The 70,983-nt window shown below is 46.0% G+C and overlaps 5 protein-coding genes, 1 long non-coding RNA gene and 2 pseudogenes across 8 annotated transcripts; 5 read left to right on the top strand and 3 right to left on the bottom strand.

Moving 5' to 3' along the window:
- The first annotated feature begins 4,650 nt into the window (after positions 1 to 4,650).
- Positions 4,651 to 6,151, top strand: LOC147983523 (putative F-box protein At5g55150). The gene is made up of 2 exons (XM_087540760.1): positions 4,651 to 5,281; positions 5,510 to 6,151. The coding sequence occupies exons 1-2, from the start codon at positions 4,874 to 4,876 to the stop codon at positions 6,149 to 6,151; spliced, it is 1,050 nt and encodes a 349-aa protein (XP_087396886.1). The 5' UTR covers positions 4,651 to 4,873.
- A 6,924-nt stretch (positions 6,152 to 13,075) lies between these two features.
- Positions 13,076 to 14,475, top strand: LOC147983524 (putative F-box protein At5g55150). The gene has a single exon (XM_087539529.1). The coding sequence runs from the start codon at positions 13,189 to 13,191 to the stop codon at positions 14,473 to 14,475; it is 1,287 nt and encodes a 428-aa protein (XP_087395655.1). The 5' UTR covers positions 13,076 to 13,188.
- A 3,071-nt stretch (positions 14,476 to 17,546) lies between these two features.
- LOC147983525 (uncharacterized) lies at positions 17,547 to 24,337 on the top strand. Its single transcript, XM_087540761.1, has 2 exons — positions 17,547 to 17,786; positions 23,933 to 24,337. Exons 1-2 carry the CDS (start codon positions 17,547 to 17,549, stop codon positions 24,335 to 24,337), a joined length of 645 nt encoding a protein of 214 aa, XP_087396887.1.
- A 1,044-nt stretch (positions 24,338 to 25,381) lies between these two features.
- Positions 25,382 to 38,699, top strand: LOC147983526 (F-box/LRR-repeat protein At2g42720-like; annotated as a pseudogene).
- LOC125535417 (transketolase, chloroplastic-like) lies at positions 32,071 to 43,027 on the bottom strand. Of its 2 annotated transcripts, XM_087543002.1 has the most exons (8): positions 42,539 to 43,027; positions 41,901 to 41,991; positions 41,710 to 41,815; positions 41,331 to 41,613; positions 41,099 to 41,247; positions 40,522 to 40,675; positions 39,423 to 40,418; positions 32,071 to 32,301 (listed from the first exon to the last, which is right to left on the bottom strand). In XM_087543002.1, the coding sequence occupies exons 1-7, from the start codon at positions 42,926 to 42,928 to the stop codon at positions 39,462 to 39,464; spliced, it is 2,130 nt and encodes a 709-aa protein (XP_087399128.1). In that variant the 5' UTR covers positions 42,929 to 43,027; the 3' UTR covers positions 32,071 to 32,301; positions 39,423 to 39,461. The 2 variants fall into 2 exon arrangements, with proteins under 2 accessions (XP_087399128.1, XP_048554430.2); XM_048698473.2 differs by lacking the exon at positions 32,071 to 32,301 and having other exon boundaries at positions 39,054 to 40,418.
- Positions 43,028 to 44,830: 1,803 nt separating this feature from the next.
- Positions 44,831 to 45,721, bottom strand: LOC125534871 (acyl-[acyl-carrier-protein] desaturase 7, chloroplastic pseudogene; annotated as a pseudogene).
- A 5,779-nt stretch (positions 45,722 to 51,500) lies between these two features.
- Positions 51,501 to 53,100, bottom strand: LOC147983527 (acyl-[acyl-carrier-protein] desaturase 7, chloroplastic-like). The gene is made up of 2 exons (XM_087543003.1): positions 52,970 to 53,100; positions 51,501 to 52,857 (listed from the first exon to the last, which is right to left on the bottom strand). Exons 1-2 carry the CDS (start codon positions 53,077 to 53,079, stop codon positions 51,738 to 51,740), a joined length of 1,230 nt encoding a protein of 409 aa, XP_087399129.1. The 5' UTR covers positions 53,080 to 53,100; the 3' UTR covers positions 51,501 to 51,737.
- Positions 53,101 to 58,335: 5,235 nt separating this feature from the next.
- On the top strand, positions 58,336 to 61,658 carry LOC147983528 (uncharacterized). 2 transcript variants are annotated; one of them, XR_015614976.1, is made up of 4 exons: positions 58,336 to 58,398; positions 60,014 to 60,064; positions 60,683 to 60,817; positions 61,409 to 61,658. It is a non-coding gene; the product is annotated as an uncharacterized LOC147983528 (long non-coding RNA). The 2 variants fall into 2 exon arrangements; XR_015614977.1 differs by lacking the exon at positions 58,336 to 58,398 and adding an exon at positions 58,419 to 59,225.
- The last annotated feature ends 9,325 nt before the right edge of the window (positions 61,659 to 70,983 follow it).

A 70,983-nucleotide genomic window follows, 5' to 3' on the forward strand; every position in this document is an offset into this window, starting at 1 on the left:
TAACTAATCTAAGGATGTAATCCAAAAGGTTACGAGGGCAGCTGACTCAAAGCCTACACATGGAATCGTTGGTGGCTAGCAGAATCCTATGTTCTTCCATGACATCATAAACTTGTCTGCTAAATAGGTAGGCATCACAAAGTATGGGAAGGTGAATATAGCAGAATTTGGAGGATAATTAAATTTGCCACCTATTACTTCGTGGTTTGATCATTTTCCCTGCCTTATACTCCCTCCGCCCAAAATTCTTGTCTTAGATTTGTCTAAATACCGATGTATCAAGTCGTGTTTTAGTATTAGATACATCTGTATCTAGACAAATCTAAGACACTATATACAAGGGTTTTTTTTGGGTGGTTGTCCCGTAGAGATAAGGTAGACACTATACTCAAACATCCCTACAGTCATACACTACCGGAACAGGGCGCTACCCCGACGGCCAAAACAATGCCGACGGCCACCGTCGGGTTCCTCGGAGATATGCCGACAGCCTGGTCCTGGCCGTCGGCGTATCCAGGCCGTCGGGTTAGACGGAGATAAGCCGACGGCACCCGTCGGCATATAACGGCCGTCGGCCTATCTGAAAGTACACCAACAGCTGCCGTCGGCTTACAAGGGCCGTCGGCATAGTCGTGGGCCCGGCGACCCCGCTGTTGACGGGCGGCTAACGTCGTCAGAGCTATGCCGACGGCCGAGGCGGGGGCCGTCGGCATAGGTCCGCACGCCACGTCACTGATCCGGGCCGCACCGTCCAAAACATATGCCGACGGCTGCCGTCGGCTTACCTGCCACGTCAGCGATCCGCGGCACGCCGCACGCCGCCTAAAACCTGGCCGTCTCTATGTCGACGGCATAGCCGTCGGCATAGGTAAATTTTTTTTTCATATATATTTTTTTAAGCTTTTTTATGTATTATCATATCAACTAACATGTAGCATATTAAATATAAACATACATATGAATATATATATATGTAGTTTGTATTTTTTTTCATATATTATGAATATATTAACATATATAGTTTGTACTACGAGAGGAAGAGGTGTAGCAGGGGAGAGGGAGGCGCCAAGACTCAAGGTGCGGCTGCCCCCTCCCTCCCCCTCATATATATAGGCTCCCCTAGGGGGGGTGCCGGCCCTAGGAGATGAGATCTCCTAGGGGGGGGGGGGGGCGGCCAGGGCTGGAGTAGCCCCCAAGGCAAGGTGGGGCGCCCCCCACCCCTAGGGTTCCAACCCTAGGCGCATGGGGTGGGCCTAGGGGGCGCACCAGCCCACTATGGGCTGGTTCCCCTCCCCACTTTGGCCCATGGGGCCCTCCGGGATGGGTGGCCCCACCCGGTGGACCCCCGGGACCCTTCCGGTGGTCCCGGTACAATACCGGTGACCCCGAAACTTGTCCCGATGACCGAAACAGCACTTCCTATATATAATTCTTTACCTCCGGACTATTCCGAAACTCCTCGTGACGTCCGGGATCTCATCCGAGACTCCGAACAACATTCGGGTTACTGCATATACATATCTTCACAACCCTAGCGTCACCGAACCTTAAGTGTGTAGACCCTACGGGTTCGGGAGACATGCAGACATGACCGACACGACTCTCCGGTCAATAACCAACAGCGGGATCTGGATATCCATGTTGGCTCCCACATGCTCCTCGATGATCTCATCGGATGAACCACGATGTCGAGGATTCAAGCAACCCCGCATACAATTCCCTTTGTCAATCGATATGTTACCTGCCCGAGATTCGATCGTAGGTATCCCAATACCTTGTTCAATCTCGTTACCGGCAAGTCACTTTACTCGTACCGTAATGCATGATCCCGTGACCAGACACTTGGTCACTTTGAGCTCATAATGATGATGCATTACCGAGTGGGCCCAGTGATACCTCTCCATCATACGGAGTGACAAATCCCAGTCTTGATCCGTGTCAACCCAACAGACACTTTCGGAGATACCCGTAGCATACCTTTATAGTCACCCAGTTACGTTGTGACGTTTGGTACACCCAAAGCACTCTTACGGTATCCGGGAGTTACACGATCTCATGGTCTAAGGAAAGGATACTTGACATCGGAAAAACTCTAGCAAACGAAGTATACGATCTTATGCTATGTTTAGGATTGGGTCTTGTCCATCACATCATTCTCCTAATGATGTGATCTCGTTATCAATGACATCCAATGTCCATAGTCAGGAAACCACGACTATCTGTTGATCAACGAGCTAGTCTACTAGAGGATTACTAGGGACATGTTGGTGTCTGTTATTCACACATGTATTACGATTTCCGGATAACACAATTATAGCATGAATAAAGACAATTATCATGAACAAGGAAATATAATAATAATGCTTTTATTATTGCCTCTAGGGCATATTTCCAACAGCTCCACGTGGCCACCAACCGGAACCAATAGGCATCCAAGTGTCAGCATTTCAGTGGATGGGGTTCTTGTTTTCGTTTTTGAAGGGGGGGGGGGGGTTGGGGGTTTTGAGGGGTTAATTTAGGTGTTTCATATATTGTGTTAGCTAGCTAATTAATAGAGAGAAGTGTCCTCTCTTATGTCCGTGTTTGGTCGACGCTACGTACTATACACTACAGGAAACATGAGATTTGCTGTCAGTACTGCTCGTTGCCGTCAGCATTTCGTCGGGGCAGACGGCAAAGACCACTTTTGCCGCTAGCTGCTGACGGCAAAGAATGACTGGCGGCAAAGACGTATTTTTCCGTCTGCTTTTTTTTACAGACGGCGTCACAGACGCAGCATCATGCGGCGCCGGTTGTAGCTTCGGCGACCAATGGTTGTAGGATCCGCCATCGCTTGTTCCAGCATCTTGTCGTAGATGGGACCAGCAACTCGATGGCCGGTTGTAGCATCCACAAATGCCGGTTCCAGCATTGTCGTGGCCGGTTCCAGCATCAGCCATGGTCGCATGTAGCAACCCGCCACCGCCCGTCCCAGCACCCTACATGGCCGGTTCCAACAAATTGGGGCCGCCGTTCCAGCATCTGCTGGTGCCTAATGTAGCACCGCAGTGTCCGCGCATCTTCTTCAGCACCGGTGGTGCCACCGCCGTGTCGTCGGTCGAGGTCGTTGCAGCTCCGGCGACCAGCGGTTGTCGCATCCGCCACCGCTGGTTCCAACATCCTGTCGGCGGCGGCGCCAGCACACGGGGATCCCAAGCGAGAAAAATTGCGGCAGCGAATGACGAGCATGCTACTGCCGGCCGCAAGGGAGGAGGAGGAGAGGGGTAGCCGCGTGGTGAGCGGAGGAGGAGAGGGGCAACCATGGCTTTGGTGAGCGGATGAGGAGAGGGGCAGCCATGGCGTTGGTGAGCAGAGGAACGAGTGGGATGGTGTGCCATGTGCGTTGAGGAATTGGGGGAGAAAAGGAGATCGTCCCTGGCTGGATAAGACCGACGCGTCGGTGCAAGAGCCCCACATTCGGGGACGTGGCTCCACACACGTGGGCACGACGTGGCGAGTGCGCGTTCGACCGGCGCAAGGAGTTGGCCGGTCCGCCGGCAGTAAACGTTTCCCTTTGAAAAATGTTAAATGCGTATATGAAAAATGTTGACCATTATTCAAAAAATGTTAAACTTGAATTTGCAAAATGTTAAATGTGTATCACAAAAATGTTGACGATGTACTAAAAAAATGTTAAATTTTTATTTAAAAAATGTTAAATGTGTGTAGAAAAAACGTTCACCATGTTTTCAGAAAATGATAAACTTTTATTTGTAAAATGTTAAATGTGTATAGATAAAATGTTGACCGTGTATTCAGAAAATGTTAAACTTGTTTCTGATTTTTTTTAAATGTGTATAGAAAAAATGGTGACCATGTATTATAACAATGGTAAACTTTATTTTTAAAATGTTAAATGTGTATAGAGAAAATGTTGACCATGTATTCAAAAAATCTTAAACTCGTATTTTAAAAATAAAGAATTTAAAAACTCGTATTTTGACTTTATCCTGTTTTTTTTCTTCTTTCTTCTTTCTGTTTCTTTTTCATTTTTCATTATTTTTTGGTTTTTCTGATTTTCCCTTTTTGTTTCTTTCCATGAAATATAAAGGAAAAAAATAATTTCCAAAAATTGTTCGGCATTTTCTAAAAATGTTCAAACATTGCCAATTTTGTTCGTATTTTTAAAAAATGGTTTGTGTTTTCCATGTTTCGTTCTGAATTTCAAAAAATATCCCTGTTTTCAAATTTTTGTTCGTTTTTCCCTTTGTTTATTTTTTGTTTTTATTCATCCTTTTGGCAGAAATTTCGAAAAATATTTGCGATTTTGATAAATGTGGTCATTTTCAAAATAAAATTCAAAAATTGTTCATATTGTTGGATAAATTTCTGGTATTTTCGACAAGGTTTCAAATTTGTTCATTAATTCCAACAAATTTCAAATTTTAAAAAATATCGGTACTTTCATAAAATGTTCTTTTTTTTGAAAATTTATTCAGAATTTTATAAATTGTTGCTGTTTTTTTTTTGTAAGAATCATATATTTGAAAATCGTATGTGTTTTCAAAAAAATCTTCATAAAATGAGCAGAACGACAGGGACTTTTATGCATAATAAGCTGCAAACATGAAATACCTCATCGGGTTCTTAACAAAAAAAAAGAAAAAAGAAAAAAACTCAGGGCTTAGCGCTGAACAGGAGGACTCCTCCGCTGGGATCGTGTTCATGCATGTTTGTTGCAGCGTAAGCGAGTTCCCAGCGATCCACAATTCGAGGCGTGGTTTCTGCTGGATTCAGATCTATTTAATGCGTCACCCTCGGCTGGCTGCTGATAATCTGCGTGATCTTCTCCGTCAATCAAAGCTTTATTAGCAATTCGTGCGTACGTCTTTCCATGGAGGACGGGAGGATCCAGACCACGCCGAATCTGCCGCAGGACATCTTGATGGCCATCTTCGCCGCGTTTGAAATCCCCGACCTCCTGCGTGCTGGCTCCGTGTGCTCCTCCTGGCGCTCCGCCTACGAAACCCTGCGCAACCACGGGCTGTACAACCAGTCCCAGACGCCATGCCTGCTCTACACCTCCGAGTCCGACGGCGAGAGCACCGCGCGTCTCTACAGCCTCGTGGAGAAGAAGGCCTACAGGCTGACCCTCCCGGACCCGCCCATCCGCACCAGGTCTCTCATCGGGTCCTCCCCTCAAGGTTTGCTGGTTACAGCCGATGACAGGTCCGAGATGCATCTTCTCAACCCCATCACCGGTCAACAGATCGCCCTCCCGTCGGTGATCACCATCCGGCAGGTGAGCCCCATCTACGACGACTCCGGCGTCCTCCACATGTACAGATACTCGTCCCACACTAGACATACTGTTCTCGCTCTGCCAGCAAACCTTGCTCTTAGCGAGCTGCGGCACCAGCTCCATCACAAGGCTTTTGTGTTTCCTCTTTCTCTCTCTGATGATGCATCCTCATCCTCAGCAGCAGCAGGAGGACACATTGTGGTGCTGATCCACAACCCGTCTCGCCAGCTCTCCTTTGCAAGGGTAGGCGCCGAGAGCTGGACCTGGTTGCCACCACACACCTCCTATGACGACTGCATGTATAAGAATGGCCTCATGCATGCGGTGACTTGCAAGGGAGAAATCCATGGCTTCGATCTTGCCAGCCCTGCCCCTCTGGCCACCATGAAGATCATTATGGAGGGACCATTGACTTATAGATATCTTATTAGTATGTACATCATACAAGCCCCATGGGGTCATCTTCTACAGGTTTGGAGAAAATTTGGGGGTTGTAATTTAGGAGATACGCCCCAGTCATCTGTGTTTTGGATTACCGGCAAAATTAGAGTATATAAAGTTGATACCGTGGCGAACGAACTCGAGAGAACCAGTTGCTTGCGCGGCCATGCGTTGTTCCTTGGGCATAATCAGTCGCTTTGTCTTAGTACCGAAGAATACCCCGCTCTTAAGGCGAACCATGCCTACTTCACCGACGATTGCAGATATTGGACAATGGGACTTCAGAATAATCGCCGTGATATGGGAATTCTCAACTTGGATGATAACAACAGCGAGGAACTTGTGTCTCCTCACCTTTGGTCCAACCGTCCAGCCCCCATATGGATTACACCAAATCTCAGGGAGATAAACTTTAATTTGGATAATTAGTGTGGAGTTCTTCCTTTTGTAAGAAAAAAAAATCATCTAGTTCGTTAGTAATGGTGATGGTTCCTCATCTGGGTTTTACTATATGTACACTCCCGAAATTTCAAAGAGAATGCTGCAAGTTTATTCTACTTCTTGTGTAATTATCTGTTTTTCTTCTTGTAGTTCTTTGTTTTTATTTTTGGTAATTCCTTTTGTTTCAAACACAAGCCGATTCAATTGTCCGAGAGGTCTTGGTCTTGGATCTTAGGTATATATTTCATTATTAGTACTCTTGTATGGAGATAATCCCTGTGTTTGATCGTTTTATGCCAGTCTTTCTTCTTAGCAAACAGCCCAACACTCATAATAGGCCAGAGAAGTATAATGCAAACATGTCGTGCGAAAAATCTGATAATTAAACTTAAGAGGTGATTTGTGCGGCTTGCAGTAGTAGACATTTCTTAATGGTCCTTTTACAGTAGTGGTCCTTGTACTCTAATTTAACTTACTAAATCTTCTTACACACAATGACATGTGCCGTCCTGACCACCTCTAGTACCAGAGCAATCGGAGGTCATTGACACTGCCGTCATTGTTGCCATCACCGAGGTTGTCATCGTGGCTGTCGACGAGGGAATTATTGCATACGTTGTCTTGTCATGCTTCGTCAGCATGCCTATAGCCAACGTCGTCGTTGGGGCCTTGTTCATCGCAGGTTCAAGTCTTCCATGTGCCTGTCGTCATGGAGGAGGATCTACACTGCTCAAATTTAAAGAGGTGGGGAGAAGTTTGAGGAGTAACTCCTCAAATTTTTAGAACTAAACTTCTGAGGAAATGGTTAGGTGGGAACTAGCTGAAAGTTTAGATTTCAGGGAGTTAAAGATCTAGAGAAAGGACCAGAGATGCTCTGAATTATGAAACCGGGTGTTCCAACCCCTCAAATTTGAAAAAAGAAACAAACAAATAAATTCTAGGCCACTTAAACTTCCTACCGTCTTAATACTGTAGATGCACTATTTAACTGTTGGGAATACAAACCTAAATTAGGAAAGAAAATCTCTGGCTTCACAACCAAGATCAACATTATCGACGAAGCAGTCCTGGTTCATCACCGGTAGGAAGAGTAAATAACATAAAACTACCACAATTCAGGTTAGGATCCCTAAAACTACCAATTTTCAAATTTGGACAAAAAAACTACCACTTTACACGTAATATGTTAAAAAAAAAACCTACCGCTTTCTATTAGTTGGCGGTTGGGACAAAATTAATCACGATTTTGATAGGCATGGTACACCCGTCATGGTTGACGTGGCAGAAAAGTCAAATCTGTTAGTGCATATATTTTTTCGATCATGTGGTATTTTTACTGGAATCATGTGATCTTGTGATACCCTTTGTGCCCATGTGATCCTTCACCACCCAGTTCCAAATACGTGCTTCTTGATTGATACAAATCTTCTGCTGACTTTTTAAATCTTTATGACTGGCTAAATCACCAAATTAAGCACAGCAGGTTCCATGCGGACAAAAATGTGGATTGGTTTCGGAGCATGGCGGGCTTGATGCCCCAGTTTCTGTTAGAAGATCGCTGTTGCATGGATCGGAATACCGGATCCCATGCACACATGCTATAAATTAGACCACATCTATGGTAACGACAAAAGGCCCGGTCGAGATGTACGTTGTCATCTAAATTAGTATGTATGTGCTCTGATCACTACAAATAAAATACAGTGTGAAAAACGCTTTTATATTATGAGAAGGAGGGAGTAAAAATTTGTTAGCTGCAGCCACTCATCAATTAGTAGTCTGGGAGTAGCTAATTAAGCAGGTGGGAATGATTGGGCAAAGCTGCATTGGAATAATTATCATCAACCTCCCGCTAGCTTCTGCGAGTCGCAACACAGACCGGAGAGAATTACCACCCGAATCCAGCCCTTTCAGTTTCAGTTTCAGTTTCGCTTCCGCGATCTTTCAGCATTCAAGTTTTGATGAATTTCGCATCGCAAAACTAAAATGCTGAGAGGTCTTTTTTATTAGACTGCACGTGGTATTTCTCATGTACCCGAATTACAGTCCTCATACACGGCCAGTTAGTGCACAATCAACACATCACCCTTGTCGGGTGGAATTACTGATATGAATTTATTCATCCCGGGTAGCAGCAGTGACGGCATCAGTGTGAAAATGTTGCGGGTTCAAACATACCAAACAATTAAATATGTCGTAATTATTAACACAAATGTTAACTAATCTAAGGATGTAATCCAAAAGGTTATGAGGGCAGCTGACTCAAAGCCTACACATGGAATCGTTGGTGGCTAGCAGAATCCTATGTTCTTCCATGACATCATAAACTTGTCTGCTAAATAGGTAGGCATCACAAAGTATGGGAAGGTGAATATAGCAGAATTTGGAGGACAATTAAATTTGCCACCTATTACTTCGTGGTTTGATCATTTTCCCTGCCTTATACTCCCTCCGCCCAAAATTCTTGTCTTAGATTTGTCTAAATACCGATGTATCAAGTCGTGTTTTAGTATTAGATACATCTGTATCTAGACAAATCTAAGACACTATATACAAGGGTTTTTTTGGGTGGTTGTCTCGTAGAGATAAGGTAGACACTATACTGAAACATCCCTACAGTCATACACTACCGGAACAGGGCGCTACCCCGACGGCCAAAACAATGCCGACGGCCACCGTCGGGTTCCTCGGAGATATGCCGACAGCCTGGTCCTGGCCGTCGGCGTATCCAGGCCGTCGGGTTAGACGGAGATAAGCCGACGGCACCCGTCGGCATATAACGGCCGTCGGCCTATCTGAAAGTACACCGACAGTTGCCGTCGGCTTACAAGGGCCGTCGGCATAGTCGTGGGCCCGGCGACCCCGCTGTTGACGGGCGGCTAACGTCGTCAGAGCTATGCCGACGGCCGAGGCGGGGGGCCGTCGGCATAGGTCCGCACGCCACGTCACTGATCCGGGCCGCACCGTCCAAAACATATGCCGACGGCTGCCGTCGGCATACCTGCCACGTCAGCGATCCGCGGCACGCCGCACGCCGCCTAAAACCTGGCCGTCTCTATGCCGACGGCATAGGTAGATTTTTTTTTCATATATATTTTTTAAGCTTTTTTATGTATTATCATATCAACTAACATGTAGCATGTTAAATATAAACATACATATGAATATATATATATATGTAGTTTGTATTTTTTTTCATATATTATGAATATATTAACATATATAGTTTGTACTACGAGAGGAAGAGGTGTAGCAGGGGAGATGGAGGCGCCAAGACTCAAGGTGCAGCTGCCCCCTCCCTCCCCCTCATATATATAGGCTCCCCTAGGGGGCGGCGGCCAGGGCTGGAGTAGCCCCCAAGGCAAGGTGGGGCGCCCCCCCACCCCTAGGGTTCCAACCCTAGGCGCATGGGGTGGGCCTAGGGGGGCGCACCAGCCCACTATGGGCTGGTTCCCCTCCCCACTTTGGCCCATGGGGCCCTCCGGGATGGGTGGCCCCACCCGGTGGACCCCCGGGACCCTTCCGGTGGTCCCAGTACAATACCGGTGACCCCGAAACTTGTCCCGATGGTCGAAACAGCACTTCCTATATATAATTCTTTACCTCCGGACTATTCTGAAACTCCTCGTGACGTCCGGGATCTCATCCGGGACTCCGAACAACATTCGGGTTACTGCATATACATATCTTCACAACCCTAGCGTCACCGAACCTTAAGTGTGTAGACCCTACGGGTTCGGGAGACATGCAGACATGACCGAGATGACTCTCCGGTCAATAACCAACAGCGGGATCTGGATACCCATGTTGGCTCTCACATGCTCCTCGATGATCTCATCGGATGAACCACGATGTCGAGGATTCAAGCAACCCCGCATACAATTCCCTTTGTCAATCGATATGTTACTTGCCCGAGATTCGATCGTAGGTATCCCAATACCTTGTTCAATCTCGTTACCGGCAAGTCACTTTACTCGTACCGTAATGCATGATCCCGTGACCAGACACTTGGTCACTTTGAGCTCATAATGATGATGCATTACCGAGTGGGTCCAGTGATACCTCTCCGTCATACGGAGTGACAAATCCCAATCTTGATCCGTGTCAACCCAACAGACACTTTCGGAGATACCCGTAGCATACCTTTATAGTCACCCAGTTACGTTGTGATGTTTGGTACACCCAAAGCACTCTTACGGTATCCGGGAGTTACACGATCTCATGGTCTAAGGAAAGGATACTTGACATTGGAAAAACTCTAGCAAACGAACTATACGATCTTATGCTATGTTTAGGATTGGGTCTTGTCCATCACATCATTCTCCTAATGATGTGATCTCGTTATCAATGACATCCAATGTCCATAGTCGGGAAACCATGACTATCTGTTGATCAACGAGCTAGTCTACTAGAGGCTTACTAGGGACATGTTGGTGTCTATTATTCACACATGTATTACGATTTCCGGATAACACAATTATAGCATGAGTAAAGACAATTATCATGAACAAGGAAATATAATAATAATGCTTTTATTATTGCCTCTAGGGCATATTTCCAACACCTCCACGTGGCTACCAACCGGGACCAATAGGCATCCAAGCGTCAGCATTTCAGTGGATGGGGTTCTTGTTTTCATTTTTGAAGGGGGGGGGTTGGGGGGTTTTGAGGGGTTAATTTAGGTGTTTCATATATTCTGTTAGCTAGCTAATTAATAGAGAGAAGTGTCCTCTCTTATGTCCGTGTTTGATCGACGCTACGTACTATACACTACAGGAAACATGAGATTTGCCGTCAGTACTGCTCTTTGCCGTCAGCATTTCGTCGGGGCAGACGGCAAAGACCACTTTTGCCGCTAGCTGCTGACGGCAAAGAATGACTGGCGGCAAAGACGTATTTTGCCGTCTGCTTTTTTTTACAGACGGCGTCACAGACGCAGCATCATGCGGCGCCGGTTGTAGCTTCGGCGACCAATGGTTGTAGGATCCGCCATCGCTTGTTCCAGCATCTTGTCGTAGATGGGACCGGCAACTCGATGGCCGGTTGTAGCATCCACAAATGCCAGTTCCAGCATTGTCGTGGCCGGTTCCAGCATCAGCCATGGTCGCATGTAGCAACCCGCCACCGCCCGTCCCAGCACCCTACATGGCCGGTTCCAACAAATTGGGGCCGCCGTTGCAGCATCTGCTGGTGCCTAATGTAGCACCGCAGTGTCCGCGCATCTTCTTCAGCACCGGTGGTGCCACCGCCGTGTCGTGGGTCGAGGTCGTTGCAGCTCCGGCGACCAGCGGTTGTCGCATCCGCCACCGCTGGTTCCAACATCCTGTCGGCGGCGGCGCCAGCACACAGGGATCCCAAGCGAGAAAAATTGCGGCAGCGAATGACGAGCATGCTACTGCCGGCCGCAAGGGAGGAGGAGGAGAGGGGTAGCCGCGTGGTGAGCGGAGGAGGAGAGGGGCAACCATGGCTTTGGTGAGCGGATGAGGAGAGGGGCAGCCAAGGCGTTGGTGAGCAGAGGAACGAGTGGGATGGTGTGCCATGTGCGTTGAGGAATTGGGGGAGAAAAGGAGATCGTCCCTGGCTGGATAAGACCGACGCGTCGGTGCAAGAGCCCCACATTCGGGGACGTGGCTCCACACACGTGGGCACGACGTGGCGAGTGCGCGTTCGACCGGCGCAAGGAGTTGGCCGGTCCGCCGGCAGTAAACGTTTCCCTTTGAAAAATGTTAAATGCGTATATGAAAAATGTTGACCATTATTCAAAAAATGTTAAACTTGAATTTGCAAAATGTTAAATGTGTATCACAAAAATGTTGACGATGTACTAAAAAAATGTTAAATTTTTATTTAAAAAATGTTAAATGTGTGTAGAAAAAACGTTCACCATGTTTTCAGAAAATGATAAACTTTTATTTGTAAAATGTTAAATGTGTATAGATAAAATGTTGACCATGTATTCAGAAAATGTTAAACTTGTTTCTGATTTTTTTTAAATGTGTATAGAAAAAATGGTGACCATGTATTATAACAATGGTAAACTTTATTTTTAAAATGTTAAATGTGTATAGAGAAAATGTTGACCATGTATTCAAAAAATCTTAAACTCGTATTTTAAAAATAAAGAATTTAAAAACTCGTATTTTGACTTTATCCTGTTTTTTTCTTCTTTCTGTTTCTTTTTCATTTTTCATTATTTTTTGGTTTTTCTGATTTTCCCTTTTTGTTTCTTTCCATGAAATATAAAGGAAAAAAATAATTTCCAAAAATTGTTCGGCATTTTCTAAAAATGTTCAAACATTGCCAATTTTGTTCGTATTTTTAAAAAATGGTTTGTGTGTTCCATGTTTCGTTCTGAATTTCAAAAAATATCCCTGTTTTCAAATTTTTGTTCGTTTTTCCCTTTGTTTATTTTTTGTTTTTATTCATCCTTTTGGCAGAAATTTCGAAAAATATTTGCGATTTTGATAAATGTGGTCATTTTCAAAATAAAATTCAAAAATTGTTCATATTGTTGGATAAATTTCTGGTATTTTCGACAAGGTTTCAAATTTGTTCATTAATTCCAACAAATTTCAAATTTTAAAAAATATCGGTACTTTCATAAAATGTTCTTTTTTTTGAAAATTTATTCAGAATTTTATAAATTGTTGCTGTTTTTTTGTAAGAATCATATATTTGAAAATCGTATGTGTTTTCAAAAAAATCTTCATAAAATGAGCAGAACGACAGGGACTTTTATGCATAATAAGCTGCAAACATGAAATACCTCATCGGGTTCTTAACAAAAAAAAAGAAAAAAGAAAAAAACTCAGGGCTTAGCGCTGAACAGGAGGACTCCTCCGCCGGGATCGTGTTCATGCATGTTTGTTGCAGCGTAAGCGAGTTCCCAGCGATCCACAATTCGAGGCGTGGTTTCTGCTGGATTCAGATCTATTTAATGCGTCACCCTCGGCTGGCTGCTGATAATCTGCGTGATCTTCTCCGTCAATCAAAGCTTTATTAGCAATTCGTGCGTACGTCTTTCCATGGAGGACGGGAGGATCCAGACCACGCCGAATCTGCCGCAGGACATCTTGATGGCCATCTTCGCCGCGTTTGAAATCCCCGACCTCCTGCGTGCTGGCTCCGTGTGCTCCTCCTGGCGCTCCGCCTACGAAACCCTGCGCAACCACGGGCTGTACAACCAGTCCCAGACGCCATGCCTGCTCTACACCTCCGAGTCCGACGGCGAGAGCACCGCGCGTCTCTACAGCCTCGTGGAGAAGAAGGCCTACAGGCTGACCCTCCCGGACCCGCCCATCCGCACCAGGTCTCTCATCGGGTCCTCCCCTCAAGGTTTGCTGGTTACAGCCGATGACAGGTCCGAGATGCATCTTCTCAACCCCATCACCGGTCAACAGATCGCCCTCCCGTCGGTGATCACCATCCGGCAGGTGAGCCCCATCTACGACGACTCCGGCATCCTCCGCATGTACAGATACTCGGCCCACACTAGGCATACCGTGCTCGCGCTGCCAGCAAACCTTGCTCTTAGCGAGCTGCGCCACCAGCTCCATCACAAGGCTTTTGTGTTTTCTCTTTCCGATGATGATGCATCCTATTCCTCGGCAGCAGCAGCAGGAAGAGGAGGAGGAGGACACATTGTGGTGCTGATCCACAACCCGTCTTGCCAGCTCTCCTTTGCAAGGGTAGGGGCCGAGAGCTGGACCTGGCTGCCACCACACACCTCCTATGACGACTGCATGTACAAGGATGGCCTCATGCATGCAGTGACTTCAAAGGGAGAAATCCATGGATTCGATCTTGCCAGCCCTGCCCCTGTGGCCACCATGAAGATCATTATGGAGGGACCAATGACTTATAGATATCTCCGTATGTACATCATACAAGCCCCATGGGGTGACCTTCTGCAGGTTTGGAGAAAACTTGGGGATCGTGATTTAGGAAATACGCCCCGGTCATCTGTGTTTTGGACTACCGGCAAAATTAGAGTATACAAAGTTGATGCCGTGGCGAACGAACTCGAGAGAACCAGTTGCTTGCGCGGCCATGCGTTGTTCCTTGGGCATAATCAGTCGCTTTGTCTTAGTACCGAAGAATACCCGGCTCTTAAGGCGAACCATGCCTACTTCACCGACGATTGCAAATATTGGACAATGGGACTTCAGAATAATCGCCGTGATATGGGAATTCTCAACTTGGATGATAACAGCAGCGAGGAACTTGTGTCTCCTCACCTTTGGTCCAACCGTCCAGCCCCCATATGGATTACACCAAATCTCAGGGAGATAAACTTTAATTTGGATAATTAGTGTGGAGTTCTTCCTTTTGTAAGAAAAAAAAATCATCTAGTTCGTTAGTAATGGTGATGGTTCCTCATCTGGGTTTTACTATATGTTTACACGCCAGAAATTTCCAAAGAGAATGCTGAGAGTTTATTCTACTTCTTGTAATTCTCTGTTTTTCTTCTTCTAATTCTCTGTTTTTCCTTTTGGAATTCTTTGTGTTCGAAAGACAAGCCGATTCAATTGTCCGAGAGGCCTTGGTCTTGGATCTTAGGTATATATTTCATTATTAGTACTCTTGTATGGAGATAATCCCCGTGTTTGATCGTTTTATGCCAGTCTTTCTTCTTAGCCAAGTAGTATAATGCAAACATGTTGTGCGAAAAATCTGATGATTAAACTTAAGTAGTGATTTGTGCGGTTTGCAGTAGTAGACCATTCATCTAACAATTTCTTAATGGTCCTTTTACAGTAGTGGTCCTTGTACTCTAATTTAACTTACTAAATCTTCTTACACACAATGACATGTGGCATCCTGACCACCTATAGTACCAGAGCAATCGGAGGTCATTGACACTGCCGTCATTGTTGCCATCACCGAGGTTGTCGTCGTGGCTGTCGACGAGGGAATTATTGCATATGTTGTCTTGTCATGCTTCGTCGACATGCCTATTGCCAACATCATCGTTGGGGCCTTGTTGATCGCGGGTTCAAGTCTTCCCTATGCCCGTCGTCATGGAGGAGGATCTACACTGCTCAAATTTAAGGAGGTCGGGAGAAGTTTGAGGAGTAACTCCTCAAATTTTTAGAACTAAACTTTTGAGGAAATGGCTAGGTGGGAACTATCTGAAAGTTTAGTTTTCAGGGAGTTAAAGATCTAGAGAAAGGACCAGAGATGCTCTGAATTATGAAACCGGGTGTTCCAACCCCTCAAATTTGAAAAAAAAAACAAATAAATCCTAGGCCACTTAAACTTCCTACCGTCTTAATAGTGTAGATGCACTATTTAACTGTTGGGAGTGCAAACATAAATTAGGAAAGAAAATCTCTGGCTTCCCAACCAAGATCAACCGCATTATCGACGAAGCAGCAACATGTTCATCACCGGTTGGAAGAGTAAATAACATAAAACTACCACAATTCAGGTTAGGGTTCCCAGAACTACCAATTTTCAAATTTGGACAAAAAAACTACCACTTTACAAGTACTCCCTCTGTTCGGAATTACTTGTCTCGAAAATGGATATATCTAGAACTAAAATACATCTAGATACATCCATTTCTGCGACAAGTAATTCCGAACGGAGGGAGTAATATGTTAAAAAAAACCCTACCACTTTCTATTAGTTGGCGGTTGGGACAAAATTAATCACGATTTTGATAGGCATGGTGCACCCATCTGGGTTGACGAGGCAGAAAAGTCAACTCGGTTAGTGCATATATTTTTTCGAAAAGTCAAACCTCATCAAATTTGACAAATTTATCAAGAAAAACATTTACATCTAGAATGCTAAACACATATCATTAAATTCATCATAAGATGTAGTTTCATATTTTATATATTTGGTATTATAGATATAAATAGTTTTCTCTATAAGCTTGATCGAACTTTTCAAAAGTTTGACTTCTTAAAAAAAATCTATGCACACTATATTATGGAACGGAGGGAGTACTTTCTAGCTTTGGAGTTCATGCAAATTCAGAGTCGACCATAAAATATCTTGAAGATACCAAGAAGGCATACCTGATCCACCAAGGTTTAGGTATCTAAAGCTTACATGGTGCAGATGCAAGTGCGAGTGAAATCTTTTTGAGGTCCATTATGTGCTTCTATTATGTTTCTATTATTCTTTTCACGATAAATACATGGAACTTTTTGGTATGTGAACATTTTCTTAGAATTCATGGTATTTCCACAGATAGGACCATTTCGTTCTAAAAATATAAACATAGCTATTGGCATTTATTTTTAGGTGTGTGAACATATCTTACAAGTTGTCTTAGCAAAATTTAAAATAAGATTAAGCATTTTACTTTATATGTTAACATGGTTTTAGTATGTTATTTAATAAAATCATTACTCGAATAATTTGTACTATTTATTTTTTGATAAAAGGGGTCACCCCTCGATTTTCTTTAAGAAAACCAAGCAGCCTGATAGAAACTGTTGCAACAGGTGTTTCTGCAAGACATATCCGGATAAGAGTATTTCTGCAAGACATGTTCGGATAGGAGACATAATTTTCGGGGGGGATTTATCCTAATTTTTTTCCTTTCAAACACCTGTTGCAACAGTTTCTGCAAGATCATGTTTTGCATTTTCATCTCTGCATGTTGTTTCTGCATTTCTAATTGAAGGTTTTTCCTTTCCATATCACTGTCCACCAGCTCTTTCTCATCCATAGCAATTCTGGCATCTTGCCTAGCATTGTTTTTGATAAAAAGCAGAAAAAACAAACTATGCTAACGGGCCAGGCTTATGGATGGCCCATTTAGCTTTATCTGGAGCCGAAGCTGCAACACCGGTTGGTCTCCCTAGTTAGCGTAATAACGGATCGCCTGCACCGCCTGTAGGACGCAACCATGCATACCTCCGACCGCCATATATCTTCAACCTTTTTTTTTTGCACGTGACTCTTGGGGTGTAGACTTTTAGCGCGTGCGCAACCGGAATAGCTGCTCCAGCGGGCGCGCGAAAACCGCGTGCGCGGCATACGTAGTCCAGCGCGCGGGCCGAAACGCAATCGCGCGCCGCTTATTTGCTGCGCCCGCTCCCGCGCGCTGGACTCTCGCGCGCTCGCTCGCACCTCCCACCTCCCCTCCAGCCGCGCCGCCGCCGCCGACCGCGCCGCCCCGCGACCGTTCCGGCGCTTCACCGGCCTATCCCCGCCCCGCGCGCGCTTTCTCCGGCCCTCCTCTAGGCCCGCCGCCCCGCGCGCGTGCTGGTCCGCCGACGAACAGCGTCGGCGCGCTCGCTGCCGCTCAGCGCCCGCAAGGTGTTCGACAAAACGCCTAGAAGGTATGTATTGCTCAAAAGCCATGAATTTCATGCATGTTGATTGTAGTTTTTTATTTATAGCATAGTATTCAACATTGTAGATGAGTTCGTCGTATGATTCTTCCGAAGAAGAATTTGATATGGAAGAGGAGGAGGATCTTGCAATGATCCTAGCTATGCATATTAATAAAAAACCGAAGCACGGTGGTTTGGTTATGGGTCGGCAAAAAATTTGGAGGGATAGGATCGATGCCCACAACAGATTGATTAGGCATTATTTTGCGGAGAATCCCACATACCCCGAGTCATATTTTCGTCGCCGGTTTAGGATGAGCACACTGGTAGAAAAAGGGCCTATAGTCCCGGTTCGTAAGGGCCTTTAGTCCCGGTTCCTGAACCGGGACTAAAGTGTCGGTACTAATGCCCCGACCCTTTAGTCCCGGTTCAATCTAGAACCGGGACTAAAGGCCCTCCACGTGGGCAGTGCCGGCAGCCCAGGCAGGGGGGCCTTTGGTCCCGGTTGATGACATAAACCGGGACCAATAGGCTTCCACGCGTCAGCATCTGGCTGGAGCTGAGGTTTTTCTTTTTTTTTTAAAAAAAAGTGGCTGTTTTAGGGGTTTAGGGGGTTATTTTTAGGTTGTTATTAGCTAGTTAATAGAGAGAAGTGTCCTCTCTTATATCTTCATCCTTGGTTTACCTACGCTACTGCTATGTTCATTTCACCCGTAGATATATATATAATAACTCATGCATGCTCGCATCATACATCATCATATATAATAACAAGTCCTACTAATTAATCAAGCATCATCATACAATTTCTACTCGTTATTAATAATAAGTCATACGATCATCATCCTCATAGTCATCGAACCCAACCCTACATAATTGTTCTTAGCACATGATCATCAGTATCAGGTAGGACCTAAACACACTTAAGGTAAAATAGCATAAAACAATATAGACCCTGACTCTCCATTATGAAGAATGGAGATCATCCTGTCTCCAATTCTTGTGCCTCGCTTCCTTTTGCTTCCAAGAAGCTCCTTACGACTGTCCATACATTTTTTCCATCCTTTGATTGTCATGTCTCCACTTCTTTTAGAAATCCGGTATGGACAGTTGAGATTCGTAGGATGACCTGGATATATGTTCAAAACACGAAGGCTGCCGCCATTCTGATACATCAAATAAGGCACACAACCTCTGGGATAAGCTGTTGAAAAACATAGTAATAACTTCGTAGTTAGCAATGATGTACTAGTTTTAGAAGTATGCAAAAAGATGCACGGATGTCGTAATAGTAAAAAAACTTACCAGGGTATCTCCATGGTAGTTACCGTAGTTCAACACGTGCACTAGTGGCACGTATTGACCATAATGTTGAGGAGTTCGATTGTAGATATTGTAATTCTCAAGATCGTTACAAAATCCAACCAGATGAGTTTTCTCCTTGTAAGTTAACTCAGAGCCATCGGTGTAGTAAGTTCTATCTACCATCTTCTGCACATTCTTTGATACTTCAAAATAAGCTGTCAATGGAAATAAGGTGTCAACTATTTTGAAATGAACAATATAAATTAGTTAATAATTAACTATGTTTGAGAAACTCACATAGCGGTAGAACTAGGGGAGTATCAACAAGGACCCAAATGTCCATATTGTCTTGCTCTATTTCAGGATCACCAAGATCCATGGTGACAAGCATACCCTCATCAAAACCATACAATTTGTAAAATGCTTCCCAATTTTTGCAACCAAAATGAGTTACGCTCTCAGCATTATACAACTTTACTTCAAAATCCACATCATGATGGGTCCTTAGGTGAATTTTCTTCGTTTCAAAATTTTCATGGTCTTCAAAATCCATCCTCTCCAAGACATAGCGTCTTGCATGGCATGGGATAAACTATACTCGAATTGTAAAAGATGAAAATTACACGTTGAAATAGTTGAAGTCATGCTTAATTATGAAAAAAAACACTTGTCGTCGTTGCGTACCGTTTCAACTTCGAAAGTCTCCTCGAGCTTAATGCTGAAGCGCCGACCATCGTCCAGGTGAGGCCTGTCGCACTCACCTCGATCGTCGTGGCACCAGTCGCACTCCCCCGGGAGACTTTCGTCGTCCGATGATGACATTTCCTATACGTTCATAATTCAAAGACTAAATTAGATCATTATTATTCAACTAATCATATGCATATGCCTTGCATAGTGCTCTCCAATTTGAGCATTCAATAAGAAAAATCAAATCACAAAATAAAGTAGTAAAATAAACTACTTCTATAGTAAAATAAACCGCAAAATAAACTAGTTCTATTAATTTTCTTGCTAAAAATAAACTACTTCTATAGTAAAATAAACCAGTTTTATTAAATCAACTAGTTCAACTACTAAGCACTTACTATAAATAGAATAATGTAGTACTTACTAAAAATAAACAAGTTTACCTAGTTCTAACTAATTCCATTAAACACTTTCTAAGTAGTACTAATTACTAAAAGTTAATTATCGGGGAGGGGGGTATGTCGACAACGACATACCCGATAACAAAAAATAAGAAGAGGAAGAAGAAGAAAAAAAGAGGAGAAGAAGAAAGGAAAAGGAGAAGAAAAAAAAAGAAAAAAAAAGAGAAGAAGAAGGAATAATATAGGAGAACAAGAAGAATTCTTCTTCTTCTCCTCTATTCCTTCTTCTTCTCTTCTTTTTTTCTTCTTTTTTTTCATCTTCTTATTTATTTCTCCTGTTATTTCTCTCCTCTTCTTCTTCTCCTTCTTCCTCTTCTTATTTTCCTTTTTTCTCTCCTTCTTTTTCTTCAAAATATGAACATATACATAAATGACTTTGATCATACATAACGTTCAGATTCCTACACAATATGAACAAAATTACAACAGAAAAAAATAATAAAAATTCTATGAACAAAATAAAAATTCTATGAACAAAATTACAACAAAAAAATCATAAAAAATCTATGAAAAAATTGACATATTATTTGCATATATATGAACACACAAACTTTTGCATATGCAACAATAATATCACCAAAAAAATGTATGAACAGAAAAAAAATTCTAACTTTTGCATCTAAACTATACATCTAAATTAAGTACAACTAAATTAACTATACATCTAAATTAACTATACATCCTAACTATACAACTAAATTAACTATACATTCCAAATTAGGAAATTACGCAAGTCGGGGCGGCGATCGACGAGGAGGGGCACGGCGTCGGCGGCGAGGAGGCAGGGGGGCACGGGGCGGCGACGGCGACGGCGCGGTCGGGGGAGACGGCAGGGGCGGCGGACGGCGACGTTGAGGGGCACGGCGTCGGCGGCGAGGAGGCAGGAGGGCACGGGGCGGCGACGGCGACGGCACGGTCGGGGGCGACGGCAGGGGCGGCGGACGGCGACGGTGAGGGGCACGGCGTCGGCGGCGAGGAGGCAGGGGGGCACGGGGCGGCGACGGCGACGGCGCGGTCGGGGAGACGGCAGGGGCGGCGAACGGCGTTGGGGCAGCCTGGCGGCGTCGATGTGCTCGGCGTCGTCGGGGGCAACTGCGAGGGAAATGTGAAAATTTCCCAAGTCATTGGTACCGGTTCGTGGCACAAACCGGGACCAATGCACCCCTTTCGTCCCGGTTTGTGCCACGAACCGGGACCAAAGGCCACTTTTCGGCAGCCCAAAGGGCGGGAAGCGGCGTCCTTTAGTCCCGGTTGGTGCCACGAACCGGGACGAAAGGACCCCTTTCATCCCGATTGGTGCCACCAACCGGGACCAAAGGGCGTGTACTGGAACTGCCGCGGTGCGTTGGGATGTTTAGTCCCACCTCGCTAGCCGAGAGGGGCTCGGAGTGGTTTATAAGCCCTGCGGAGCCGACCACTTCGAGCTCCTCTCTACTGCAGGCTTACGGGCCTAAATCCACTCTCTGTGCCTGTGGGCCTACTGGGCCTACTGTGGGCCTGCATCCTGGCCCAACTAGCGGGTTTCTAGTCGTACGCAAGCTGTGGTGGCCCAGTAGGCGGCATTTTTTTAAAAAAAATCCAGTTTTTTGTTTTTTACTAACAGCAAAATACTTACTAGTTTTTTGTTTTTTACTAACAGCAAAATATTTATGAAATTCTTTTTGCTATTAAAGTTTCTTTTTGCTTATAATGTTCTAAACAGAAAATACTTAGATAATTTATTCTTTGTTGCTTTATTTATTTTATTTTTTTTCTACTTATAACAAAATACTTATTGTTAATATAAGTTTTTTTTCCAGATTTTTTGTTTTGTTTTCTGCATTATTCATTTTCTTTTTTTTTGCTTTATTTTTTATTTTAGGTCACAAAATTTGTTTATGAATAGTTAAATTTGAATAGTTTAAATTTGAATTTTTTAAGATTTGTGTGAATCTCAAGTTTGTGATTAACTTTACTAGTGCCATTAGTTTTCAAATTAGAATAGTTAAAATTTGAATTCTTTGAAATTTGTGTGAATCTCAAGTTTGTGATTAACTTTACTAGTGCCATTAGTTTTCAAATTAGAATAGTTAAAATTTGAATTCTTTGAAATTTGTGTGAATCTCAAGTTTGTGATTAACTTTACTAGTGCCATTAGTTTTCAAATTAGAATAGTTAAAATTTGAATTCTTTGGAATTTGTGTGAATCTCAAGTTTGTGATTAACTTTACTAGTGCCATTAGTTTTCAAATTAGAATAGTTAAAATTTGAATTCTTTGAAATTTGTGTGAATCTCAAGTTTGTGATTAACTTTACTAGTGCCATTAGTTTTCAAATTAGAATAGTTAAAATTTGAATTCTTTGAAATTTGTGTGAATCTCAAGTTTGTGATTAACTTTACTAGTGCCATTAGTTTTCAAATTAGAATAGTTAAAATTTGAATTCTTTGAAATTTGTGTGAATCTCAAGTTTGTGATTAACTTTACTGGTGCCATTAGTTTTCAAATTAGAATAGTTAAAATTTGAATTGTTTGAAATTTGTGTGAATCTCAAGTTTGTGATTAACTTTACTAGTGCCATTAGTTTTCAAATTAGAATAGTTAAAATTTGAATTCTTTGAAATTTGTGTGAATCTCAAGTTTGTGATTAACTTTGCTAGTGCCACTAGTTTTCAAATTAGAATAGTTAAAATTTGAATTCTTTGAAATTTGTGTGAATCTCAAGTTTGTGATTAACTTTACTAGTGCCATTAGTTTTCAAATTAGAATAGTTAAAATTTGAATTCTTTGAAATTTGTGTGAATCTCAAGTTTGTGATTAACTTTGCTAGTGCCACTAGTTTTCAAATTAGAATAGTTAAAATTTGAATTGTTTGAAATTTGTGTGAATCTCAAGTTTGTGATTAACTTTGCTAGTGCCACTAGTTTTCAAATTAGAATAGTTAAAATTTGAATTCTTTGAAATTTGTGTGAATCTCAAGTTTGTGATTAACTTTACTAGTGCCATTAGTTTTCAAATTTGAATAGTTAAAATTTGAATTCTTTGAAATTTGTGTGAATCTCAAGTTTGTGATTAACTTTGCTAGTGCCACTAGTTTTCAAATTAGAATAGTTAAAATTTGAATTGTTTGAAAGTTGTGTGAATCTCAAGTTTGTGATTAACTTTAGTGCCATTAGTTTTCAAAGTAGAATAGTTAAAATTGATTTTTGAGTCAATCTTTTTCCTTGCTATTTAATAGTAGGTGGCACTTTTTTTTGTTTTGTAGTGATTTCTTTTTTATTTTAGGTCACAAAAATTATAAACTTTCTGTTAGCTAGTGCCATTAGTTTTAAAATTTGAATAGTTTAAATTTGAATTTTTTAAAATTTGTGTGAATCACTAGTTTATGAATAACTTTACAAATATTATAGGCATTTTTTTTTCTTTTTTGCTATTTATTTTTTCATTTCTACTTAGAACTAAATACTTATAGTTTTTTAGTGATTTCTTTTTTATTTTAGGTCACAAAAAATAAAAACTTCTCTGTTAGTGAACATAGATGCACTTATAGAGAAAATTAAACATAAATCCATAATTCATTTCTATTTATGAATTTAGGTCCAATTTTCCTCTATAGGTGCATCTATTTTCACTTTGAGAGGAGCTCAACAACGCAGAGAGGGACGGGCTCATAAGCAGGTGTGGGCGCCCTTTGTTTGGCGAGGTGGGACTAAACTCTAGGTGCAACGAGGGCGAACCCTTTAGTCCCGGTTCGTGGCACAAACCGGGACTAAAGGGGAGCCTGTGGTCCTGGTTCATTCCACGAACCGGGGCCAATGGTGGTGGGCCAGGAGCCAGGCCCATTGGTCCCCGTTCGTCCCACCAACCGGGACCAAAAGGTCCAGATGAACCGGGACCAATGGCCCACGTGGCCCGGCCGGCCCCCTGGGCTCACGAACCGGGACCAATGCCTCCATTAGTCCCGGTTCTACACTGAACCGGGACTAATGGGCTGACCCGGCCTGGACCATAGCCCTGTTTTCTACTAGTGGCACCGAGTTGTTCAGGCGCATTGCAGAGAAACTAGCGAGCCATGACCGCTTTTTTCAGCAAAGGAGGAATGCCGCCGGAGAGCTCGGGCATAGCACCTTTCAGAAGGTGACAGCCGCTTTGCGTATGTTGGCATACGGTATACCGGCTGATCTAGTTGATGATCACTTGGCTATGGGCGAGAGCCAAGCCATCATGTATGTCAAGCGCTTCGCAGTCGGAATTGTGCAAGTGTTTGGCGAGGAGTATTTGAGATCTCCCAACGCTGAAGACGTCACAAGGCTTTTGGCGATGAACAAAGCTCGCGGCTTTCCTGGCATGCTTGGCTCAATAGATTGCATGCATTGGAGTTGGAAGAATTGTCCAAAGGCATGGAATGGGCAATTCCACGGCCAAAAAAGGGTTCCACTATAATCCTTGAAGCGGTGGCCGATCAAGAGACTTGAATTTGGCATGCATTCTTTGGAATTCCTGGATCTTTGAATGACATCAATGTTGTCAACCGGTCACCACTGATGAGTAAGATTGCAAATGGGGAGTTGCCACCGGTGCAGTTTATAGCAAATGGCCGTACATACAACTATGGCTATTATCTAGCGGATGACATCTATCTAAAGTGGCAAACCTTTGTCAAGCCATTGAAAAAGCCAGAAGGTAAGAAAAATCTTGATTTCCACAATGCTCATGCGGCGGCTAGAAAAGATGTGAAGAGAGCTTTTGGGATTTTGCAAGCCCAATTTGCTATTGTGAGAGGACCGACTAGATTTTGGGATCAAAAGATGCTTTGATACACAATGCACGCTTGTGTGATCATGCACAACATGATCATCGAGAATGAGCGTGGTCAAGATGTAGACTACTCTCAGTATGAGCTCTTGGGATATTCCGTGCGAGTGCGACGGAGGGCTGAAAGGATGGCCCGTTTTGTTGCCTCCTATCATGCCATTCGACGTCCTGCAGCGCATAATGATCTTCAGAAGAATCTCGTTGAGGAGTGGTGGGCATGGAATGGACGACAAAGAGCATCATGATTTGTGCGTTCGTTATTGTATTGTTGAACTATTTGTTGTGTTTAATTGCACTATTTGTTGTATTGAACGATAAACTGTTTGTTTGAGTTGTAATAAACGAAATTGAACTATTTATTTTTGTTTGTTTTTTATTTTTTTTGCTTTTGTTTTCGAATGCATATGTTGTTTTTGCGCGTCGCGCGCGCTGCATTTTTGCGCGCTGCTGGAGCGGCGCGCGCACGCTGCATTTTAGCGCGGCTGCTGGAGCCAGCGCTGCGCGCCGCGCCAAACCAGGCGATGCGCGCGCGGCATATGTGTTTTTTGCGCGCGGTGCAACCGGCGCCTTGGAGATGCTCTGACTAAAATTGGGGTTTTCGATCGGGACGTGAATCACGTAAATTCCGGAGGTAACCAAAGCTTTTCCGGAGGTAACCTAGAAAACTCTCACATCTCAGTCGTTGGTCATCGCTCACGAAGATGCCCCCGCACCGGCGCCGACACGTAGACCGCCTGAGCGCTCTGCCGGACGAGGTGCTGGAGCGGATCCTCTCCCACCTCCCTTCCGACGAGGCCACGCGCACCACCTCGCTGTCCCGCCGGTGGCGCCGCGTCTCCGACGGCGTGCCGGTTGTGGACCTCGTCGATCGCAAGACGGACCGCCGGTGGCGGGGAATCAGCCTCCCCGTGTGCTTCGACAGCAAGGTGACGGGCGCCATCTTCTCCAAGGGCCCCACCACGCCGATCCGTGTCCTCCGGCTGCACGCGCGCCAGCCGCCGGACGACCTGCTCGACGGCTGGATCGCCACCGCCGCCTCCTCCGACGCCGAGGAGATCAACCTCGCGCTGCAGTACCGGCACTACTCCCACCGCAGGCTCTGCCCCTTCGGCAGCTGCTTCGGGAAGGCCGACTTCGGGGAAGACGTCAGGGGCAGCTACACCAAGACGCCGCGCCAGCTCTTCCGGTGCGCCACGCTGCGCCGCCTGCGCCTGGCCAACTGGACGCTCGACCTGCCCTGGGGCGTCGTCGTCGCCGCGTCGCTCCAGACGCTCTGCCTAAAGCGGATCATGGCGCGTGTCGCGGTGCTGCAGCAGCTGGTCTCGAGCTGCCCGCACCTCGCCGAACTGACGCTCAAGGAGTGCCCGACTGCCACCACCATCACCGTGTCCAGCACTACCGGAATCGCACCCTATGCCGACGGCCAGGGCCGTCGGCATATCCCTGAATGGCCGTCGGGACAGGCCTATGCCGACGGCATAGGGCCGTCGGCAAAATATCCGTCGGCGTAGCCAGGAATGCCGTCGGCATAGGCCCTATCCCGACGGTGTCCGTACATCTATGCTGACGGCCCCGGCCGTCGGCAACGTTATCGCCTAACGGCGGCCGCCGTCAAGTGCTGACCGATGCTTGCTCGCCACGTGGCAGGTTTGTGCCGACGGCCTGGCCGTCGGCATAGCTGTCGGCTTAGGTTGAATCTATGCCGACGGCTAGACCGTCGGCATAGACCTGCCACGTGGCAGCCACTAGGAGCTCCTGGAGCAGGCCTATGCCGACGGCTTAGCCGTCGGCATAGTTTCAAACTAAGCCGACGGCTAAGCCGTCGGCATAGACGTGCCACGTGGCAGCCACTGGGAGCTCACGGCATTGTTGCGTGCATTAGTTCAGTTAACTAATAAATGTTGAAGTAGGTATTTAATAGGGGAGTGTGGAAAATTACTTTCTCCATGAACCAAGCAACAAAATTTTTACGTCCAGGGTTTCCATGACGGAGAAGAGTAAGTGCCTCCGCCTCAGTAGGAGGATTCACTCCCGTCCATTCCTCTTGAACGAAATCACTAAAAAAAGATAAGCGGTGTTAGACCGGGACTAAGTGAACATGAAACATGATGATGTGGAAGACATAAAGGAATGGTGTAGTGGTATTACCTCATCCACGCTTCCTCAACTTCCTTGATGTTGTGCAAGATATAGAACATGAGGTCCTCCCACTCTTGTCGTGGCATGTTATAAGATTTCGAGGCCCCAGCCCTCCCACCTTGCGCGTTGAATAGATCGAGCCTGGGTTGATACTTGGGCTCTTCTATATTGTATCGAGGCACCTTGTTATGCAGATGGGGAACGTGGTCTGGATAGTATGATGTCCTGAGGTCTGACACCTCCTCTAGGATAACTGCCTCAGCTATGGAAGCTTCAATCTTAGCTTTGTTTCCACATTTCCGTCGGAGATGCTTGTTCTGCCTCTCAGGGCCGTACTGCCAGCGATTTTGCACAGGGCCCCCCAACAATACCTCGTTCGCGAGGTGCAGAATGAGATGTGTCATCGGACTAAAGAAGCCTGCGGAAAGATCTTCTCTAGCTTGACTATCAACTCCGGTGCCTTCTTATGCAATTTTTCAATCACCTCTTTACTTACTTCTTTAGCACAGAGCGTGCGGAAGAAATGGCTAAGCTCGGCAAGCACTCGCCAGACATGCTCGGGGACATAGCCTCGAACCATCACCGGCATTATCCGCTCAATCCATACATGGTAGTCATGACTCTTCAGGCCGGTCACTTTGCCCGTTGAAAGATTGACTCCCTTACTTATATTCGATGCATAACCATCGGTGAACTTCAAAATTTGTTTCAGCCAGATAAGTACTTTTTTTTCTGGCGGTTTAAGGACAAAGTCAGCATCTGGCTTAAACCAGTTTTTTCGACCGCCTGTGGGAGGCTTCATGTTCAGGCGTGGTCTATCACAAATTCTCTGTTGATCGGCTCTAGCTTTTACGTTATCCTTCGTCTTATCAGGAATGTTGAGGATCGTGTGGAAAAGTGACTCTGCCACATTCTTTTCGGTGTGCATCACATCAATATTGTAAGGAAGTTTGAGGTCCTTGAAATAGGGAAGCTGCGAGAAGGGGGTAATGTGCGTCCAGTTGTGTGTCTCACCATATCCCTCGAAGCCTTTGGCTTTGGCTTTGCCTTTGCCTTTGACTTTAGGCTTGAGAGCTTTTAGCTGAGCAAGAACATCTGCCCCCGAAAATGTTGGAATCTTGGTTACTTCATGAACAACCTGGCCTTTTGTGAAGTTCTTCTCGTCTTCCCTGTCTGGATGGTCTGGAGGGAGGAACTGTTGGGTTTCGTAGTAATTTCAAAAAATTTCCTACGCACACGCAAGATCATGTGATGCATAGCAACGAGAGGGGAGAGTGTTGTCTACGTACCCAATGCAGACCGACTGCGGAAGCGCTGACACGACGTAGAGGAAGTAGTCGTACGTCTTCACGATCCAACCGATCAAGCACCAAAACTACGGCACCTCCGAGTTCGAGCACACGTTCAGCTCGATGACGATCCCCGGACTCCGATCTAGCAAAGTGTCGGGGAAGAGTTCCGTCAGCACGACGGCGTGGTGATGATCTTGATGCACTACAGCAGCAGGGCTTCGCCTAAACTCCGCTACAGTATTATCGAGGAATATGGTGGCTGGGGGCACCACACACGGCTAAGGACTAGATCACGTGGATCAACTTGTGTGTTCTAGGGTGCCTCTACCTCAGTATATAAAGGACTAGAGGGGGGAGGCTGGCCGGGCAAGCTTGGCGCGCCAGGAGAGTCCTACTCCTTCTGGGAGTAGGATTCCCCCCCCCCCCCAATCCTAGTTGGAATAGGATTCGCGGAGGGGGAAAAGAGGAGGAGGGGGCCGGCCACCTCTCCTACTCCTAATAGGACTAGGGGAAGGGGGAGGCGCGCAGCCCATCTAGGGCAGCCCCTTCTCTTTTCCACTAAGGCCCACTATGGCCCATATAGCTCCCGGGGGGTTCCGGTAACCCTCCCGGTACTCCGGTAAAATCCCGATTTCACCCGGAACACTTCCGATATCCAAATATAGGCTTCCAATATATTAATCTTTACGTCTCGACCATTTTGAGACTCCTCGTCATGTCCGTGATCACATCCGGGACTCCGAACAACCTTCGGTACATCAAAATGCATAAACTCATAATATAACTGTCATCGTAACCTTAAGCGTGCGGACCCTACGGGTTCGAGAACAATGTAGACATGACCGAGACACGTCTCCGGTCAATAACCAATAGCGGGACCTGGATGCCCATATTGGCTCCTACATATTCTACGAAGATCTTTATCGGTCCGACCGCATAACAACATACGTTGTTCCCTTTGTCATCGGTATGTTACTTGCCCGAGATTCGATCGTCGGTATCCAATACCTAGTTCAATCTCGTTACCGGCAAGTCTCTTTACTCGTTCCGTAATACATCATCTCACAACTAACATATTAGTTGTAATGCTTGCAAGGCTTATGTGATGTGCATTACCGAGAGGGCCCAGAGATACCTCTCCGACAATCGGAGTGACAAAACCTAATCTCGAAATACGCCAACCCAACATGTACCATTGGAGACACCTGTAGTACTCCTTTATAATCACCCAGTTACGTTGTGACGTTTGGTAGTACCCAAAGTGTTCCTCCGGTAAACGGGAGTTGCATAATCTCATAGTTATAGGAACATGTATAAGTCATGAAGAAAAGCAATAGCAACATACTAAACGATCGGGTGCTAAGCTAATGGAATGGGTCATGTCAATCAGATCATTCAACTAATGATATGACCTCGTTAATCAAATAACAACTCTTTGTTCATGGTTAGGAAACATAACCATCTTTGATTAACGAGCTAGTCAAGTAGAGGCATACTAGTGACACTCTGTTTGTCTATGTATTCACACATGTATTATGTTTCCGGTTAATACAATTCTAGCATGAATAATAAACATTTATCATGATATAAGGAAATAAATAATAACTCTATTATCGCCTCTAGGGCATATTTCCTTCAGGAACTGTCGATGCAGGTCAAAGGCTACATACTTGCCACCCTTACTCAGCCAAATCATTCGCAGAGCCTGCATGCACACTGGGCATGGCATCTTACCACTTGTACATCATCCGCAGAATAGAGCATAGCCGGGAAAGTCATGCATGCAATAGTGCAACCAAACTTTCATCAAGAAATTTCTCTGCAAATCCCGGTCGTATGTCAACCTCGGAAAGTACCAAGAATGGTGCAAAGCATCCACAAGCGGCTGCATAAACACACCCAATTGCTTCCCCGGGTAGTCAAGCCCCGGAATGATGAGCGACAAGAACATGGTCTTCCGTTGCATTAGGGCACCGGGAGGAAGATTGAGCGGAATTACAAACACAGGCCAGCAGCTGTATGGATTGAATGACATACCATATGGATTCAACCCATCACCTGATATGGCTATTCTGACATTCCCAGCCTCGGCTGCTTCCTCGGGGTATTCTTCATCGAATGACTTCCATGCTTCCCCTCCCGATGGATGTATGATTTTTTTGGATTGTACCTTATACCTTCCTTGTGCCACTTCATCATTTTGGCAGACTCCTTCGTGATGAAAAGGCGCTGCAGTCTTTTTATAAAATCAAGATATCGAAGAACCTTAACGGGGATGGTTAGCTGCTTTTTCTCACCATCCTCACCGACCACCTCAATGTACCGAGACGAACCGCACTTCCTACAGTACTTGTCATCCGCATACTCGTGCCTAAACAAAAGGCAATTCTTCGGGCAAACATCTATTTTCTCATAATCCATAGAGAGTGCCTTCATGATTTTCTTTGTATCATACATGCTTTTCGGCAATTCATGACCCTCAGGGAGGCTGTTAGCCCATACTCCCAGGAATGCTTTGAAGCATTTCTGGCTACAGCCGTACTCAGCCTTGACCGCAATCAGTTTCGAGATGGCATCCAGCTGAGATATTTTCGCACCCGCATAAAGAGGTTTCTTCGACGAGGCCAAGACCTCCAAGAAGGCCTTTGCGGTTGCCTCCGGCTCCTCCGGTTCATTCTCTGAAGGTGTCGCATTTGCCGTTTCTGCAACAATGACATCATCTAGCATGTCCCTGACCCCGTCGTCCTCATATCCATCGATGCGTTGTCGCATCAACTCCTCTCTACCACGGTCCTGCTCGGCTATGTTTATCGGTGGCATGTCAAAGTTTGGCATATATCCGTGCGTGCGAAGGTGCTCACTCATGTCCGTCTGATTTCTACGGTGATGTCTGGCACATCTCGCACAGGGGCATGGTGGGATAATTCTCATTAGACGACGGAATATCTCCTTCAAATACACATCGGTTTTCGCGATCCACTCTGATGTTACTCGATTCCGACAGATAAAACCACTGTACATCCACTGATTATCTGCCATCCTCTGCTTTTTTGCAACCCACACAACATAATTAAGGATTCACTTAAATTAATGGCATCAAATTTTCAGTTTCTACCGCGTTTAATCCACCTACATCTCTAATAGGTAAAGATGGGTCCTAATCCCACCCGAGGATGTGTAGATTGAGTACGTTCTCCATTCTACCCCGTTCTGAGACAAAATTTCGGCAGCACCTCCCCGCTGTTCTCCAGATACACGTCTCGGCAAATAGCCGAGAGAATGTGCTCCAGAGAATAATAGGGAGGCGCCGCCGAAATCCTGTCTCGGAACGGGGTAGAACATGGAGAACATACCCAATCTACACATCCTCGGGCTGTCCGTGAAAAACGCTGGACAATCCGAAAGAGCTGCGGTGATAAATATGCAATTGAATGCATATTTATCCATGCAACTCTTTCGGACGGGAGACGCCTAGGTTACGTCAGTTGACTTGAGAATGAAATCTAGTGATATGAAAAAATGGAGGGGATGGACTTGTAGCTCACCCTCGGCTGTAGAGGAAGTAGTCGAACAGCAGAGGGATGCTCAGGGGGACCAACGCGTCGTACAACGGTCACTCCGATGAAATGCGACACCACAAAGCCTGCAAATTCCACCGAAAGAACAACTTAGATCATCACATCTCAGTAAAGTGTCAAACTTTTGTCTTCTATTTTTTTAGCAACATCATCATGAGTATCATTTTTTTAGCAAGATCATCACATCTTAGTAAGTCTCAAAATTTTGTCTTCAATTATTTTATCAAGATCATTATGAGTATCAAAAAAATAACAAGATCATCACATCTCAGTCAAGTGTCAAATTTTGTCCAACATCCATCCATCCATTCATCTATCATTAACTTTACCACATACATCTGTCAACATGACCTAACATTAAATATATGACAAACAAAACAGAATCGCACCAGAATCCTTCTATGATTCTAACAACATCCATGAATCCATCTAAGAAAAATTTATCCATACATCCATCCACCTAAAAATATATGACAAACAAAGTTTCTAAAAAAATTCACCGACATTCCATCCATCCACCATCTATGATTCTAACAACATCCATGAATCCATCTAAGAAAAATTTATCCATACATCCATCCACCTAAAAACAGTAGCAAGAAAAATTAGAACATCACAACTCATAGAACATCACAATATCATCATCATCGTCTAACAATCATCGAATCATAAAAAAACATCATCATCATCTAAAAATTATCGAAGCATAAAAAACACCATCATCTATCATCAACATCATCATCTACCAATCATCTATCATCATCATCATCTACCAATCATCTATCATCTATCATCTATCAACTATCACATTTAGCCCTCTTATCCTCTGCAAAATCATGAAAAAACAAAAATAATCCGGGGAGGGAGCCGGACCTAACGGAGAGGAGGTCGAGGCGGCGGCGGGGTGGCTGCGTTGGGCGGGGACGAGGTTGGGGTGGGGCGGCGGCCAGGGCGGGGACGAGGTCGAGCCGGGGCAGGGGCGTCGGCCGGGGCGGAGACGAGGTCGGGGCGGGAACGAGCTCGGGGCGGGGAGGGGCGTCGGCCAGGGCGGAGACGAGGGCGGGGCGGGGCGTCGGCCAGGGCAGAGACGAGGTCGGGGCGGGGCGGGGCGTTGGCCGGGGCGGGGACGAGGTCGGGGCGGGTGGGTGGAGCGGCGGCGCGGCGCGGGTGGGTGGGTGGGTGGGGACGGGGCGGGTAGGGCGGAGCGGCAGCGCGGCGCGGGTGGGTGGAGATGGCGGCAGCCGGTAGCGGGACGAGCAGCTAGGGGGGCGTCGACGGCGTGGAGAGGGTGGCGGCGGCGGTTGGGTGTCGAGGAGAGGTTGGGTGCGAGGAGAGAAACGAGTGGAGGAGGAGGGCCGGGGTGACGAGGATAAGGTGGCCCTATGCCGACGGCCAGGCCGTCGGCATAGGAGTGGTCCCACCTGACAGCGAGAGGGCCATCGAGTGGATAAGGGTGGCTCTATGCCGACGGCCTGGCCGTCGGCATAGGGAGGAGGCCTATGCCGACGGCTATGCCGTAGGCATAGATGGCAACTACTTTTTTTTAAAAAAAATAGTCCCACCTCGCCGAGGGAAAAGCAATTAGACATGTTTAAATAGTTCACTAATTCAGTTATTACATTTTTAGATTCTTAGTTTACCGTCTGTATGGGACCCGGTACCCCGCACCTAGAGGGAGGAAACGAACGCGTGGGGTCGCCGGCGGCGGCGCCGTCCGTGAGGGGGGCACACCCCGTACACGCGTCCCGCCTCTTCGGACATGCCACCACACCATCAGGTTCCATCGCACCCGCACCATCCCCTGTGATGTTTTGGTGGCATAGCTACATCCCGAAGGCCACCCCGAATCCCAGTTGACCAGTAGATCTAGCCTTTTGACTTTCGCCGGACGGGCTTTGATCGGTGGACTCTTCCACCTGGTTGTGATAGGTCAGCCCATAGCAACATCCCCGAACACGGTTTGGACCCAACCCAACACTAGATTCCCTCCGGTTCCATCGCACCCGCACCATCCCCCCCTCTAAGTGACGGCTGCTCTGCCTTCCGTGGAGGGGGGCCACACCACGGAGCCCCAAGACGGGCGTCTACGCATGTCAGAACACTTTCACACATGCATCGGGACCCGTGCGATGTTTCGGTGGCATAGCTACACCCCGAAGGCCACCGCGAATCCCAGTTGACCAGTAGATCTAGCCCTTTGACTTTCGCCGAACGGGCTTTGACCGGTGGACTCTTCCACCTGGTTGCGATAAGTCAGCCCATAGGAACATTCCCGAACACGGTCTGGACCCAACCCAACATTAGATTCCCTCCGGTTCCACCGCACCCGCACCATCCCCCCTCTAAGTGACGGCTGCTCTGCCTTCCGTGGAGGGGGGCCACACCACGGAGCCCCAAGACGGGCGTCTACGCATGCCAGAACACTTTCACACATGCATCGCGACCCGTGCGATGTTTCGGTGGCATAGCTACACCCCGAAGGCCACCGCGAATCCCAGTTGACCAGTAGATCTAGCCCTTTGACTTTCGCCGGACGGGCTTTGACCGGTGGACTCTTCCACCTGGTTGCGATAAGTCAGCCCATAGGAACATTCCCGAACACGGTCTGGACCCAACCCAACACTAGATTCCCTCCGGTTCCACCGCACCCGCACTATCCCCCCTCTAAGTGACGGCTGCTCTACCTTCCGTGAAGGGGGGACACACCACGGAGCCCCAAGACGGGCGTCTACACATGCCAGAACACTTTCACACATGCATCGGGACCCATGCGATGTTTCGGTGGCATAGCTACACCCCGAAGGCCACCCCGAATCCCAGTTGACCAGTAGATCTAGCCCTTTGACTTTCGTCGGACAGGCTTTGACCGGTGGACTCTTCCACCTGGTTGCGATAGGTCAGCCCATAGGAACATCCCCGAACACGGTCTGGACCCAACCCAACACTAGATTCCCTCCGGTTCCACCGCACCCGCACCATCCCCCCCTCTAACTGACGGCTGCTCTACCTTCCGTGGAGGGGGGCCACACCACGGAGCCCCAAGACGGGTGTCTACGCATGCCAGAACACTTTCACACATGCATCGCGACCCATGCGATGTTTCGTTGGCATAGCTACACCCCGAAGGCCACCGCGAATCCCAGTTGACCAGTAGATCTAGCCCTTTGACTTTCGCCGGACGGGCTTTGACCGGTGGACTCTTCCACCTGGTTGTGATAGGTCAGCCCATAGCAACATCCCCGAACACGGTTTGGACCCAACCCAACACTAGATTCCCTCCGGTTCCATCGCACCCGCACCATCCCCCCCTCTAAGTGACGGCTGCTCTACCTTCCGTGGAGGGGGGCCACACCACGGAGCCCCAAGACGGGCGTCTACGCATGCCAGAACACTTTTACACATGAATCGGGACCAGTGCGATGTTTCGGTGGCATAGCTACACCCCGAAGGCCACCGCGAATCCCAGTTGACCAGTAGATCTAGCCCTTTGACTTTCGTCGGACGGGCTTTGACCGGTGGACTCTTCCACCTGGTTGCGATATGTCAACCCATAGGAACATTCCCGAACACGGTCTGGACCCAACCCAACACTAGATTCCCTCCGGTTCCACCGCACCCGCACATCCCCCCTCTAAGTGACGGCTGCTCTGCCTTCCGTGGAGGGGGGCCACACCACGGAGCACCAAGACGGGCTTCTACACATGTCAGAACACTTTCACACATGCATCGGGACCCGTGCGATGTTTCGGTGGCATAGCTATACCCCGAAGGCCACTCCGAATCCCAGTTGACCAGTAGATCTAGCCCTTTGACTTTCGTCGGACGGGCTTTGACCGGTGGACTCTTCCACCTGGTTGCGATAGGTCAGCCCATAGGAACATCCCCGAACACGGTCTGGACCCAACCCAACACTAGATTCCCTCCGGTTCCACCGCACCCGCACCATCCCCCCTCTAACTGACGGCTGCTCTACCTTCCGTGGAGGGGGGCCACACCACGGAGCCCCAAGACGGGTGTCTACGCATGCCAGAACACTTTCACACATGCATCGCGACCCATGCGATGTTTCGGTGGCATAGCTACACCCCGAAGGCCACCGCGAATCCCACTTGACCAGTAGATCTAGCCCTTTGACTTTCGCCGGACGGGCTTTGACCGGTGGACTCTTCCACCTGGTTGTGATAGGTCAGCCCATAGCAACATCCCCGAACACGGTTTGGACCCAACCCAACACTAGATTCCCTCCGGTTCCATCGCACCCGCACCATCCCCCCCTCTAAGTGACGGCTGCTCTGCCTTCTGTGGAGGGGGGCCACACCACGGAGCCCCAAGACGGGCGTCTACGCATGCCAGAACACTTTCACACATGCATCGGGACCCGTGCGATGTTTCGGTGGCATAGCTACACCCCGAAGGCCACCGCGAATCCCAGTTGACCAGTAGATCTACCCCTTTGACTTTCGCCGGACGGGCTTTGACCGGTGGACTCTTCCACCTGGTTGCGATAAGTCAGCCCATAGGAACATTCCCGAACACAGTCTGGACCCAACCCAACACTAGATTCCCTCCGGTTCCACCGCACCCGCACATCCCCCCTCTAAGTGACGGCTGCTCTGCCTTCGTGGAGGGGGGCCACACCACGGAGCCCCAAGACGGGCGTCTACACATGCTAGAACACTTTCACACATGCATCGGGACCCGTGCGATGTTTCGGTGGCATAGCTATACCCCGAAGGCCACCCCGAATCCCAGTTGACCAGTAGATCTAGCCCTTTGACTTTCGTCGGACGGGCTTTGACCGGTGGACTCTTCCACCTGGTTGCGATAGGTCAGCCCATAGGAACACTTTGGTGCAACATCTGGGCTGACCTTAGACAACCGGGTGGATACGTCTACTGCTCAAAGCCTGTCCGTGCAAAGTCAAAGGGGTAGATCCCGTGGTCAAACGCTACAGGGTTTGGCGGGACGAGGGCCCTAGGGGGGTAGCAATGCCACCGGAGCGTCGCACCGGGACCTCATACAAGCCGCGTGCCGGGTGCCTACGCCTGCCACCATGCTTATATAATCGTAGGAGGGCCACCACAACACCTGGCGGCATTGCTACCCCCCAGGTACCCCGTCCCGTCTAACCCTAACACAGACGACCGCCGGGTCTATCCCTTTGACTTTCGCTGGACGTAGTTTGACCGGTGGACCTTTTCACCTTGTTGTCATAGCCCAGCCATAGGTACACCCCCCAACACAGTCCCGGCACAACCCACCCCAAGATTCCATCTGCGTCGGCCCGACGTGGCCGTCCCCCCCCCCCCCCCCGGGGCACGGCGGCATCGACGCCCGTGAGGGGGGAGGGGGCACACCCCGGAGCCGCGTGCCTGCGCCTGCCAATGTTTCCACAACCGTAGGAGGGCTCACCGCAACACCTGGCGGCATTGCTACCCCCCACAGGCACCCGGCCCGTCCCGTCTAACCTCTCCATGACACGACGGAAGAAGGCCCGTGTGGGGGGCAATCGATATATGTTTTCTGTACATTTAAGTTAATGAAATTAGTATTGGAAAAAAATACAAAATAATAAGAGAAAATACAAAAAATATAAAAATATTATTAGAAATCTATGCCTACGGCCTAGCCGTCGGCATAGCTACGGCCACGGAACGGTAGAGCCCTGGATCGATGACATGGCGTAGGGCGGGGATCAATGACGTGGCAAAAACGTGGGCCAGGCCTATGCCGACGGCCTAGCCGTCGGCATAGAAATGCCACCCCACGGGACCGGCGAACGACGCGGATCGATGACGTGGCGGCGCGGTGGATCGATGACGTCGGCGTAGCTATGCCAACGGCCACCGTTAGCCCGTCGGCGTAGCCTGACGCCGTCAAACTGCCGTCGCCGCACGGGTAGACGGGCCACGTGATATGCCGACGACCTGCTCTATGCCGACGTCCCGCGTCGGTATATTCGGAGAAACGCCGACGGCTTATCTATGCCGACGGCCCCCGTCGGCATAGATGGTTATACGCCGACGGCCTTTCTACGCCGACGGCTTTAGTTGTGCTGTCGGGGTAAGACCATATATGCCGACGGGGGCCGTCGGCATAGATATGCCCGTCGGCAACTGCCTAAATTCTGGTAGTGCAGCGACCGCCTCCGAAGCTTCGCCATGGTCTGCTGCCACAACGCCCGGCGGGTCGTGCTGCGAACACAGTGCCTGCGGTCCCTACGCTACAAGGGCGGCCTCCCTTCGGACACCATCCTAGACGTCCCCAACTACGGCGAGGTGGTGGCGCTGACCATCGATATCTGTGAGGACCTCACAAGCAAAGCACCAATGGAAATCGCTCCAGTCTTGAGCTCATCAGCCGGTGCAAGAAGCTGACGTACCTTCACCTCGAGCTGCGCCCCTCAATGGCCTACTACAGCAGCGAGATCACAGCCATAGCCCGCGACCACTTACCCCAGCTCCGGCACCTGGTCCTCAAGGGGTTCTTGGCCGCCGATCACGTCGTCCGGTCCGTCGCCGTCCTGGTCGCCAGCACCCTACACCTGGAAGCGCTGTCGTTGTTTCCTCTAGGCTCCGAGACATTGAAGCAGACATACTACTCTGACGATGAGTACGGCGGCGACTCAGATTCAGACCCTGAGCCGGAGATCTGCGACAACGCCGACGACGACATCTATGATGATGAGTGGATGTTCAGGAGCATGTGGCGATGGGGCATCCCTTGCTCCCGCCATAGCCTCAAAAGGATCAATATCGCGAAGTACACTGGGAATGGCTTCAACAGGATACTTGCAAATTTTCTGCTGTCGAATGGTGCAGCTCTGGAGGAATTCTCAGTGACCTTAGCGGCTCCACTGGCACCACGCAGGGAGGAGATTGCAACTATGTTCAGATGCTGGCGACATAATCCCAGGACTATAGTAACTTGTAGCTAGACAAGGGATAGAAATATATCCGACTTGCTCGGATATTTCTCCGATTTCGTTACACTTTGTTTTTCAGAAACCAACTAGCTAGGCAATATGGCCGGAATCTATATGACACAGAAAGAGGATCAACCGTCTTCCTGAGATTTCATCCTAACTTAAGATGCCATACCCAACATTTTTGTCATGTGTATGCAAACATCATGTAGAAAACACAGTAAGATGATAAGGTTTAGCTTGCACTAACCACTAAGATGATTTTAGAGGTGGCTCTCATCTTTCACCACACACACAAAACAAGTGGCAGCAGAACGAAGTAGAGAACCAGAGTATTTGGTGTAGTAGAGAAAAATAGATAGAGGAGAACAAAGGGGGATTCTTCGACCCTTGTAAAAAAATACAAGAAATAAAGCACATAGACTTTCTTGACGACAGCAATGGAGTTCAGATCCTGGCAATTTAATCGCCGTACCACAGTAACTTGCAACTTGACGACAGCAAAATATATATGAGTTTCTTATTTTTTCATGGGGACATAGGACTATATGAATATTTTATTTCCCGTGCAACAGTAATTCTATATGAGTTGCAGTGGGCATTCCCGAAATTATCTATTACTAAGCAGAGTTGGAAAAATAAACTGGCTTAATTACTAGGCCTATTAGGCAGACATTGTTATTATTTACACCTCAATAAGCCCCGCGAGCTGCAACAAACAAACCTCGAGACTGCCATTTATTGATTATTAAGATAGCATATATGATATAGGAGCAAACCTTGAGGAGATTTGGCTGTTGAGCAATGCAATGATCCCTTTACAGTGATTTAGCTGTTGCAATCAGATTTTCCACCGTCAGACCAAGCTCCTTGTATATTCTTCCAGCAGGAGCACTTGAACCGAAACGGTCAATGCCGATTGCTTTGCCCTTCTGTCCGATATACTTCTCCCATCCCAGTGTGACACCAGCCTCGATGCTAATCCTGGAAGTAACATCGCTTGGTAGGACACTCTCCTTGTATTCCTCAGACTGCTCCTCAAACAATTCCCAGCAAACAAGCGAGACAACCCGTACAGATTTCCCCTCCTTCCTCAGCTGATCTGCGGCTTTTTCCGCAATCTCGAGCTCAGAGCCTGTGCTGATGAAGATGAGGTCAGGTTTGTTGCCTGAGGAATTGTCAGAAATGACATACCCTCCCTTAGCAACGCCTTCAACCGATGTCCCTTCCAGCTGCGGAAGCTTCTGCCTAGAGAGTGCAAGGATAGAGGGCCTCTTCCTGTTGATAACCGCGATCCTATAAGCAGCAGAAGTCTCAGTTCCATCAGCTGGTCGGAGCATTAATATGCCCGGCATTGCTCGAAGGCTGAATAACTGCTCAACTGGTTGATGTGTTGGCCCATCTTCTCCAAGCCCAATGGAATCATGAGTCATCACAAAGATCACTCCTGATTCAGACAGGGCCGAAAGGCGTATAGGGGCTCTCATGTAGTCAGTGAACACGAAGAATGTCGAACAGTAAGGTATCAGGCCAGGGCTATGTACAGCAATGCCATTGCAAATGGCGCCCATCGCATGCTCTCTAACACCAAAGCGGATGTTTCGCTCTTCAGGGGTGTCCTTCTGGAAATCACCAAACATCTTTAGCAGTGTCATGTTTGACGACGCAAGATCAGCACTGCCTCCAAGAAATCCAGGTATTACTTTAGCAAGAGCATTCAAGCACTGCTGAGATAGGTTCCTTGTAGCATCAGCAGGACTTTCAGGGGTATATTTCTGCAGAAAAAACAAGGAAACAAAGTCAGAATTATAAATCGTTCAGAAACTTGATGAATATTACTACATAGACATGACATTTAAGGTTCAGAGGAGAACTCACCGGAAGAGCATCTTCCCACCCAGCCGGAAGCTTCCCTGATATTATGCTATTTAGCTCGACAGCCTCCTGGTGGTATTTCTTTTCATATTCTGCAAACTTTGCATTCCATTCAGCTTCAAGAGAAGCACCCTCGTCAAGATGGTGAGCCCAATGCCTGTAAGGGATGATTATTTTAATCAAACTTCAGTGCAGAACAAACTAAGCTCAATGCAATACCATATTACTATGCAATAATTTGAAAACTGAAATGTAGAGCCTCCGTTCCAAACAAAAATTAAGTGTCCACTGCAGAATAATTGTCAACAAGGTTCAGAACTGAGAATTTGCATCGGCATTCGCCAACAGTAGTATGCTATCTTGTCAAGACTGTTTCCTCGAAACAGACACTATTATACCATAAAATTGGTATTTACCATATGAATGTATGTACAATGAAACTGAAAAAAACATGTTCAAGATTGTATGAAGCATACAGCATCCAGAACAACTAAATGTTTGAATTTCTTGAAAACAGAATAATTTGTTTGCGAGTACTGTGACGCTCTGCAGCTTGAGTTGTACAAGAACTACACTGTACCTTTTCACCTCATCAGGCACATGGAAAGGCTCATGAGCCCATGAAAGATTTTTTCTGGTTGCCTCTACTTCTTTGGAACCTAAAGCGCTCCCATGGACGCTGTGTGTGCTTGCCTTGTTTGGAGATCCATAACCAATTGTAGTAGTCACCTACATATACAAGACCAGTTCCAGTTGTCACTTGTCTGATGAATATTACTGAAACAGAACAATATTACTGCCTATCTGATCACCTTGATAAGAGTTGGCTTATCTTTGACCTCCTTAGCTTCTTTTATAGCTGCACGGATGTCATCGTAGCCAGTGTTGCCATTCTCCACCCAGATAGTATGCCATCCTAGGGCCTCATATCGGGCAAGCACATCTTCAGTGAAAGCAATAGCCGTACTTCCATCGATTGATATATGATTGTCATCATAGAAGGCAATCAACTTTCCAAGACCCCAGTGGCCAGCAAGGGAGGCGGCCTCATTCGCAACACCTTCCATCTGACAACCATCCCCAAGTATAACATACCTATGGTACCATGAAGAGACAGAATTGTATTACCCCTGTCCCTATGCACATTAGGTTAGTAATCACATCTTGTCTAGCAAGTAAATATTAACTTACGTGTAATGGTCCACGACAGTTAAATCGGGCTTGTTGAAGCGAGCAGCCAGGTGTTTCTCAGCAAGTGCTAGTCCAACTGCGTTTGCAAAGCCCTGCCCCAGAGGACCTACATAAACATAAGAACAGTTCAGGCAAGCATAGTTTCTGTAGTAGAAGCTTTAAAATGTTCACTAGATGTTCAAGAGGCAAACCAGTTGTGACTTCAACACCATCTGTCTCAAAGTTTTCTGGATGGCCAGGAGTTCTGCTTCCCCACTGCCGGAAAGCTTTAAGATCATCTATCTGCATCAGCAAACAACTTTAGAGTTCAGATTTTTTTTTTTTGTCTTTGTCAGTGTTCAGATAAATTCATCGTGCACCACCCATCATTTTCCTAACATGCTCACCCAATAGAATTTGCTCCCAGTTACTAAAAGAAAGAGTAACTAGATATTCTAAAAATATGATTTTCCAACGGCTCAAACAATTGTCTATTATCCAGACATACATACGTCAAAATTCGACATAGCACAAATACAGAGTTGTGAATTTACTTCAGAATTCAATATCTACATGTATACTGAAATTCTGTGATTGCAGATTACAGTTATCTCTTTTCAGATTTCAGTCATGAATTTACACCGGAAATTTCAACTTTTATGTTACTAGTGAAGCGAGGATTAAACCTCCTAGCAAAATTTTGGCCAAAAATTAGTCAAACAGTACGTGGGTCGTGTGATATGAAACAACTTCAGACAGTTCAGACATTTGACATAGCACGCATACAGAGTTTGGCAGAGCACAAATGCAGAGTTCTTCTGGCAATCGATCAAAGTGTGAGAGAGCTGACCGTGACGCCTTGGTATCCGGCGAGGTGGAGCAGCGCGTAGTGGAGCATGCAGCCGTGGCCGGCGGAGAGCACGAAGCGGTCGCGGTCGAACCAGGCGTGGTTGGCGGGGTTGAAGCGGAGGAACTCGTCGAAGAGGACGTGGCCCAGCGGCGCGCACCCCATGGGGAGCCCCGGGTGGCCGGACTTGGCCTTCTCCACGGCGTCCACGGCCAGGAACCGGATGGTGTTCACCGACCGCTCCACCAGCTCGGCCGCCGCCGGCTGGGCGCGGACCGCCCATCGGCCGCCAGCGCCAGGGGCGACCCGGGCGCGAGCGAGGAGGAAGCCGCCACGACCGACGGACGCCGGGATGGAAGCGGGCGAGGTGGGAGTGGGAGTCGGCGTCGCCATGGCTGGGAAGGTCTGCGAGCTGAGCAGTGAGCACGCACGCGTGGCTTGCTGGGGAGGCGAGGAGTGTCCGCGGCGGTGGCGGTGCGGCAGCTGGTCAAGGGAGTGTTGAATGAACTGGGCTGGTGGTGCTGCCACGTGCGGCCTCCACGTCGCCGGCCGATCCTTCCTGAAGCAATCCACGTCTCCCGGACACGAGGATTAACAAGTCCACCGCGATCGTGTGCGTGTACACTTTTTTCCGCCTACTTTTTCTTGTAGTCCGCGATGGAATCCTTTTCGTTTTGTTTCGAATGATGCCTTTCTGTGATCAGTGAAGCATCATTTTCAGTCCATACAAATGCAGATAATTCTTCTTTAAAGAAAAACATCTGACTTTTCACGTACAAGAAACATAAAAAATACTTGAAATTATATTTAGATTCATAGACCACCCACCGTCGATCGTAAGTACTGATACAAGCCAATGACGTGTCACCGTCATTGCCCCTCTTTCACCGGCGGCACCAAGGATTTTTTTTTTTACCAAGGTAGGTAAGCTTATTTGTAATAGATAGATTCCCCACATGATCAATCCACCGGAACAAACAACCGTCTGTAAATGAAAGAGGCGTAGAGTGGAAAGATCCACAGGAACAAACACGGACAAAGGCTGGATCCATGAAGATCCGTCAAATAGCAAAACCAATTGAATCCCACACGAGATCTGTCGGGGACACGCCTCTACATGTCTTCCGACAAATGCTAGACAATACAAAGGCAAATGATTCATCCTTATGTTCATGGTTTTTCTTATGTTTGTGAATTTTCTTAATCGCCTAACATTCAAGGTGAAGCTTAGCAAAATTTTATTGTTATTTTGCCAAATTCTTACTTTTCACTAGTCGTTTATGCCATACGACACCGGATGTTTTCTTACCAATAAAAACACTTAGTTCTATTAAGTAAACTACAACTTGAGAAAATAAATGAAATTACATTATAATCTTCCTCCCAAACGAGTCGGTTCATTGCCGCTCCATCATTGGAGCTAACCTAAAGTTGGTGCGGAGGGAAGTCATCAAGGTCGGTCCTGCTGGACCAACGTCATGGAAAAGAAGTCATCATAATTGGAAGAGACGCAAATTCAAGAGTCAGACTTCCGTTATAACTCACGGGCATATTGCCGGCGCCCTAGGACGGAACAACATGAGGGGATGCGTCCAAAGTTCCAAATTGCCGGCCAGGTGCATCGACATACTATGAAAACTCTAGCATCATCGTCTAGAAAGGACGACCGGAATCTACGTCATGAGCCATCGACACCACCATCAAAATAGGAAAGCTCAAGGTAAGCTTATTCAAGAGGTTGTCATCGCTGCAATCGTCAACAATGCTCCACTGCAGAAGCCTAACCCTAACCCTCTCTACGAGCTGGCACCGAGGCACCGAGGTTCCTCGCACCTCACACGCCAAAGAGGCAGACAGAGGAGGGAATATCCCAGAAATTCACTGTCAACGGTGGTGCATGCTGGAAACGGTTGCTCACCCTAATCGCATCTTAACCAAAAAAGAGAGGAGATACGCTCGTTTTGCATGATGTGATAAAACAACTTAAGAAAATACATATACGAATACAACTTTCAAGTTTCAACCTCCCTGTTTCCATTTTTCACAATGTGATCAAACAACTTATGAAAATACAGTAGTACAATACAATAACTCACGACTCTAATGTAAACAGTATGATATAGTACTTTCGGCAGCGCCATTTGGCAATAGAAAAGTATAGATGAATAGTTATTATTTCCTCCCACGTATATCATAGAGAAAATGGCAATTTATCCTTTTTAATAGTAAAATTTATTTAATTTTTTATGGTGTAATAAAAATTTAAATTTTTTTTGAGGATCAATAAAAATTTAATTAGGCCACGGTGATGCTGACGGGCCTATCAAAGATCCAGCTAAACGGGATGGATGTCGTGCGCTGGGCCTTGTGGCGGCTACGTTCGTGGGCCTTCTCCTCCAACCTTCGGATTTTTTGTGGGAGCGTGCACACGTAGTCCCGTGCACGCCTCCCCTCGTCGGAGAGCCCGGCGGCCACCAGCTCCTCCACTCCCCACTGCTTTATCAGGTGCTCTAGAATGACACCGTAGTCGGAGGCCGTGTAAATGCCGGCCTGGCGCGCCACAGCTCCGTAGTGCGCGAAGAGGTCACCGTCGCGGCCGTCGGTCATGAGGGACGCCGGCATGACGATCCGACAGCGCATCATGTAGGCCAGCGCGCGAACCGCGCCTTCAGGGTCGATCTCGAACAGCTTTGCCATGATGCGCGTGTAGGCCAGCTCGTGCCGCTTCTCGTCGGCGGCGATGGCGCCGCATATGCGGGCGAGCGCCACATCACCGTTCTCCTTGGCGCGCCACGCGGTGTTGCCGTGCGAGATGAAGGTGGCGCGCTCCTGAAAAGCGACGTAGATGAAGCCGTGGTAGGGGCTCCGCGCGGCGTTGAGGACCATGCCGGACCGGATGAGGTTGTGGATGGTGCGCTCGACCTGCCGCATGTCGACGCGGCCGGAGAGGTAGAGGTACCGGTTGAGCACGTCGCCGTGGCGGTTCTCCTCGGCGGACCAGCCGCGGGTCCAGCGCGCCCAGGCGGTGCCGCTGGAGCCGGTGAGGTCGTGCACGGCCTGGAAGCGGTTCGCCATGCTCTGGTAACTGGGCAGCGCCTCCTCCGTCACCATGTTGCCCACGAGGCACACGAGGTGCGCGTCGGGCAGGCCGGCCAGATCCATCAACGGCCGATCGCAGGTCGCCATGCCCTGCCGTGCACCATGCCGGCAAGGAGCAGAGGAGCACTACCCGAGGCCAGGAACCACCATGGTCCGAGCTAGAGCCATACATCAGGTGCGGCGGCACGCCCCACGCGCGCCACCGCGCACCCGTCGGAGACCAGACCCGAAGCGCCCGCGGCGCCAATAGAAGTCAGTGAGATCAAGACCTGCTGCAGCAGCACCGCCACCACCTCCCACCACCACCACCACCTCCACCAGCAGTACTCACAACCACCCTCCTCTGCCCAAGCCGGACAACCACGGGCCGATCCAACCGGTCCAGCCAGTCCAGCGGAACGCACCACCGGCAACCATCCAGATCAGCGGGGCCACACGAAGGACATCGCCGCACCCGCCCAGGACAGACCACCAGAGCACGGGAGGCCGGCACCGCGCCCCCGGCGTCGTCACCTCGCGCAGGGCGACCCAGATCCGCCCCCAGCGCCCACGATGGGCCTGCCTGCACCGCAAGACGCGGCCACAGGAGCCAGCCGGCACACCGGCCATCGCGACGGGAGGTAGCAACCCTGGATCCGATGCCGGACGCCCGAGCCAGCCGGCACACGGGCCACCACGACGGGAGTCAGCCGCCTCAGATCTGCGTGAACCCAGCCGCGAGAGCCCCGCCGCCACCATCCCAGGGGCACGCGCTGCTTAGCGCGCGTCCCCTCCGGCAACGGCGAAGCAGAGGAGGGGTGGGGGGAGGTGCCGGCGGCGGCGCGGTAGGGCTTGCCCCCGAGTCGCCAGAGGAGACGACGCGGGGGGAATTGATGGGTGCCCTCAGCTCTCCCCCGCCATATCTGACAGTGAATCCGACCTACTAGAGTAGCTCAAGGCCTCCGAGGATTCCGATGGCTCGTCCACACCCGACGAGGAGGAGCTAGCTCTCCGCATTGCCCTCCGCTGCTCGGTGATGTATCGGGGCGGTGGCTCCTCTTTTGGGGCGTCGGTGGCTGGCCGGGTGGGGAGCAGTACGTCTGCCGCACCCCACGCTCGTCCGTCGCGCTCCCTTCCGGCCCCTGCCAAGTAGCACTCAGCATCGCCCGCACCAACCCCTCCAGAGTGCCGCTAGGTGATGTTGCCGGCGGAACCGCAACCGGAGTCCATGGGCTGCGCGTATCGGCTCGCAAAGAAGCGGGCGGCGGAAGCAGCTAACAACCGCGTATCCATGGGAGGATCGAGCAGATCCGCGCCACAGCCACTTCCCCCGGCCAGTGACGACGACAAGGACCTCCGCACCGCCATCCGCCTCTCGTACACGTCCACAGAGATGTACGCCTGACATCATCGCCGCAAAGATGAGAAGGCAGCGGTCGACAGCGGCGGAGAGAGCAGCACGGCTCCAGGAGGAGCAGTTCCCGAGGCCCGTCGCATGGCGGGCATCATCACCTCGTCCTCATCCTCCTCCGCTTCAGATAATGACGACGCGCCCAGAGCAGCTGACGCCGACGCCGAGTCCAGCGGCAGAGAATCTACATACTGCAGGATGTTTAACTCAAACTTTCGGAACCAACTACCATTACATCAGCCATCATGTGACTGCACCGAGCACCACGCACGCTGGTGTTAGTAAGTTGACCAGTAACTTTTATAAAACTGGTGACGAACAGGGTGGACGCATATGAGGGCTTGTGTATATTCATTGGACAAGTATATAGACAATGGAGATTGACCCGAGGGCCGGAAAGCGTAGTCAGAGGATGACGCTACAGTGTATCTCACATGGGTGCATGGCATGTTGGCATGTGACTGCACGTAGCACCACACATGCTGGGGTTAGTAAGTTGACCAATCGCTTTCGAAAAACTGGTGATGAACAGGGTGGACCCACAGGAGTGCTTCTGTATATCCATTGGTCGAGTATAAATAATGGAAAAAGGTTGTCGTCAATGGTAGTGAAGAGGTTCCCAATCGATACTTGCGCTCCAATAAACGGGCTATAAGTGTGTACCCTCGTTGATCTTCGTCAGCACCCGTCTCCGACTGAAGCAGATCAAATGACGCACTGTTTTCAAGCTCATTGTTATCAGGTTCAGGTCAACAGCTAGTTTGTGGTACTTAAACGATTCTTGAACGATAGAAAACACGCAAAACTGATTTGAAGAGAGTGTTACTGATCCTATGGACGGAATTGTATTGCCCTATATATATTGAATCCTCATGTACGTCGCTCCATAGCTGCTTGTCCGAGCCTAGCCTGTCGCAACGATGAAATTAAAGCATTTTTTTCAAATATGTTAAGCGACAACACACTTGCCTTCTTCTGAAGATCTATGTAAACGTAGATGCAGGAGATGAAGGGGTGAGTGATGTCATATAGATCTTGACAAGGCTACATCACACACTAAATGGTAATTTGTTTCTAGCAACATTATACTGTATATGGGAGGAACACTCACCTGACACTGTACGCACGGACATGCATAGAAGGATTTGACGTTCTAATACTACCATTCGAAACAACGTAGTCACCTTTTAGCAGTTTTTGTCCAATAAAAAGAAATCGGAAACAGGAGCTTCATGCAGAAAAAGACCAAAAAGGTGCAAAAAAGGGGGAAATGACCTGGCTGTGCGCATTGACCCGATTCGTGCGTATACTGAAAATGCAAGAAAAAGGTAATTTCACAAGCAACGCCCATCACCGTGTTATTGCAGCTAGACACAGAAGTAAATGGAGATGCATTTCCTTTATGATAAACTTGGTTTCAATTGATGATGTCTTTCAGGCTCGACACACGATTCTTTTCAGCCACATCATTCAAAAGTTCTGAACCTTTACTCTATAGACGGATGATGGCCTGTCATTTTGCTAAAAAAAATGGAACCCTTTGAGCATAGCAAGTAAACAAAGCCTACGTAATAGCTTTCCAAAAATGTTCCATGCGCTAGTCTCAATGTTAAAAAACAGCTGCAAACAAACCACAAATAAATCTGACCATGCAGAGTCTAAGCTTCCTTTTTCGTCCAACAACTTGAAAAGCAGTGCACATGGCTTCCCCTTTGGTCGATGGCTTCCCCTCCTGCCAAAGGTGCTAATCTTGATGCAAACAAAAGGTGCGGATAGCATTGACTATAGCTACTGCAGATACTATTCATCACTCAGGGTGCAGAATAAGTTATTCTTCACCCAATGTAATCTTACGATCATTTCATAATTAAATTACGTTTGGAATTCAAAAAAAAATATAGGTCAAAACACAAGAAAATTTGCAGTTTATGTGTATTTTACATTATATTTTTACGTTTGTAATATTACATAATAAAAAATATTTTTTACGACGATTATATATTTTCTTACGATCAATTTTTACGTCGAAAATAAGACAAAATTTACGAAACGTAAAATTTATAGGGGATTGACTATTCGTCATCCTGTGTGAGGAATAGTTATTCTTCACCTCCCTCTATTTTATCATCAATGCACCATAATTTTACGTTCCATAAGTTTTATCTTATTTCAAATGTAAAAAGAGAACGTAAGAGAATATATAATCACCGTAAAAACATAATGTAAAATATACATTAAATGCTATATTTCTTGTCTTATGACCTATATTTTTGTTTTCTTATGCCAAATTTTATGTAGGGAATCACTATGAATATAACTATTTGTATTCGAAATTTAATTTATTTATGAAACAATTGTAAGATTATCTCGAATGAAGAATAACTTATTCTGCACCCTGGGTGATGAATAGTAACTATATATACATATATATATATATATATATATATATATACATAGGTACAGATATAAATATAGATATAGATTGAACATATCTGAGCCTATCATGCATGCTGATTGTCTATTTAAATTACTTAACTTTTTACAACAGTGGAAGCCGTCGGTTAAAGCTGTGGACAAGCACAGGCGGATCCTCTTGGGACCATACAGGGCCATGGGCCGACCTTCCAAAAATGCAAAATACAATTAGCAGTGTATATGGCCCATTAGATCCATTCCATCCGGCTGTTTTTACTAGGCCTAGCCTATTTTTGCTGCGTTGTGGGCAGTGCACTGTGGCCGAACGTGCAGTGCAATGCACCAACAAGTACCTACTAGCTACCACTTTCCAATCTGACATGCCTAAAAAAATCTTTCCAATCTGCCAGGTAAAGAATTTCCAATCCCCAGGATAAAAAATCCCACCTAGTTCTCAAATTCTTTTTACTCTAAAAGAAATCTCCAATTATTTTCCCTCCTAAAATATCTCTTTAGCTCTTCGGTTCCATCCCGTTATCTCTTTAGATATGTACTCCCTCCGTCCAGAAATGCTCGTCTGAGAAATGGAGGTATCTAGACGTATTTTAGTTCTAGATACATCCATTTTTATTAATTTTCCTGACAAGTATTTTTGGACGGAGGGAGTATATACTAGTGTATGGTACTTCTCTAATTATTCTACGCTTACAAAGCCTGAAAGACCATGTTATTTATTTGCACTTGAATATCGTTGTTTGGCACTGTAAACCTTCGGCCCCTCCTATATTTTGTGTCACGCTTTGCCTCTGGGGACAAGGACGTGACGGAGCTCCCGATTTATCGTGTGAAGGCTATGGTGGCTGAACTTATCAATCGAGATCGGGACTCCCAGTCGGCCTTACGCTTTCGTGATGTTGTTTCCTTCTTTTAGTCATTGTCCATAGGTTATTGGTCTGCATTTCTCCTACTGTATTCCCTACTGCATGAGCAGCTCTTTGAACCTATCCTTCCTATAGTTACATCTATGTGTTTCAGATCTTGCTTTGTGGCTTTATTTATAAAGTCGGGCTCACATCTTTTCTCTATAAAAAAAAATCTTGCTTATGTTTGTATTTACATACACTTTCTTGTGAAATTATTTTTGATATTCTAACATGCGAGGTGAAGCTTAGTTTTTTTTTTTGCAAATTATTATTTTTCACTAGTAGTTTATTTTGTATGAACTTGGGATTTTTTTAAAAATAAAAACTTGGATTAACTAGACTAGAAGTGCAAGTAACTCAAGAAAACAAATAAAATTACATCAAAAATCCATGATGAGACCTACATCCATCCCCCCCCCCCCTCCCCCCGGCGCCCGCATGCAACTCCATCAATAGAGCCAACCTAAAGTTGTTGATGCGGATGGTATTCACGGTTCAGCCATACTAGTGCAATGGAAAAGAAGCCGTCACAATTGGAAGAGTCGCAAATTCAAGAGCCAGACTTGGGTTATATCTCATGAGCATCTTGCCGGTCCCCGAGGATGAAACAACGTGATAGGGATGCAGCCAGAGGACCAAACAGCAGTGAAAAGTTGTTGGCGCTAGTGCGTCGACATACCACGGAAACTCCAGCCCCATCTTCTAGAAAGGACTACAGGAATCTACGCTCATGAGCCCTGGACGCCACTGTCAAACTGGAGAAAAAGCTCATGGTAAACTAATTCAACATGTTATTGGTGCGACCATCAATGATGTGCCACTGTGGAACCCTAACCCTAACATATCTACGAGCTGGCACCGAGATTCCTGCACCTCACATGCTGAAGAGGCTTGCACAGGAGGGGAGCCCAGAAACTCATTGCCCACGGTGGTGGATGGCGGGAAATGGTTTGATGCTTACCCTAGTCGCTTCTTAGTGAAGAAAGAAAGGATGATAAATTCTTTTTGCAGGATGGACGTAGGATCACTTATTAATTTCAGTTAGTTTGGACTTTGGATGACTCTCAGTTAGAATTACGATGTTACATTTTGCAGCCAAAGAAAAAAAGAATTAGGATGTTACATTGATAAATAGACATACACGAATACAACTTTCACTCTCCTTGTATTATATTTATTTTTAGAATGTGATAAAACAACTTACGAAAATATAGTAGTACAATACCATACTCATAACTTCAACCTGATCAGAAAAAAAGTACTCATAGTGGCGCCGACAGTGGCAAAGTAGAGATGAAGAATACTTCATCTCAAAGGCTGGATCGAAAAATAATGATTTAAACGATATTTAGGGTATATGAAAGTAATAATTTGATTACCCCATGCTGTTGTTGAGAGGCTTATCAAAGATCCAGCTAAACGGGGCCGATGTTGCAGGCTGGGCTTTCTGGCCGCTGCGCTCGTGAGCCTTTTCCTCCAACCTGCGGATCTTGTGGGGCAAGGCGCACACGTACTCCCGCGCACGCCTCCCGTCGTCGGAGAGTTCCGCCGCCGCCAGCTCTTCCACCCCCCACTGCTTCATCAGGTGCTCCAAGATGCTACGGTAGTCGGAGGCGGTGTAAATGCCGGTCTGCTGCGCCACGGCCGCGTAGTGCGCGAAGAGGTCACCATCGCGGCTGTCTGTCATGAGGGACGCCGGCATGACGATCCGGCGGCGCATCATATACGCCAGCGCGCGCACGGCGCCGTCCGGGTCGATCTCGAACAGCTTCCCCACGATGCGCGTGTAGGCCAGCTCGTGGCGCTTCTCGTCGGCGGCGATGGCGCCGCATATGCGGGCCAGCACCAGGTCGCCATGCTCCTTGGCGTGACGGGCTGTGTTGCCGTGCGAGATGGAGGTGGCACGCTCCTGGAAGGCGACGTAGATGAAGCCGTGGTAGGGGCTCCGCGCAGCGTTCATGACCATGCCGGACTGGATGAGGTTGTGGATGGTCCTCTCGACCTGCCGCATGTCGACGCGGCCGGAGAGGAAGAGGTACCTGTTGAGCACGTCGCCGTGCCGGTTCTCCTCGGCAGACCAGCCGCGGATCCAGCGCGCCCAGGCAGTGCCGCTGGAGCCGGTGAGGTCGCGCACGGCCTCGAAGCGGTTGGGTATGCTCTGGTACGTCGGCAGCGCCTCCTCCGTGACCATGTTCCCCACGAGGCACACGAGGTGCGCGTCGGGCAGGCCGGCCGCGCGCGCGCTGATGTCGGAGCACGCCGCGTGGAAGCCGTCGGCGCCCAGCGACGCCGGGTCCGGCAGCAAGTCCGTCGGCTGCCACGCCACCTGCGCGGGCTTAAGGAGCGGCACCACGTTCGCCTCGGCCCAGGGCTCCAGCTGGTCGAACACCTCTAGCTTGGCCGGCTCCAGGTACGCCAGCCACTCTTGGTCAGCGCCCTCCTCCTCCTCGTGCTTAACCGCAACGGCGGCGCTGCGGCCAGTGCACGTGGTTCGCCTGCGAAAAATCCAGCGATCTATTGAATTGCATGCATTTATACAGTCCTACGTACACTTAATTCATCACAGATTCGCCTGAAGTGAAGGACATACAGTATGTATGTACGTACCGGTAAGTGATGGTGGTCACCTGCTGGAGACGGAGACCCGTAGCATTCCTTGTTCTTGTCCATGGCCTTGCTGGTGGACAAGGATGTTTGAGGAGCCATGAGGCCGCCATACCGCGCTCTGCTCTACTCCACCAAGATGGAAGCGGAGTACATCTTCTTTTGCGTGGTTGGCACATATCTTATATACCTAAGAGATTGATCCCCACTAACCTATTTATCTTAACATGCAAGCATGCCACATCACCATACAATTATAGATGGGATAAGGCCCACCATAACATACAACCATGCATGATAAAGACCCACCACCACATGCAACCATGCATGGGAGAATAATTATCATTCTATTGTTCAACTTAAATTCAATAAATATTTTATCACATATAATAAGTCATATGCATGTTTAATTTTGGTTCATGTGTTGTTAATCTAAAAGTTTATATTTCACACAATCTAATCTTATTGAAATATATTGCAACCAATTCCCGCAGCAACGCGCGGGGCATCATCTAGTTTATAGAGCAGCTAGCTTCACTCCTCCATTAGTAAGTGCCTACAGCTTCACTCCACCATGAGTAAGTGCCGGGAGTAAAAAGGGAATGGCGACATGCAAGTCATGTGACTTTTATATTTGGACAAAGATCCTACGGCGCATAACCCTTCTTCCTCCTCCTCAGCAGACTGCCAAAGGGGCCGCCGGTCGAACCGCCGGCCCCCGCCACCCGCGACCGCCTTCCCCTGAACTGTCCCCCCACCACCCCCGGCCACCCATCTAGCCCCACTCTCTCCCCCCCTCCCCCCTCCGGTGTCAAGTTTTTTCTCCGGCGAAGCCCCACCATCGCCCCCATGCTAAACCCTAAGATAGATAATGGGGTAGCCCTCCGATGAGCCCCTTTCTTCTCTTTTCTTTCCTCCGCGAACTCTCAAAAATCGATTGACCCCAATTTGAAATTCAGTTGACTGTCATTTAGCTAATGCGATTCAAAATAATGATTTATAGACCAGCTTCACACTACGAGTCAATCGCCGAGAATAACCATTTAAATTGGCAAACAAACTTTTCTCCGTACTCTCTCCGATCCATATCAATTAACACTACTTTAGTACAACTTTGTACTAAAGCTGATTTGAGGTAGCGTTAATTAATTTGGATCGGAGACTACATTTATAGACCAGCTTCACACTATGAGTCAAGCACAGAGAATAACCATTTAAATTGACAAACAAACTTTTGTTCGCCCTCCCGCTGATCCATACCAATTAACAATATATTGTACAACTTTGTACTAAAGTTGACCTGAGGTAGCGTTAGTTAATTTGGATCACAGACTACATTTTGTATACGTGCCTGAATTTTGTGTGTGATTGTGTACCAGTATTAGAAAGGGCAAAGTGAGTGAAAGAATCTTTCAGTTTGGGATAGCAATTCTGCCAGTGGGCTGGAAATATATAGTTTGAAAAACTTATCTTTCAACTTACCTTGAATTTATGTACAACTGAAATTATCTAACCAAATGAGAAAAAAATTGTTGCCGCCAAAGTTTTGGTAAAATTTTAAATCCCGGTCGCATATGCAATGCAATAATGCATAGTCCACAACTCCACATAAGTGATTCATGGCTGCACGGTACATATGGGTTGATTCAGAACATCTGCTAGTATTAGATATGGAGTAGGATTAATATGGACCAGTATTAGATTTGGCACCCACATTATTGCGCCATGTGCATGCAAGCCGACGTGCCGGGGCGGAAACATTTGCTAATTAAACTCTCTGTTAGGTTTGCATATCGATCATGGGCCGAACTGGTCAAATGCATGGGCGAACCACTGTGCCGCTCAAGCCAAACTGAAAACTATTCATCAAAATATGGGCAACGCTGCCGGTCTAATTCAGCAAATAGTTGGCTGAAAATATATTGGGCATGTCTCTCCATGTTTAGTTAGGAAGTATCAATCAAGATAATTATGATCACAAGACTTGTTCACCTTCCCAGAGTACGGAAATGAATATTGAATAGTGATATAGTGCAGGGGTTCCTGAGGAATCTAAAATTTCATGTTATGAGATCGCTTGCTTTTTGCTCAACAGATTTTGTTGTTATTTAGTAGGACGCCGATAACTATCACACGTATGGCACAATGGACACCCGACCACACGACTCGTCCGGTTGTATCCAGAAGCCAGCCGACACGGCCCTGTGTGGGCGAACATTAAAACTGCCCACACGTTCGGGTGCAGCTACGATGGACCACACAACCCTGTGTGCCAACTGCTCACCCCTATCCCGTGAGCGCGAACGCATGTGTGATTAACTTTAGTTGCCATGTGTAATTAACTATAGTTGTCATGTTTAATTACTATAGTTGCCATATGTGATTAACATTAGTTGCAATACATCATTAATTATAGTTACCATGTGTAACTAATTAGAGTTGTCACGTGTGGTCAAACCATAGTTGCCATGTATGGTCAAACATAGTTGTCGTGTGTGATTAACTAGTTGCCACGTGTGGTCAAACCATAGTTGCCATGCATGGTCAACTATAGTTGTCACATATGCACAACTGTAGTTGCCATCTATCACCGTGCGAGCGTCGTGTGGATGAAGAGGAGTTTCACCCACACGTTGGGGCGAGCGTCGTGTGTCCATTCGGGCGAGGAGCGCCCACACATGTGGCACTAAATGATAACGCCCAAACGACGTTGGCTGCTTACGTGGCTCTTGATCCAGATGGCAACTACTGTAATATTCGTGCAAATGAATCGAACGACATCGATTGTGTTTCGGCCATGTTAATAAGTGCCACACGTGTGGGCGTTATCATTTAGGATTTAGTAACCTTTCCTGTTGCCGAGTAAAGCCACTTTTAAGATGGAATTCGATAACTTGTGGTTATTGCAATTTTGACGATGTACCCAGATTGGTTTTTCTCCGGCCAATAACAGACTGGAAACCAAAAATTTCAGTGGTCTCCGAAAACTTGGTTACCGCCCAGTTCTTTTGAAATTAAACGATAGAAACCGTGTCAATATGCTTCATATACATACATTACATATTTTTTTGAGTCGGGCACATACATTGCATATGAAATGACTTTACCCAGTTGTAGGGTGTGCAACCTGCCAGTGTCACGTTGCGATTTCAATTCTCTCTAGTGCGAAATACTTTTTTTTTGCTTTATCCAACGCTTTGAAAAAATTGATTTAGGTGCCCGTAGCAATTAGTCAAACTAGTGATCTTGGATAGGTAAGGAAGCCAGCTTGACCAATTTAATCGGAAGCGCTTCGTGTATGCATTGTGTTAAACTAAGTATATTTAGATGTAAGAAACGTTTGAATTCAAAATTCATTTCAAAATTTCATGCAAAAAAGCTGGATTTGTCGAAATATTTTGGAAACCGAATTTCCCGCACCCTCCAAAAAAATAATTTTTGAATAAAAAAAAGTAAACTTGGTCCCAGTAATGGAATCTTGCTAACCGACCAACTACCACTATAGAAATTATATCCATGCAACATGCCATCAAGATAAGTTGTGTTATTTTTCTCATTCTCTATTAATTAAGAGCAATCCTAACGTGTTGTTTTCCTACAACAGATTTTCTTGATCTTAGAACTGTTGATAGATTTATACAAAGGTATGGGTTAGACAAGTAGATCAACGCAGGACCCAGGACTACGCATGTAGTACCAGATACAAGCTTCCATCTGAGCTAATTCCTCCTCAGCACTGTTAATCAGTCCTTCGGCACATTGATTAACACTGCACCTTTTTTTCTTGGAAAATATAATTGATCTGCCCCACCGACGTGGTGACGGGTGCTCCTCTTCCTGGTCATCAGGACAAATTAGAAACAATAAGGTGTGCACGAAGGGCCAGTAACCGCGCGGTGCACGTGTCCTTTTACTGTATTAGTAATTTGTACGTGCTTTGCACGTCAGCTGATTACGTATAAGCATGGTACTAAATTAGTGTAAAAAACTAAAGTACGCATACTATGATAAAATTTTCATAGAAGCTTCAAATGCAGATATCCAATAGACATTTGTGGAATCATTTTTGGGCTTGGCAAGGCCAGATAACAACTATTCCCCCAATAAACATAGTACAATGATTTTCTTTGTATGAAACATTAGATATAATCTTTGCCCTTTTATATATATAAAAATTGTTTAGGAAGTCCTTCTGTTTATTGGACTCATACTAAACTTTCTTTTTGGAGAAAAATGATGTGAAAAGAAGAAGTGTGATTAATTATAAATTTTCACCATCTCTATCTCATGTCGGCTAAGAAAGTAAAAAAGTCAAAACGTACTATTTGATAGGTTATTTGCACATTTTTTTCTCATTCTAATTATCCTAGGTACCTTACTACTTGTTTCAAATAATAAGAAAATCAAAAAGTTCATCATGTATACAACATTGCAATGCTAGGCTCACATGCCAGTCTCTCGTGAAGCGGTCGATGCATACATGTAGCCAGGTAGTACGAATTAATAAATAATTTAAAGGAGCAAGTGTGTAGTCCAGCCCATAGTGGAAAGATCCAGAGCATGGTTAGATGGTGGGTCACACAGCGAATTTTAGAAATATCAGACATGGATTTGAAGCAGCCACTGTTCATGCAAATCCCACTGCTCCCAACCGTTAGATTGAGAGCACCAACGATCAGGATTGCTATTCTAGATTCATTCAAAACTCGTACACTATACAGTGGTATAGATTAGCGGTAGAAAAAAATTACGAGATCGAAAGCAGTCGGGCAAAACCTACCTAGCCAAGGGTCTGCGCACGACCCCCTTCTCGCTTGAGGACGCCGCCGCCTTCTCTCCTCTCCCTCGATTATTCTCCTCACGCCGCCACCAGCCACCTCCCCGCGCGACGCCCCTCCACCTCGAGCAGGCCGGAGGCGGCACCGATGGTCGAGCCCCGCCACGGTGGTGGACCCTCGGAAGGGCAAGGAGTTGGTCATGATTCCTTCTCCTCCGAGCTCCGCGGGCAGCAGCAACTCCTCCACCCCCTCCCACGACTACCTCGGAGGCGGCGTCGATGGGTCGAGCTCCGCCGCGGCGTGGGTCGACAGGAAGGGCAGGCTTGCCGCCGTTCCCTTTCCGGCACCTTTTCCCCCAAGCTCCGCGAGCAGCTTCCCCGACTTCGCCTTTGCCTTGGGTCAATCTCCACGGCGGGGATGAGGATGATGGTGCAGAGGAACGTGACAGGGTCGTTCGACTAGGAACTGGAGTTCCACCATATCCTGCGACAGCAGCGGGCGGTTATCATGGAGGAAGGCAAGGAGCAGCTGGTGACGGGCTTCCGCGATGTTGTTTCTTGGAGTTACTAGAGTGCGTTCTTGAGCCTTACTTGGTTTCTTCTCGAGCAGGTGGAATCGTCATACGCCAAGGATGCGCTCCTGAGAAAGGAAAAGGTATAGCCTGAATCTGAATCTGGTCTTCTTGCTTGCTGAATTGTGATTTGGAGTATGGGACTGTGATGATTTTCTTGTTCAGGGTGTGGAAGTGTGATCTCTTCAGTTTGTTGAAATCTTGGGGATGATTTAGAGTAATACACGCGCAATCTTGGGCAAATGTTGGGGACCGTTTGATTAGGTATTTCATGATTATGACTCGGGGTTCTTCTTGTGGTGCAGTGTGAATTTAGAGACAAACGAGCATCTTGTTGTGATTATTGGAAACTGTTCAAGATTTAGGTTTCCAGTCTTGTGCTAATTGATTCTCCTACTCAGCGTGATGACATATTTTGCTGCAAGTGGAGAATGTGGGGAGATATGAGGATCATGTCGTGGCAATGGTTGTTGTGATACTTTTGCAACAAATCCTTAACTCAAAATGAATCAGTTTTCAGTGTAAATGACTCGTATTATAGGAGAAGTTAATCTGAATGCTTGCACTGTATTACTTAACTTGACGTACATTGTCTAGATCCTCGACCACTTTTATGCAAAAGCCTTTGGTCTCTTACTCCATCCTGGAGTTTGGTCGAGAAGTTTGGGCCTTTGGCCATCTGTTACCTAAACGTTTGAATCTGACTACAAAGCCTCGAAAGTCGAAGCTCAGTTCATATAAAAATCGGCAAGAGTATATAGGATTTGGACACATCCACATTTTTCAATCTTGTTAGTCCTTTCACCTTGCTAATACAAAATGTGTGAATCCTGATGCTAACTCCATGGAGTAGGAGGTGAGACCCAGGCCTGAAAAGGGGAAATCGCCCTGGAGTTGGCTCAAGAACAGGGTATGACCTGAATCTTGTTTAATCTTCGCACTTGTGATTCTTGGGTAGTATGACCATATGAGCATTCCTGTACTTAACTATTTTATGTGCATAGAAACTGGAATTGGATTCTTGATTTCTGCTTGTTAATGTTAATTCTGGACATATTAGTTTAATCAAGGCAAGGAATCTTGGTTAGTGCATCATGTGGCGTCCTAGAGTAGAGGAGGAATCTTGGGCAAATGTTGGCAGCAGTACACACATCCTTGTTGATTGTGGGTCTTTCATAAATCTGGCATTGTATATTGAAGCGCATGGCTATCTTGTTGCAATTTCCCTGTAAAATTTGTGGAAATCACGAGGTCATGTCCTGATTACTGCAATATTTTTGTAACAGGGCCTGAAGTCGAATGTACGACTTCCTTTGTAAACAGATATTGCTATCAAAAGATTTAGTCTAGACATTAGTTCAAGACGGCATAACCAAGCATAATTTCTCTAAATCATTTGTCATTTACATGCAAAATGTCTGACCACTTCAGGATTTGGTTGAGAAGTTTCGGCATTTGGTTGATTGGTACCTCGAACTCTTTCAGAAACCTCAGAATCTAATTTCATTTACACTTCCATTTATTAGTTCCCGAAAATAAAGAGCTTTGGACTTGAACGTTTGTGGTCTTGCTATTACATTCTTGTTTCTTTTTACTGGGAAAAGGAAAATGCTCGACTTCTTGTTGATTCTGTACAATTGTAAGACTGGCAGGATATATGGACTTTTAACTTCGTTTTCTTCATTTCTTGTCAAATAGATTTTTTGTAGAGAAGGAAGGCAAATATGTTCGGGACATGTGCGGCACCAGGTTTGTCTCCATTTTGCCTAATGTGATGTTCAAATTTTAAGTGCGTGAAATATAAGGATGAAAGTCCTAGATCACAAGATACTTTGATTCAACTGTACGATGAACTGTTCAGAAGGACTATTTTCTCTTTTATAGATACTAAATTGTATGTTAACTCTTGGTTGTGATAGTTTGATGGAATCTAAATCATACTTGTACTGTTGTTGAGTTTATTAGACAATAACATATATACTCTTCTTTTCTTATTGAACAGCAACAAATCAATATCGGTGATGGGATTATATATGATAGTGGTTTCAAAAACCGAAAATTGGAATAAAAACAAACTTTCCATCACATTTTTAGATATGTTGTTTCCATGTTGTACTCTGTAATTTCAATTCTCGTATTTGTGTGGTTGTTGCAGACACAACCCATCTCCGAAGTAAGGAATCATTATATTGTTTCTTCTAATGGGATGAACAATCTTGATGGCTATTCAGAATTTAGACCAGTGATCGGAGATGGGGAGTGTTTCTACAGGAGCTTCATATTTCCCTTGTTTTGTTTGTTAGGGTTTGGGTTTAGGTCTGATCGATTGGCATTTCTGTTTCACCCCTCGATGACGACGGCGCACAGGACGAGCTGTAGCGAACGAACCTGGAGACCCTCAAGGGTATAATGCATCATGAAGATAGCAGTTCCAAGGTGGCTTCAGTTCTGGGCATGAACCAGTATGGTGGTGTTTGGGAAATTGTTGGTAAAAGCACTTAGGTAATAGTATTGAGCCCTAAGAACTCTCTGTTTCCCTAAGAACTAAGGACACTCACGCATGTCGATCTTTTCTTAACCAAATAATTTCCTATTTCAATTTTTTTCATTCCTATCAATCATGGGATGAAAGCTAGCATTAAAACATATTAAGCAACAACAACATTCCCAGGAAAAGCATATAATTTGCTTTTGGTAAAATAAATCCATTGTCATTTAATTGTGTTGTTTTCCCCGACATGCTAATTCCATTTTTTTGTCAACTCAGGGGAACAACATGTGTGCCTATGCAGTTTGTTAACTTGCAAGCGAGTGTCAGTTCTTCTGAACATATGCCTCGTGGTAGAAATGGTTAAGAACATAATCAACTTTGTGCTTACATCAAGGTGAAGATATTTCATGTTAAGAATGGCCCGATGAGAGCTTTGTGGTATCTAACAACAGTGAAGTACACAGAGTCATATGAATAGAAAATGTAGTCATTAACGAGGGCCAGAATTTAGAAAACAGATTTAGCTTCATAGGTCAATCCTCTTGGTGATTCATTTTTTCATCATTTGATTTCCTTTCCTGTGGCATTTCTTTGTATTGCAGGACCTAGCGGTGCTGAAAACGTACCTGCCAATGGAGAGAAGGGCTCAAGAAGGACTGTCGAGCTTAATGATTCCATAACTAGGCTAAAAGGAGCATCAGCAACTATTTCAGCGGTTACCGCAAAGGCCAAGTAGTTGATCAGGAGTAGGATCAATTTCTGTGCATTCTTGCATGTGCCGCACTGATCATTCTCACGTTTGGAATTTGGCTTTAGTCTTTGGTTCCTGTTGAGGTATCACACTAACTCCTCTTGACCCTCTTAATTTTTTTCTGTGTGTTTGACAGTTTGGTTTCTGTTGTTCTTTGCGTATTTACTTGCTACTATGTATGCTTCGCACGTCTTGTGTTTGTTTTTATTCCAACTGTGGTTACGATTGTGGTTTTGCTGGTCAATGTATTCTGCTGCTCAATGTCTGAGGTCTGCCCCTGTGTTTTCTTTATGGATGCCAGACCTTCTTAGTTAATGTGACCGGCAGCTCAACGGTTTCAGTCTTTTGTAGACCATTCTGTATTTTACTTCCCCTAAAAAATTGCATACATACATGCTGAAGCCTGCTTTGATGCTAGAAAATAAACCAAGGGAACCACAGCCCCATGGGTGATTCTTTGGGCAAGATAGATATACAGAATTGTTTCTGGTGGCGTAAATCATTAGATAGGAGCCTTGGGAGAGTCAAAGCTCCAATTTGGACCATTTGGTTCCATCACATCCCTACCATTACTGCGATAAACACATCCCACTTTATGCTATTTTTTTATTAATTCCTGCATGCTTAAGATATTTTGGTCTCAATTAAACCAGCCGTTTTTGAAGTTCAAACATCATGGTGATTTAGGTGTTCTTTTAAGACTTTGGTCAGCAACTTCAGGATGAGTTATTATTGTTGTTTATGCAATATGCCATTTTTATTGTCTTGACAAGTGTTTGTTTGGACATAATAGTCGCTGCTATTTGATGAATACTTTTTTTCAAACCGAGCATCTAAGTAGCTGGCGAATCCAGTTCAACAAAGTAGCAGGGCAATGAAGATGTTTCTTTGAATGTTTTGCAGCAAGAGACTTTAGTAGTTTAATATGTGCTTGATGCTTCCTGATAATATATGTATGTTGTTAGAAAGAGCTAATATGTTTTCCTGGCTACTTTAGTGGCTATACATTCTGCAACACATCATTGTTTTAATTTCAAGGTGGTTCATAAATATGCATTGATTACTTCAGTATTATGGTTGGTCATCCATGATGCATTTATAGGTCCATTTGATGATGAATCCCATCCCATCTTGAATACCCCCCTCTGCATTTCAAAGGTACTAGCTAGCATTACTGTGTTTGTGTTTGCCGATTAAGTTTTGAGATCAATAGCTATTATGTTTGTTCTGAATGTTTTGTATATGACAGCTTCTGTACATACTGGTTTCCAGATAAGTCGGCTATGATATTAAAATCAGTTTTGTGTTGTGCAACAAATATCTTGAGAGTGCCCACTCCCAGGATTTTAATGTTGATGTATGGTCCTAGCCATATTTGATAGCATATAGTTTGTACTGTCATTTCTCTTTTTGCGGTTAAAAGATATGTCAGTTCAGTTGTCCAAGAAGAAGTTTAGAGGTTACTTCAGTACTTTGGGTCATTAGTTCCGAGAAAACATTTTAGGCTTTCCCTTCTGCTGTTGTTCATGAGGATATCCCTTTTTTGTATTCTTGTGTTAATTAAGAAAAATTTATACCATATTATTTGGAACTTATCTCAGCTTTTTTGTTTGCAAATTGATTTGTTAACTTTTGGTGTAGGGAGATCAACTACCTCTTACTTGCATTGCATGTTAGAGCGCTTTGGTGAAGACATATGTAATGTAAGAGATATTCTCCTCTTCAGTTCGACTTCTTACAAATGAAATAAAAAAATAAGACTTTTTTGAGATTTCAATACGGACTGCGTACGAATGTCAGAGTATATGGCAATGTCGCCGCTGGAGCCAACACGGCATCTACCGATGCTATTATATTGATGTCCTTGTCTATGATGGCATTTTAGTTTCTTTCTCACGTGATGCATCAATATAATAAGTTTATCAAGAATTGCATATCCAGATCCAAAAAGGGAGCTGAAACCTGGTGCCAGACCATTCTATGAATGTTGCATTTGCATTGTTTTGTCTGGTCCAATAACAGTACTTGGTTCAGATAAGCAGTGAAAGGGGCGCACCCTACCTAGCACCGCCCTAGCTTCCTCTCACGCGGCACACCAAGGGTGCGCCCCAACCACTAGTAGCAATTAAGAAGAAGCAAGTTATTGTAGACGTGGCCTGATTGACATGTTTGAACATATTTATCTTTTCGTGAACTAGATATTTCATTGCTTGACATAGTAGGTACAATCGTTTGTGCGCAGCAGCTCAATCTCTGCTGCCCGAGTCATGCTCATACGGATCCAATCAAAATTTGAACCCCGGTTTTCCTATGAATCCTGGTTGCATATATATGCAATTATGCATAGTGATTCTTGGCTGCTCATACGGATAGGTTAAGAATATCCGCTAGGAATTAACATGGGCAACTACTTCTAGATTTGGTACACACATTACTGCGCCATGTGCATGCAAGCCAACGTGCCGGGAAGGAAACATTTGCTGAAGTCTCTCTGCTAGGTTTGCATATCGATCAGGGCCGAATTTGTTAAATGCATGGGCGAACCAATGTGCCGCTTAAGCCAAACAGAAAACTATTCGCCTGAGAAAAGGCCTCAACTCCCTTGTGGCTCTCACCGCTTGGAGCATCTGGAAGCATCGCAATGCCGCTTTCTTCGACGACCTCCGACCATCTACCGACGTCCTTGTTCACACCATCAAGGAGGAGGCCTGGCTTTGGTCCAGAGCCGGCGCCCTAGGCTTAGCATCTATTATCCCTATAACCTAGATCGTGTGTATAAAGGCTGAGCATCCTCCTTCATGCTCGCGCCGCATTCCTGGGGACGCCGTTGAGCGTACGCCCCCGTGAGTGCTACCCTGTACTTCTCCTTTCCACCTATCAATAAAATGATACGCAACCTTACGTATTCACGAAAAAAAAACCCGGCAAAGCTGCCGGTCCAATTCGGCAAAGAGTTGGCTGAAGTGCAAGATAGTAAAATGATGGCAGGCCTTGTCGTGCTTCCCAATGTGATTGAAATGAATATTGAATAGTGATGTGGGTAGGGGTGCCCGAGGAATCGAAATTTTGATGTTACACTACACCGTAAACACACACGATAGATTGGATCGCACATCCAAACAGATGGCGCAGGCTGCTATTTATATTCAGAGTACAATAACCGATCATGTACAACAGAAAGATATGCTCGGTTATAGATATGTACGTGTAGTACAAGTTAGCTAACAATATCTAACTACCTGCTAGATACTAACTAATCACAGCTATCATGTATATCTGCTAACACTCCCCCTCAATCTTAGCTCCCGAGAGATTGGGATTGTGACGCAGAAGTCGAAGCTGTGCAGCGCCAATCGGTTTGGTGAAGCCATCAGCTAGCTGGTCCTGAGATGACACGAAGCGTATGTCCAATCTCTTGCGCGCTACTCGTTCCCGAACAAAATGGAAGTCAACCTCAATGTGTTTGGTGCGTGCATGGAAAACCGGATTAGCAGACAAGTATGTCGCTCCTATGTTGTCGCACCACAACACCGGTGGTCTCCATTGCCGAATGCCAAGCTCGCCAAGTAGAGTTTGAAGCCAAATCAACTCTGCTGTTGCATTTGCCAGCGCCTTGTACTCGGCTTCGGTAGTCGACCGAGACACCGTAGCCTGTTTCCTCGCGCTCCAAGACACAGATTAGAGCCAAAGAACAACACAAAACCGCTGGTAGAGCGCCGATCATCAGTCGACCCGGCCCAATCAGCATCAGAGAAAACACTTAGCAGGGTGGACGTGGATTTGCTGATTTTCAATCCTATGTCGGCTGTGTGCTTCAAATATCGCAAGATACGTTTCGCTGCTGTCCAATGCTCCTCTGCTGGCGAGTGAAGATACTGGCACACTTTGTTTACGACATAGCTGATGTCCGGGCGAGTCAAAGTCAGATATTGCAATGCCCCCACAATACTCCTGTATCTCGTGGCTCCTTCTGATGACAGAAGTTGTCCTCCTTCTCGGGACAGAGTCTCCGAAGTAGACATTGGCGAAGTAACCGGTTTGCAGTCAACCAGACCTGCTCTCCTCAAGAGATCGGATGTGTATTTGGTCTGTTTCAGCAGTATAGACTCCCCCTGGTGATGCACTTCAAATTCCTAGAAAATAATGAAGGTCATCCAAGTCCTTCAAAGCAAAAGCTTCATGCAGACTACTAACAAGTGATGTTATTGAAGGAAATATGCCCTAGAGGCAATAATAAAGTTATTATTTATTTCCTTATATCATGATAAATGTTTATTATTCATGCTAGAATTGTATTAACCGGAAACATCATACATGTGTGAATACATAGACAAACAGAGTATTACTAGTATGCCTCTACTTGACTAGCTCGTTAATCGAAGATGGTTATGTTTCCTAACCATGAACAAAAGAGTTGTTATTTGATTAACGGGATCACATCATTAGAAGAATGATGTGATTGACATGACCCATTCCATTAGCTTAGCACCCGATCGTTTAGTATGTTGCTATTGCTTTCTTCATGACTTATACATGTTCCTATGACTATGAGATTATGCAACTTCCGTTTGCCGGAGGAACACTTTGTGTGCTACCAAACGTCACAACGTAACTGGGTGATTATAAAGGAGCTCTACAGGTGTCTCCAAAGGTACATGCTGGGTTGGCGCATTTCGAGATAAGGATTTGTCACTCCGATTGTCGGAGAGGTAACTTTGGGCCCTCTCGGTAATGCACATCACATAAGCCTTGCAAGCATTGCAACTAATGAGTTAGTTGCGAGATGATGTATTACCGAACGAGTAAAGAGACTTGCCGGTAACGAGATTGAACTAGGTATTAAGATACCGACGATCGAATCTTGGGCAAGTAACATACTGATGACAAAGGGAACAACGTATGTTGTTATGCGGTCTGACCGATAAAGATCTTCGTAGAATATGTGGGAGCCAATATGAGCATCCAGGTTCCGCTATTGGTTATTGATCGGAGACATGTCTCGGTCATGTCTACATTGTTCTCGAACCCGTAGGGTCCGCACGCTTAAGGTTTCGATGACAGTTATATTATGAGTTTATGAGTTTTGATGTACCGAAGTTAGTTCGGAGTCCCGGATGTGATCACGGACATAACGAGGAGTCTCGAAATGGTCGAGACATAAAGATCGATATATTGGATGACTATATTCGGACACCGGAAGTGTTCAGGGTGATTTCGGAGAAATCCGGAGTACCGGAGGGTTACTGGAACCCCCCCGGGAGAAGTAATGGGCCATATGGGCCTTAGTGGAGAGAGAGAAGGGCAGCCAGGGTGGGCCGCGCGCCTCCTCCCCCTGGTCCGAATTGGACTAGGAGAGGGGGGCGGCGCTCCCCTTTCCTTCTCCCTCCCCACTTCCTTTCCCCTTCCTAGTAGGAGTCCTACTCCTACTAGGAGGAGGACTCCTCCTTGGCGCGCCTATAGGGCCGGCCGGCCTCCTCCCCTTGCTCCTTTATATACGGGGGCAGGGGGCACCCCTAGACACACAAGTTGATCCACGTGATCATTTTCTTAGCCGTGTGCAGTGCCCCCTTCCACCATAATCCTCGATAATATTATAGCGGTGCTTAGGCGAAGCCCTGCGACGGTAGAACATCAAGATCGTCACCACGCCGTCGTGCTGACGGAACTCTTCCCCGACACTTTGCTGGATCGAAGTCCGGGGATCGTCATCGAGCTGAACGTGTGCTAAAACTCAGAGGTGCCGTAGTTTCGGTACTTGATCGGTCGAGCCGTGAAGACGTACGACTACATCAACCGCGTTGTGCTAACGCTTCCGCTGTCGGTCTACAAGGGTACGTAGATCACACTCTCCCCTCTCGTTGCTATGCATCACCATGATCTTGCGTGTGCGTAGGAATTTTTTTGAAATTACTACGTTCCCCAACAGTGGCATCCGAGCCTAGGTTTTATGCGTAGATGTCATATGCACGAGTAGAACACAAGTGAGTTGTGGGCGATATAAGTCATACTGCTTACCAGCATGTCATACTTTGGTTCGGCGGTATTGTTGGATGAAGCGGCCCGGACCGACATTACGCGTACGCTTACGCGAGACTGGTTCTATCGACGTGCTTTGCACACAGGTGGCTAGCGGGTGTCAGTTTCTCCAACTTTAGTTGAACCGAGTGTGGCTACGCCCGGTCCTTGTGAAGGTTAAAACAGCACCAACTTGACAAACTATCGTTGTGGTTTTTGATGCGTAGGTAAGAACGGTTCTTGCTAAGCCCGTAGCAGCCACGTAAAACTTGCAACAACAAAGTAGAGGACGTCTAACTTGTTTTTGTAGGGCATGTTGTGATGTGATATGGTCAAGACATGATGAGATATAAGTTGTTGTATGAGATGATCATGTTTTGTTGAAGTTATGGGCAACTGGCAAAATCCTTATGGTTGTCTCTCTATTGCATAAGATGCAAGCGCCCGATAATTGCTTTACTTTATCGCTATGCGATAGCAATAGTTGCAAGAGCAATTGTTGGCGAGACGACCACGTGACGACACATTGATATAGATCAAGATGATGGAGATCATGGTGTCATGCTGGTGACAATAGAGATCATGATAGTACTTTGGAGATGGAAATCAAAGGCGCAAGATGATGATGGCCATATCATGTCACATATTTTGATTGCATATGATGTTTATCTTTTATGCATCTTATCTTGCTTTGATTGACGGTAGCATTTTAAGATGATCTCTCACTAATTATCAAGAAGTGTTCTCCCTAAGTATGCACCGTTGCGAAAGTTCTTCGTGCTGAGACACCACGTGATGATCGGGTGTGATAGGCTCTACGTTCAAATACAACGGGTGCAAAACAGTTGCACACGCGGAATACTCAGGTTATACTTGACGAGCCAAGCATATGCAGATATGGCCTCGGAACACGGAGACCGAAAGGTCGAGCGTGAATCATATAGTAGATATGATCAACATAGTGATGTTCACCAATGAAACTACTCCATTTCATGTGATGATCGGACATGGTTTAGTTGATTTGGATCATGTGATCACTTAGAGGATTAGAGGGATGTCTATCTAAGTGGGAGTTCTTAAGTAATATGATTAATTGAACTTAAATTTATCATGAACTTAGTTCTGGTAGTATTTTGCAAATTATGTTGTAGATCAATAGCTCGCGTTGTTGCTTCCCTGTGTTTATTTTGATATGTTCCTAGAGAAAATTGTGTTGAAAGATGTTAGTAGCAATGATGCGGATTGGATCCGTGATATGAGGTTTATCCTCATTGCTGCACAGAAGAATTATGTCCTTGATGCACCGCTAGGTGACAGACCTATTGCAGGAGCAGATGCAGACGTTATGAACGTTTGGCTAGCTAAATATGATGACTACTTGATAGTTTAGTGCACCATGCTTAATGGCTTAGAATCGGGACTTCAAAGACGTTTTGAACATCATGGACCATATGAGATGTTCCAGGAGTTGAAGTTAATATTTCAAGCAAATACCCGAATTGAGAGATATGAAGTCTCCAACAAGTTCTATAGCTAAAAGATGGAGGAGAATCGCTCAACTAGTGAGCATGTGCTCAGATTGTCTGGGTACTACAATCGCTTGAATCAAGTGGGAGTTAATCTTTCAGATAAGATAGTGATTGACAGAATTCTCTAGTCACCATCACCAAGTTAGTAGAACTTCATGATGAACTATAGTATACAAGGGATGACAAAAACGACTCCCAAGCTTTTCATGATGATGAAATCGATGAAGGTAGAAATCAAGAAAGAGCATCAAGTGTTGATGGTTGACAAGATCACTAGTTTCAAGAAAAGGGCAAAGGGAAAAAGGGGAACTTCAAGAAAAACAGCAAGCAAGTTGCTGCTCAAGTGAAGAAGCCCAAGTATGGTCCTAAGCCTGAGACTAAGTGCTTCTACTACAAAGGGACTGGTCACTGGAAGCGGAACTAACCCAAGTGATTGGCGGATAAGAAGGATGGCAAAGTGAACATAAGTATATTTGATATACATGTTATTGATGTGTACTTTACTAGTGTTTATAGCAACCCCTCAGTATTAGATACTAGTTCAGTTGCTAAGATTAGTAACTCGAGACGGGAGTTGCAGAATAAACAAAGACTAGTTAAGGGTGAAGTGACGATGTGTGTTGGAAGTGGTTCCAAGATTGATATGATCATCATCGCACACTCCCTATACTTTCGGGATTAGTATTGAACCTAAATAAGTGTTATTTGGTGTTTGCGTTGAGCATGAATATGATTTGATCATGTTTATTGTAATACGGTTATTCATTTAAGTAAGAGAATAAATTGTTGTTTTGTTTACATGAATAAAACCTTATAGGTTACACACCCAATGAAAATGGTTCATTGGATCTCCAACGTAGTGATACACATATTCATAATATTGAAGCCAAAAGATGCAAAGTTAATAATGATAGTGCAACTTATTTGTGGCACTACCGTTTAGGTCATATTGGTGTAAAGCGCATGAAGAAACTCCATGCTGATGGGATTTTGGAATCACTTGATTATGAATTACTTGGTGCTTGCGAACCATTCCTTATGGGCAAGATGACTAAAGACTCCATTCTCCGGAACAATGGAGTGAGCAACAGATTTGTTGGAAATCATACATACTAATGTATGTGGTCCGATGAATATTAAAGCTCGCGACAAGTATCATTATTTTCTGACCTTCACAGATGATTTAAGCAGATATGAGTATATCTACTTGATGAAACATAAGTCTGAAAAGTTCAAAGTATTTCAGAGTGAAGTGGAAAATCATCGTGACAAGAAAATAAAGTTTCTACGATCTGATCGCAGAGACGAATATTTGAGTTACGAGTTTGGTCTTCAATTAAAACAATGTGGAATAGTTTCACAAACTCATGCCACCTGGAACACCACAACATAATGGTGTGTCCGAACGTCATAACCATACTTTATTGGATATAGTATAATCTATAATGTTTCTTACCGATTTACTAATATCGTTTTGGGATCATGCATTAGAGACAGCTGTATTCACGTTAAAAAGGGGCACCATCTAAGTCCGTTGAGACGACACAATCTGAACTATGGTTTGGCAAGAAACTAAAGTTGTCGTTTCTTAAAGTTTGGGATTGTGATGCTTATATGAAAAAGTTTCATCCTGATAAACTCAAACCCAAATCGGAGAAATATGTCTTCATAGGATACCCAAAGGAGACTGTTGGGTACACCTTCTATCACAGATCCGAAGGCAAGACATTCGTTGCTAAGAGTGGATCCTTTCTAGAGAAGGAGTTTCTCTTGAAAAAAGTGAGTGGGAGGAAAGTAGAACTTGATAAGGTAATTGTACCTTCTCCCTTATTGGAAAGTAGTTCATCACAGAAATCTGTTCCTGTGACTACTACACCAATTA

This window comes from Triticum urartu, chromosome 2A (genome assembly GCF_056163025.1).
Source record: "Triticum urartu cultivar PI428250 chromosome 2A, HENAU_Tu73, whole genome shotgun sequence".
Lineage (NCBI taxonomy): Eukaryota > Viridiplantae > Streptophyta > Magnoliopsida > Poales > Poaceae > Triticum > Triticum urartu.

Coding starts and splice junctions, on each gene's coding strand:
- LOC147983523 (XM_087540760.1), top strand. CDS start 4,874: ATGGAGGACGGGAGGATCCAGACCACGCCGAATCTGCCGCAGGACATC. Junction 5,282..5,509: donor CGGTGATCACCATCCGGCAG/GTGAGCCCCATC, acceptor CCGTCTCGCCAG/CTCTCCTTTGCAAGGGTAGG.
- LOC147983524 (XM_087539529.1), top strand. CDS start 13,189: ATGGAGGACGGGAGGATCCAGACCACGCCGAATCTGCCGCAGGACATC.
- LOC147983525 (XM_087540761.1), top strand. CDS start 17,547: ATGAGTTCGTCGTATGATTCTTCCGAAGAAGAATTTGATATGGAAGAG. Junction 17,787..23,932: donor GGTTTAGGATGAGCACACTG/GTAGAAAAAGGG, acceptor AGTGGCACCGAG/TTGTTCAGGCGCATTGCAGA.
- LOC125535417 (XM_087543002.1), bottom strand. CDS start 42,928: ATGGCGACGCCGACTCCCACTCCCACCTCGCCCGCTTCCATCCCGGCG. Junction 41,816..41,900: donor TGGTGTTGAAGTCACAACTG/GTTTGCCTCTTG, acceptor ATGTTTATGTAG/GTCCTCTGGGGCAGGGCTTT. Junction 40,419..40,521: donor GGTGGGAAGATGCTCTTCCG/GTGAGTTCTCCT, acceptor TTTTTTCTGCAG/AAATATACCCCTGAAAGTCC.
- LOC147983527 (XM_087543003.1), bottom strand. CDS start 53,079: ATGGCGGCCTCATGGCTCCTCAAACATCCTTGTCCACCAGCAAGGCCA. Junction 52,858..52,969: donor GTGACCACCATCACTTACCG/GTACGTACATAC, acceptor GATTTTTCGCAG/GCGAACCACGTGCACTGGCC.